Genomic DNA, 72,089 nt, shown 5'->3' on the forward strand with positions numbered 1-72,089 from the left:
CCCATCAGTTATGTTAATATTTACTTCTTATATTTGGGTTCTCTGATGGTGAGTGAATATATGTCTATAATCTTTACATTTTTCTGGTGAATTAAACCTTTTGTCATTATATAATGCCCTTTTTGTCTCTTGTGACAGTTTTTGACCTAAAGTCTCTGTTGTCTGATATAAATATGGCCACTCCTGCTTTCTTTTAGTTACCATTTGCACAGAATATCTTATTTGATCCTTTCATTTTCAGAATATGTCTGTCCTTAAAAGTAAAGTGAGTCTTTTGTAAACAGCATATAGTTGAATCCTGTATTTTTTTTCTTATCCATGTAGCCTAGCCACTTGTGTCTTTTATTTTGGGGAATTTAAACCATTTACTTTTAAAGTAATTACTGTTAGGGAAGGACTTCTATTGTTTTCTTCCTTGTAGCTTTTTTGTCTTGCTTTTCCTCTCTTGCTGTCTTCCTTTTGTTTCATTGATTTTTTTTTATAGTGGCATGCTTTGATTCCCTTCTCATTTTTTTCTTGTGTGTATCTTCTATAGGTATTATCTTTGTGGTTACCATAAGGCTTATATAAAAACATCTTGTAGTTATAACAATCTGCTTCAAACTGATAACAACTTAACTTCAATCACATGTGAAAACTCTACTCTTTTGCTTTCTCCCATACTTTATATTATTGATGTCATCAATTACATCTTTTTATATTGTGTATCCATTAACACATTTTTATAGTTATGGCTTTAAAAATACTTTTGTCTTTTAACTTCCATGCCAGAATTCAAAATGACTTGTGCCCCACAACTATAGTATAATGTTCTGTCCTTGTCTCTGTTTTTACCTACCTATACCAGTGAGCTTTATAGTCTTATGTGATTTCGTGTTGCTGTCTAGCATCTTTTTGTTTCAACTTGAAGGACTCCCTTTAGCATTTCTTATAAGGCAAATCCAGTGGTGATGAACTCCTTAATAATGATTTTAAATCCCATAATCACTTTAAGTGTATAGCCATTAATTTCAAGGGGGCATCGGAACTGCCTGGTAGTGCTACCTCACTTCTCTGATTCATTCTCCTACCCTTTGTAGAAGATTCTCACTCCTTTCCTTTCTCCCACTTTCTTCAGATCGCTCTCAAATTTTGCCTTGTGAGAGAGGCCTTGCTTTCATGTCCTGTGAGAACCAGCATCCCCATCCCTCTTGCTGTCTTACTGTGTGTTATTTTCACTCTAACACTTACCACCACCTAAGATATTTTGCTTTTATTTGATTAGTTCAGTGTTGGTCTTTCCCTACCAGAAACATAAGCTCAGTAAGAGCAGGCATTTGCCTATTTTATTCATGGATGATCCTGTTGGGGGCTGAGCATATGATACCCCAAAGTATGGCACTTTGGCCCACTAAGTGCTTTGAAGTGAAGCACATTGGAAGGGCTCAGAAAGAATCAAAGTCTCTTTCTGACCTTTTCCTCTCCTCCTTTCTCATGCTCCTCTTCCTCCCCCAAGGCAGGTCATAGAAACTAGAATGCCTCTTCCTCAAGGCAGGTGGTAGAGACTGTAACCCCTCTATCCCAAAGCCAGCCATAAAACCTAGAAGTAATACTTTCACCTTCCCCTGCCTTTCTGTGTAAGAGCTGGCCATAAAGAAATTATCTGACCTACCTTGTCTGATTGAAGGTCATCAGACCTCATTCCAGAAGGGGGTCCTGCCCTACACCTGAGGGGGAAGGAATGCCACACAGAGAGGTCAAGAAGAATCTGAACAGACAGGCCTTTCTGGGTTTCCCCACTCTGACTATCACTATTAGATCTAAAAATGTGATTTTTGTCCAACCACATTTCTTCTTGTCTGTCAAGTCTTCATCAGACCTAATCATAAAAAGACAGTTTTCCCTGAATCTTTGTTCATTTTTGAAGGCTCCTATGTCACGTAAAACTTTGGTTAAATGTTAAATAAAATTTTTTATGTTCTTCTCTTGTTAACCTGTCTTTTGTTATAGGAGTGTTGGCCATACCCCATCATAAGGGTCAGGTATCCCACCTTTCTGTCTCCCTACAATCTCCAGCATTTAAAGAATACCTGGTAAAAGAATAAATACATGACAAATACTTCATTTTGGAACATATGGCTGTAAATTTTAGATCAAATATCTGTTTTTGAAAAAAATCTGTCTGTTGCCAGAATGTTAGCAGGCTTCCAACTCATCATCATCATGAGTGAAAATTTGTGTTCCAAGATCTCTGTTGGTGTGGCTGTTCTTACTGTGAAGAGAAATGTGATGTGCCTCTCTTTCTGTAATCACCATATTGACAATCAGTAATGTGCCCTAGGAATATTTCTGTCTGGACAGAGTCTCATTATTATTTCTATTTCAAATTACTATTGCAGAAAATAATATTGCCTCTATCTGTACTTGTGGATCAAAGCTTGTTTCATATTGACTTGGGTTATATGGAGGCCAGTACGGTAATGATGCCACAGCTGCAGGGGTGGCTGTGAGAGCTGGACAGATGGTCAGGATCTCACTTCTGCTTGATAACCCTGAGCAGGTCATTTCCACTAGCGACTATCTCCTTAACAGAGAACAATTGGGATAATGCTTTTGATGTCATTTTGAGGGCATTGCACTGGACACGGTGTGTTCTAGAGTGACTTGGTGGACAACTTCGGGTGTTTGACACCTTGCATCCACACCCATGAGCAGTGCCTCTCTTGCTGACTCTGAGCTTGGCAATGTGACTTGCTTTGGCCGATGGGACAAAAACACACCTCATGCAAGTGGATGTGTGAAGACATGCTTATGTGTTTCCACTACTGCTCTCTTTGACAGCCCCCGCCTCCCTCCATGAGCACATGCATGGGCTAGCCTGCTGGAAGGATGTGGGAGCCACATGGAGGACAGGCCAGGATATGCCAGACCAGCCAGCCCCTTATGCACCTGTCAGGGACCTTGGAGGGCTGAGAGAGCCCAACTGAAATTCATTGAGTCCATCCCAGATCAGCAGAACCACCCAAGCAACCGTGGACTGGTGAGGAATAATAAATAAATGGTGGTTGTTGTAAGCCCTTAAGGATTTGTCTGTTTTGTTGCAATGGTGAACTGATCCATGGTACAAGCAGAAAACAATCTTCGCAATCTGCTTTTATGGGTTATTTCTGGCTCTTGGATAAAATCTAACTTTTGAGGAGAGAGCAGGGGGCTTTTCTGTTCACATTCATGTATACTTTGAAATAATAGACCATTGGTTACTTTCAGTCATAGGAACTGTCTTTGTTCAGTAATTATAATGTCTGGTTCAGTGTAATCATCAAAATGCCAAACTTTTTTAAAGATGAAGTCTTCTCCTCTCTCCTGGCTAACTGCTTTTGGACTCAAGGCCTGTGGTGGGGAGGTGGATGTGATTGGATTCTTTTTTCTTTCTCTCCTTGCGTGGACTCCTGTTTCAGCTCATCAGGGAGGAGGATTGGGAGTTTAAAACAAAGACATACCTGCTGGGCAGGTGCAGTTTCATTCTCACGTTTCCTTTTTGGCCCTGGTGGCTTTTCAAATCCAGCTCACTTTCTCTTGGAATCCTCCTGTGTGCTTCTTGGCCTTTCTCCCACCGGGAACCTCCAATCCAATATCCACAAAGTGGGCAATGCCTTTTATTTGTTAAGGTACATTTTCATACATAATACATACAGAATAGTAATCAAATCATTAGCTATGGGTGACATTTTCACAAGATGAACATACTCCACTGTATGGCCGCTCCCCAGACCAAGAGCTGGAACACCATGTGGGTCCCTGGCATAAATTTAACAGAGCTGCTACTTCGGCATCCATTATTCCACCTGACAACAGTTGTCTGACACCCAGTCGAACCCGTTGTCTTTGGCCTGGTTACAACCTCCCCTCCCTGTGTGGGTTTTGCAATATAGCCTGCTTGTTCCTCATCTCATTGACACAAAACCTAACACAGCCTGCAGCTGCTGACCACAGGAAAACCCAATGGTCAACATCAAAGTCTTGTAAATGAATCCCCCTTCATGCATATTTTCTTTAAATTAGCCAATCCACAAGCCCGGAGAAAAAACCTGAGGGATAACAACCTGGCCTTAATAAAGGCAGTTCCCACAGGTCCTCTCCCTCTCTCCCTCTCTCTGTCTCTCTCCCCCTCTCCCCACCCGCTCACTGAGATCACTACCACTTCCCCAGACCTCTCCTTAGCCTCCAGCCGCACGGCATCCCTAACCTCTCTGGGGTCTGTAAGTTACAAATTTCTTCTGCTTCATGCATTTTGGTTTCGCCTCCTCATTGTGTCTCACCTGACCAACACATCCAAACCTGACTCTCTCCCCCTACCCCACCATTAAAAAGAACCACAACAATATAAATCACAACAGTCCCAGAAGGCGCCCCCTTCTGGTTCTGCCCATCCTCATTCCCTATTCTAACTCTACAGGTAAACAATGGAAATTGTTCCTTTTGATAAACCTGGGTCTTCAAGGACAGAATGCCCAGAATTACCTCTGCTAGTTCTCAGCTAATCTGTTTACCCCAAATATGCAAACAAAATTTGCCCTTCCCAGCTTTGTAAATCCTGTTGTTGCCTTTGTTCTATGACTCACACCACCAACTGTCTGCTTACATGTGAGCAAATAAATGACAAGCAAAGTCACCGCACAGGGAGCAAAAGAATAAATCAAAACAATAAATGTCTTTTTGAGTTATTCTTTGACAAAGAAGAACAACTCTTCCTGATATCTTAAGATGTGAGATAATATATTAAATAGAGTTGTAAAGGTCTCTAAAATATGATTACTTTTTAACCATAAAAATGAATAATTCTTAATGAATCTAGAGACATATAGTTCCTATGTTTCTTTTAAAATTTCTAAGCATTTAGGGAAATGTAATTCATTTCATATGTGAACACAAAGGAAATTTAGTTTATTTTATGTGTAATATGAGATCAATAAAATATTCCCTATTCTTTCCATCGATACCAGAAATCATGTTAAGCATTAATTTTAAAATTCATTTTAAATACTATAATCAGTTACATAAAAATGGATCTGGTATAACAATGATCTATTTTTAGTTTCAACATTTTTTAGGATTTTGCTATAAAAAGAGAACTACAATGTAATTCAAAGCAGGACATCAGCATTTGTTGCAGACATTGTTGCATTCAAAATTCTATCTTAGAAAAAAAAAAACAGAAAAAACAAAATTCTATCTTACTTTAAGAAAACTGGAATGGTGAACAAAAGATGTTTAATAGACCAGTGAGTGAATTAAACAGTGGTAACAAATTGAATTTTTTTCTGTTCCTCATTGCTTGAGATCTATCTACAAATTCTGTTTTGATTGAGGCACTACCAAGGGGAAGAAAAATATTACCATTGGCATTTTACTGCTTGTACCAGTTTGTAGTCTTCAAACTTTGCTATCTTTCTCTGGAGAATTAACCATTTCTTTATTCCCAAAAAGATTTCTCAATTTTTTTTCAAGTCCCCAAATAGAAATACTTTGGAAACCCCAGAAGAAAAGCAACAGAGGCAAAAATTATTCGCCAAATCAGTGTATATGTTTGATCAAAACTAACTCCTTGAAATACATATAAATACAAAATAGACAATGCTACATCTATTATGTCCATAAAATCTTTCATATCAATACGAAAGCTTTATATTTATTAATAATATGGTTTTAAGAAGGCAATTCTATCAGTTTTTTCTTGCCCTATTTAAATAAAAAATCTTACATATTAGCATTGCTTTCTCTGAAATAAATATTTTCAGAGTTTTGGGCTACATCCGATATGTGAATCACAAATTTTTGTCCATCTTTTAGGGTTACGAGGGCTTCTTGTCCCACAGGAAGGCTGAGTTTAACAGTGTTTTCGGTGGCCTTGTCTTCCAGCAATACCTGAATAAGCTGTGAGGGAGAAATGTTTAAAAGGAAAAAATAAAAAGAGAAAGTTATACTCTTCTCTGTTGCAGGAACCTCCACTTGAATATTTCTACCACTCCTGTGCCCCCACCCAGGGACATAAAGAGGAAGTTTTCACATTTATTCCTACTAAGGGAAACCCTAATTTCTCAAGGGAAAGCTCAGGGTCTGGTGAGGACTTGGTGGGAGGGCTTGCAATCTTGGTATGATGCGAGGGGTAGGGGAGCAGACGGGCTCTTTGTAAGAAAGGGAAGAGGGGCCTGCAGTTGTTTGTGAGAAACACCCTGGAGGTCCAGTGAGCACAAACCAGCACTCTTCCTGTATAGACATGGGAGAGAGTGGACCAGTTCTGAAAATCAGGAGGGGGTCTATGAATTCTCCATCACTTTGGCTGATTTCCAGGTAGACACCAATCCCTGCATTCTCATCAAGTCTCTGGAGTGGATCTGGTTGGCTCAAGTTACCGCATAGACTCTACTTCTCCCACCCATCAAATATGCCATTAGATGGAGGGAAAAGCCTATGAAGACAGTCGTTTGATATTGGTTGAACTGACACTTGATTAAGTAGTAATAGCTTTGAGAGAGTCACAGTTTCTAAGTTGCGTAAGTGCCAGCTCCCCCAGCCCTTCACCTGCCTGAGCAAGTCTTCCTATCAGAGAAATAGGGAGAATATACCATCCCCTTAACTCCAGGGAAACTCGGAAGACTTGCAAATCCTTGGACATGATTACTTTAAAACCAGTAGACATGTATTTTCTTGGTCTGACATCATCAATAAATCCCCCGTAAGTCAATATATTTTGACAAAGATGTACATATGATAACTTTGAATGCAAGGTTCATGAAAGCACATTTCTCACTCTTTCTCTAAATTTGACAACAGTCATCACCACCCAGAGAAATGATGTTTTCCTTTTTTCTCAAAAAACCGTCTTTACCTTTACCCTAGAGCTGAAGAGTCACTTAAAAAAGTTTTTTTTTTTTTGCTCTGCTTTAATCCTTGAGTACATGATCTAAAATGAAAACCATGTAGTTTGTTCTTTAAAAAGAATATATATATATATATATATATTTTTTTTTTTTGAGACAGAGTCTCACTCTGTTGCCTGGGCTAGAGTGCTGTGGTGTCAGCCTAGCTCACAGCAACCTCAAACACCTGGGCTCAAGCAATCCTACTGCCTCAGCCTCCTGAGTAGCTGGGACTACAGGCATGTGCCACCATGCTTGGCTAATTTTTTCTATCTATATATATTTTTAGCTGTCCGTATAATTTCTTTCTATTTTTAGTAGAGATGGGGTCTCGCTCTTGCTCAGGCTAGTCTCGAACTCCTGACCTTGAGCCATCCTCCCGCCTCGGCCTCCCAGAGTGCTAGGATTACAGGCGTGAGCCACCATGCCCAGCCCAAAAGAATATTCTTTATTTAATATCGGTATAGTCTTTTACTTTATTCTTAAACACACCTTGGCATCTTACTATTTTGAGAGTCGCTAGAATGTAGAAGAGTGACAGATAGATATGGCAATCCGGAATGCTGACTTTAGTTATTGTAGGTGCAGGGCAGTGCTAAATTGTTCAAACAAAGAGGCTGCCACAGATGTTCAGCCGAGTGGGGCGTTAACTTGTGGCAGACGAATGCAGATGGGACATACAGGGTGTGCTTTTTTGGTTGATGAGTGCAAATGCTGAATATTGAATGCAATGAAAATTAGATGAGTGTAACTTTTTGGTGTTAGATTGTTTAAATCATTATAGCTAATTCAGTAGGCATGAACGAACAGAAGCAGGTTTAATTAATCTCTAATGTATATTACCTTGGATTATCTGACACTCATCTGCTTGTATTGCCTTATTATGTAGTTCAATTAAGTATTTAATATCTTCTCTATTGTTCCCACCAATTAAATACAGGTCAAATTACAATGAACTTCAGAGGAGCTAGGGGATTGGGTTGAGAGTGTCAGGGAAAGGCGTTCAGCTGAAGGCCCTGACTTCACCACAACGCAATGTCTCAAAGTAGCAAAATGGCACTTGTACCCCATGAGCATACACAAATAAAAGTTTTTTTAAAAAGGAAAGGTGCTAAGATTAAGAGGTTGTTTTGGAGAAATATTAATAATAACAATGGCTAGTGGTTATTGGGTACTTACTATGTTCTAAGAAATATTCTAAGCATTTTATAACCATTCACTTATTTAAATCTCATAACAGCCCTATAGAATAAGGTATCATTATCCCCAAAAAGTAAGCAACCTGCCCAAGGTGCTCAGCTAATAAGTGGAAGAAGTAGAATCTGAACCCAGGAAATTATACACCAGAATTGCCCACTTATCAGACTTGAAAATATTTTTAATTTATTCCCAAGCCACCAATTTTGGAATTTAAGCACCTGGTAGAATACTCTCTAGGGAGAGAGAAGGCTGGGAAAGACAGTCTTAGAAGGAGATCTGTGGGGGAGTCAATCCCTGCTCTCCCAATTTTTAGTGAGGTGACCTTGGGGAACTGACTCAACCCCTCCATGAGCCTCAGTTAAGCCATCTGTGAAATGGGGGTGGTAATGCCTATCTCACTGAGACAAAATGATGCATGGAAATGCCCAGCACAGAACTGTCAGTGTGTGCTCTCCAGACCTTCTGACTGGCAGGAGAGGTAAAAGCTCACTCCTGGTTACCTTGCTGACTAACGAGGATGTAAATTTTGACAGATTCTCTGCTTGGCTGAACTTTAGTCAGGCTCCTGAACCTTCTCCTACACCTGCTTCCTTGTAAAATCCAGTTTTAGCAGGAACTCTGCTAAGTCAATTTAGCAAGAATGCCCCATCCTGGATATCTGATCACCCTCGATATCTGATCAGGTTCCTAATTTCCCTCCATCCCCCCAGCCCAGGTGGCGTTTGATCACTCTGGCCTGTCTTCTGGAAGAATCCTGTCAGCTGGGTTTAGCCAGAATCCCCCTTACCTCTGGTGTCTCCTCTTAGTAATTTTCCATCCACTGCCTCCACCCTGCTCCTTGGCTATAAATTCCCACTCGCCCATGCTTTGTTCAGAGTTGAGCCCAATCTCTCCCACTGCAAGACCCCATTGCAGTGGTCCCTACACCTATGGAGATGGTCTTGAATAAAGACTTCCTTCCTTACTGTGCTTTAACAAGTGTCATTGAATGATTTTTTTTTAACGAATTATTTTGCTATGGTCCCATCTCTTGCCCCAGCTGGTGAGCAGAGAGAACTGCTTGCTTGGAGCTGAATGCTGCAGCCCAGCATTAATGCTGGTCCTGTGGGGGCTCCACAGAATGCTCCAGAATATACTCAGGCGAGCTTGCTGCTGGCCAGCTCTTGAAAGCTCTGCTGCTAGGCCTGGGTATACTCCCCAGGGGATTAGGGGCAGGGAGAGTCATTCTCCTGGGCACAGCCTTTAGACCTAACTGGGTTGGCTTTCTGTCAACAGCCCTGAAACACCTGCTCCCTGAATGGTGCCTTAACTGCCCCCTTCTGAGGAGGCCCCGCTCTCACCAGCACATCAGGTCCCCAGTTTGGGGTCAGTATTTCACTATTTCATGCTTCATTGATTATGTCTGCCTCTCATACACACAGAGAACGTAAGTTTCCCATTTACCGACACACATCTGAGTATCTTGCACAGAGAGCACTGAATGCAGCTGGATGTATGAATTTACTATCCCAACGTGACAAAACAAAGACCCAATACAGACAGAGGGAGAACTTGTAAACCTGAGAGCCGCATTTCCCTGGCTCCGGCTCATATTGTTTTTGTCTAGCATGGTGCCTCACCCAAGCAGTGCTCAGCAACAGTTTGGACAGGATCTCTGCACTCTGGAGAACTTGGAGTGAGATTTGCTCAAGAAGGAAAGGTCCCTGGAAGGTTCTAATTATTCTGAGGACTGTAGTGTGTGAACAGCTTTAGGCTGTGACCACCATGAATTATGTCGAGGGCAATACATCAGCTGCTAATGGTCTGCTACTAAGCACAACTCATCTGTTCAAGAGGGGAACTTTGGGGCACAAAAAGAAGACTATGTACAGTGGCTAAACACCAAACTTGTACAGCAGTTTTAGAAATTAGTAGTAAGACAATTTTTTTTTTAACCAGCCCACTCCCCCCTCCTCAATGGAGGAGTTTCCGTTATTCATCAGTCTGGGTCCTGTTCCCGGCTTTGGGGCCCATCTCTGACCCGTCCAACCTGTGTCTTACGGGCACATATCAATGCACCACAAACCTGAGCTGCCCAGTGATCCACAGATATGCGATTATAATCACCCCTTGCAAAATCACCTAAAGCAAAATTAATTTAGAATCCTTCATCATTGTTTGGACAATGTGATCTTTACAGGTTTCCTAATCACCTAGAGTTCTTACTGTCCTTAAAACAGCTCTGTGGAAGGGGGTCCTGGTGTCTCTACCTTATTGCCCGTGGCAGTGTCCACCAGGAAGCCCAGGACCCTGAGGACCATGCTGCTCAGACCCACTGGACATCGGCTCTGGCCCGTGTGTCTCAGCATCACCCGGGGTGGCTCCACACTCGGGCTTGCACACGCCTGAGTCGGTGAAGAGTCTGGAGGCTGGAAAAGTGCCTGGTCTGGCTGGACGAGAGACTGGTCATCTGGTAGCATTTCCTTGACGTCCCCCACATCCTCCTCCTCCTCTTCCTCCTCTAGGCATGACTGAAGTACATGAATCACATATTCCAAAAGCAGCAAATGAAATAGATGCCAGGAACCTATATTTAAATAATCACCAAAAATGAATACATTTGATAGAAGAATAGATAGCAAATAAATATATCACTATGAAGCTAATGACTTCTCTGTGGCTAACTCACATGTACCAGAGCCTCGTTCCCACCGCTGACCACGAAGGGGCCTGGGCAGGGCCCACCGTGTGTGTAGCTATCTACACTCCGAGAGGCCCCGCAGGGCAGCCTTGAGGCAGAAAAGGCAGAGACCTAAATAGCCTGAGCCATGAAAGGAGACTTAAAACCATCCCATGTGAGATGGGAGGAGAGCAAATCCTACAGGGAGATGGTGCTGTTCCCAGAGCTGAAGAATGTACTGCTGGGCCTCACGGTGCCCTGTGGTTGGCACACAGGTAAGTAAAAAAGGGGGTAGGAGGAGATGGGGGCAGAGTGTGGACGAGATCTTGCTGCTTTTTTGTGGTGCTTGAAATGTAGCACCTCTCCCTCCTGCAGTCCCTGTGGCTGCACCTCCTTGTGCAGGAAGTTGCCAAGGGAGCCAGATGGTGCTCAGTATGCAGGCAGAGTCTTCTCGGGTGGGCCCACAATCAGTGCCACCATTAGGGAGATTGGTGGCAGGGAGGAGAGACAGGAGGGCATGGATCTTAGCTGAATGCTCCAAATCCCAAGGCCTTTGCTCTCTCAGAAAAGAAAACGATCGTTAATGTTTGCTTCTTCTTGAAACAGAAGAAATCTGGCCTATTACAATTGTTAAAAGATAATTTTTAAATAAAACTAAAACCATGACTCTTACTCAGATATAAAACAAAAGTCAAAGATTTTATTTAACTCATTAATTACTGAGGGAACCAATTAAGATGTAGTTGGTTCAAAAGAGAATTCAAAGCACTAAACATACATGATAGGCAGGAAAGAATGGTGACATTAATTTATAAATAGATACAAAATTGATCTGTCCTCTTGGCAGTAATCAACTGCATGCACCTGACACTACTGCACTGTTGCATTTCTATGGATGAGGATCATCTGCATTATCATCAATTTGCTACAACTTACAGAATTGTAAAAATAACTCAAAGACAATGTAGAGTAGAGAAGGGTAGACCAAAGCCTTTTGTCCATTTCAAAGCCTTTTGTCATTTCAATGATCTTTTTGTCCATTTCAAAGCCCTTCACAAATTCTCCCTACAATGTGTCCGTTATCCCTTGATGGATCTGGCTGGGGTGAGAGATAGTGCCATTGCAGGATTGCATGACCTGGTCTGGAATAAGTTTGACAACAACTCCCAGCCCATCTACACTTATAAAAACTATTGTTCATGTGAAGAGGAAAATTCTACTGGTGTTAATACATTGACTTCACATGGAGGTCCAGAGAAGGTAGACTAGCCAAAGCAACAACTAAGGGCTGGATTTCTTTCTCTGATTTCACCTCTCTCCCTTTGCTCTGGAAGAGCATTAGCATAAAGCAGGGTCAATTTGGACTTCCTTAAAGGGAGCTCTCATTGTAAATGAGTGTCACCTGTATGGCAGCTTATAGCAGCAGCCCTCAAGAGTTTCAGGGTGTTTGCAAAATTATTCTACAATACGGCTTGTTTCCTCTTCCTTCTTGAATGCATGTTGTGAGGGCATCTGATAGCCCTCTGGGGCAGGGATCATTTGCCCTGACTAGTGTATAAACTCACAGGGATGGAGACTTTGTCTGTCTTTCCTCTGCTGTATGCCCTGTGCCCAGGAATGTGCCCAGGACATTGTGGGGATACAAGATATTCCTGTTGAAGAACCCTCCATTCCATGAAGCTGGTGGACTGAGTGGTGAACCTCCCTTCCTACAACTCTCTTTTTATGCGTCATCTGCATCAAAGATGTGACCTTCTCCTCACAGACGAAGACTAACAGTTAGACCAGGAAGTTTGCTAAATGCTAACTTCACTCTTTCTACCATCTGCATACAATGGGGACATTATTAATCATTAATCCTAAAAGTTAAGTGTAGGTGCTCCAAAGAACCCAGTTTTTTCTCCAAGTCAGTTGTCTTTCTCAGTGCTTTTCTCAAAATACCATAAAACTCATAATTCAAAAACAAGAAAAAGTTTCCCACATGTCCAACAATGATGAAATGTGAAAGAGAAGCATGGTTCATCAGTTTGATGGACTATCACGTTGCCATTAAAGAAAAAAAAAGATGACTATGGTTTTGTATGGTTTTTTGTATCTATGTTTTATTTTACATAAAAAGCTTAAAAGATGATGGGATTCTACATGGCAATATGCAAAATCCTTATGCTATAACAACTTTGTTTTTTGAGACAGAGTTTCACTCTGTTGCCCCAGGTAGAGTGCAGTGGCGTCATGATAACTCACTGCACCCTCAAACTCATGGGCTCAAGTCATTCTCTTGCTTCAGCCTCCTGAGTAGCCGGGACTACAGACCCACACCTGGCTAATTTCTCTATTTTTAGTAGAGACAAGGGTCTTGCTCTTACTTAGGCTGGTCTCGAACTTCTGAGTTCAAGAGATCCTCCCGCCTCCACCCTGCAGAGTGCTAGGATTACAGGCATGAGCCACCAAGCCCAGTCTATAACAATATTTTTAAAAGGCAGAATACAAAACGTTTTTGCATTCTCTGACTTACCAAAACTATCTCTGTGGCAGAGGGTCATGGCTTTGCTCACGGCAGTGAGGAGGAAATTCCATCTTAGCTGGAAGCTGGCAGCCAATTTGATAAACTCCTCTTTGCTTCTGCTTGGCTATTACATTTTTGTGAGAAAAAAGGCTGGGTTTATGATAAAATCAAAAAGCATAGCATGTTTTCAAATGCACACATTTGTCACACACACACACATTTTAGAGAGCCAAAGAGAAGAGGAAGGCAAAATGATAAGGCAGGAACTGAGGCAGCTGCAAACACCTGTTTCTGGTCTCACTCCATCCCTACGGAGATGGTTCCAGAGCAGAACATTTTCAAGTTGGCAGAGAGGAGGGAGGTCAGAATTCTGCCTACTTTTTTTTTTTTAATCACTATGCAAATTTTAAAAAGAGATGACTTGGAAGCGGGACAGAAACACTTCAGCCTCACTGAAGTCCACCAGGGACTGGCATTGGAGAGGGCAGGGGCTGGTTTACACCTGCACCTCTGCGTGTCAAGTCTGATTGTGAAAAAGGGGCACAGAATCCCATAATAATGAAAAGCGATGATGTTTATTTGGGAAAGCACAAAGCTGGCCACCCCACTGTGTAACTGATTTCAGTACTGGAAAGTCCTGGCCCCTGTGTCCAGTGGAGCTGAGGTCATCTGACAGCCTGAGTGGCACCAAACTGGGTGCCAGTAAGATGCCCCTACATACAGACTAAAAAACTCTCTCCATCTAGATTGAGCCTTGGGCCACACTCAAAGTGACCTACCAACCATGGAGTCATATGCATTTCACGTGCATATGTTGATATGTATGCATGTTCCAAAGTCTCTTCTAATTCTCAATCACATGTCTGTGGACCCCTCACTGGCTCAGCCACATGTCTTTGAGGAAGAGATGGAGAAGCTGGCTAGGAATGGCAAAATGCCCTTTCCTGTGGTTGCTTCTCTTCCCTTCTGCCCCACTGAAAGCCTCCAACACAGCACAGAGTTGTCCTGAGCTTTGGGTAGACGTGAAGTCCCTCCAACTGGGACCTGAATTGCATGAGAACGGTGAGAACAAAACATGTGACACGTTGGACATTTTCCTCTGCTAGCATACTGCCAGATGCAGACAACTGAAGCCATCAGTCATCTCTGACAAGCCCAAGGGTTTGCATTTTAACCATCTAAGTGTTTTATTTACAATAGTCTGTTTTTTAAAAATCAACTACACTATTTTACAAAAACAAGCCCTTCAAAGGCATGCAGTGACACCATTTTTCTAACATGCCTCATTTGTGAAGGCTGAAGATAGGACCGTGGAGACTTGGGAAACACATGGTGTTGCATGGAGGGTGCACGGAGGATGGCAGGATTGGTATTAATGATCTCAGTGGGCTCATCCTGGCTGAAGTTGGAGGCTGAGAGAGTATCCAAAACAAGGAACAGATTACTGACAGCTTCTATCAGTGCTGGTGTGTAATCCTTCAGCTAGCAGATGAATGCATGTCTCAGAGCCATGCACCTCCGGACAGGTCAGTGCTATTATAAATAAGCTTTGCCTAAGACCAACAAGGACGAATAAAAACCTTACAGAATCTAGAATGATTATCTTCAATAAGCAAAGAATGGAAACAGACACCTGCTGAAGGTTGGAACTGACTTTCCGGCTCCTTCCTGGGGAGTTTTCTGGTTCATCTCCAGGAGGTTTAAGAACCCAAAGTACCCTGCAGTCTTTGTGGTCTCAGTTATTATTTCTGCCCTTTCTCCTCAACTCAAAGGTCAGGGGTAGGACAAGCCCAGGTGGGTGGGACAGGGGAGCGGCAGCAATGTGGCCCTTAAAGAAGAGTGTCCAAGCCGTGCTCCCGGCCCCCAGCCCCCAGCCCTGGAGTCTTTGCCTTCTGTCCCAGCTTCCTCTGTTCCTTCTTGTCTAAGTGGGCTCTTCGTTCCCCCCATGCTCACTTTTGCTCTTGAACGCCTTGTCTCCCTCTCTCAGCTTATTTTAATCCTGCACAAGCTTCATGTCCCAGTTTAAGTCCCATGTTCTCTTCAAGGCGTTTCCCGACCCCCTCAGCCTTGGGGAGCACGAAGTCTCGAGAGGCAGGGCCCCGGGCTGCCTTGCCTCCCTCTCGGTTTTCATCCACCGTGTGGCCACTGGAGCGAGGTGCCGAGGCTTCTCTGATGGCATTCTCAGCTCTCCAAGGGTGACTGTCCACGCAGATGATGATGAAAACCAAGCCAGGACCCCACAGAAGTGCTCCCAAGAGCCACGATGACCAGAAGGATCAACCCACCCACATCTGCAACTGAATCACCTTTGAGTTTTGAAATCAAGCCAGACACTTTACTGGGACTCGTCCACAAAACATGAAGTGCTGCCCTCCCCAAACTGACAGCACCTCTCCCCTTCCTCCACGCTCCCTCTGGGTGCACACGCGTGCTCACCCACACACACACACGCACACACTGTGTTATGAGATCCCCATTCTCCGCCCTGCTGCAGATAGTCCAACCCCTGCCCTCACATCCATGCCATCCCTGAAACATTTCTCATCAGAGTTTGAGGAACCCTTTTTCCATTTCCCCAGGCAACGGGCACTCAGCCTATAATTTAGGTAGAATGATCAACACCCACTTCTTTTTTTAAAAAAGTCACAGTTTTGTACCTGGAAGACTGACGCTTGGAGGTTTGAAGACATACAGTTTAGGAATACACGGAGATCTGTTGATGTTCCCAGCAAAGAAATTAAACTGCTTAAACCTAAAAAGAAACGAAGCAAAACAAAAAGATTTTGTGCACCATAGCAGAATTTCTCTATAGGTACTTTTGTACTAGGTAACCTAGGGGACAAAATAACAATAGTTCAAAGGGATTCCCAAGGCCTCACACTCATTTTGAACATAAAGGATGAGTTCTAAGGCTGGGTTTGTCACCTCTGCGGGCATCTAGTTCAGCCGCACAGTCATGCTGTTATGAACCACCTCTGCCACTTGTTGAAATGTAAAGAAATATTTTGAAATAATAACTACACCTTGCAATTATACAGTCCCTGTCTTCAAATGAGCTCATTGCAAGATACAGACATGACCTCACCTATCCTTGCCATTTTCGTAAAAGGGCTAGTTTATTAGTGTCATTTAAGTGAGGCAGACATCAAAGCTTGAGAGATGTAAGGGCCTCGCCTGGAGTTATGCCCTCAATTAGCCGGGAGCCCCAGCGAGCACATGTGACATCAGATCTTGGGTCCTCCACCTGCACAGGTAGCACAGACAAAGAACAGCCTTTGCCCTTCCCACCTCTTTGACTGCCTCTGCCTAATAAGCAGAGTTTAGAAAACCGAGTAGGTTGCTATGTCCCCAGCTGAGGTTTGGGCACGGTTCACCTGGATCTCGGAAGCATTTGCCCGCCAGGTGTCAGCAGTGGCTGTCAGTGTGTTGTCTCCCTGCAGAACTCTGCATCCTCTTGGAGGGACTTGCACAGGAGCCCCGGCCAGGCCAGCGGGCAGTCTGGCAGGCACCTGGGAGGCCTCGTGCTGGGGGCAAGAGCAGAGTTTGGGTGGCCACCTGAGATTTCTGGAGCAGCCAGTGCCCTGGGAGGGGGACCTCTCGAGTTCTTACTAATCAGAACTGCTGTCGTTTCTGGGAAGTCTGCTGGAATAGGTGTTAACCCTTTAGCTGCTAAAGGGGAAGGAGAGCACCCTAGGGGAGGATCTGGGATTTGGGTCAGCCAGGGCAACAGGGGCAGGGAACGCAAGCAAGGGACAGGACAGTGAAGGGGAGTGGGCAGAGGTTACATAACAACAAGAAGGGACATATTTCAATATTTTCATAACTAGCACAACCCTACCAAGGTCAGCCCTACTTCAAGGTCAAAGAAAGAGGACGGGATAATTTATAGGTGGTGCTTTTATATATTTCTGAATCCGTGTATCCATCTAGTCATGAAAGACTGAAGTGCTACTCTGTGACAGCACTATGCCATGTGGCCCAGGATGAATAAGGCATAGCTGACACCCTAATGGAGCCCACGGGAACTGGGCAGGCAGCTTTATACACAGCTGAGTGCACTGAGAAGGGGTTATGCCCACAGAGAGAGAAGCTACTAGATCCTCCTGGGGCATCCTGGCAGGGAGTGTTTGGAAAGGGCACCCACACCATTCTCCTGGTAACCGTCATAGGACGACCTAGAGATTGGCCCATTATCCACAATCTGGGGTGTGAGGGGTCATGACTGTTCTGCAGCCCCCTCCTGAAACAACTCCCAGCACTCTCATTCCTTCTTTCACTACTTTTGTCCCCCAGGGGTGTAACCACATGAACATCAGCCAGCAATCGGAGCTCTTTATGGAAGGGAGATTTTTTTCTTGAAAAACAATTACAATGATCAGATAGCAAACAGCAACACTATCCACGTGCCTCCTATCGCTTGTTTGTAAACCAATGAAATATAAAAGCACCATTGCTAAATGTCAGGTTTAGCAATGAAAAATAATTAAACTTCACATTGTTCAAAATAATACTGATGCTGCTAACAAGAGTGACAGCAGAGTCTGGCGAGGCAGAGAGCTAACTCGGTCCACTTCAGACATGATCGAAGAGACACTTGAATCTATGCATGTACAAGAGAGATGCAGAAATGAATTTTTTTCCCAAAGGAGATACTCCAGTGAGAACTGTTGTCAAGAAGCAATCACACTCATCTGTTCTGTTCTGCTTGTCCATGTGTAGCACAGCTGCCCTGTCCCACCCTGGCACCCTGGCGTGGGTGCTGGCAGCAATGGCCCCAGGGCATTCCTCAGGGCACTCATCACCCCCTGCAGGAAGAGATGTGTGAGCTGCTAAATCAGAACATCAAAGAAGGATGACGTTCTACTTCTATTAAGAAATTCATGAATTAATGATGGCCATGCTAGCACCAGATATAAAACAAACCCTCCAATAAAGAAAGCTGCAGAAGGAAGATTACATTTCATCTCTGAGTTGTTCTCCAGCTCATCCGCGTTGCTCGGGTCACTTGCCAGGGTTTTCTTAGAAATATCCAAGGCGCCCTGAGTGAGGATGGCGTGCAGATCTGACTTCAAAATACTGACTCTCCTGTTACTTTTCAATACCATTCTCATCGTCTAAAGAGGAAGGGGAAGCACAATATTAAGTTAAATCTTGTCCCGTTACTTCTGCCTAATCCCCCTCTAAATTGCCAAGATTTTTCTGTTGTCGTTAAGGAGAAAGAAAAGTGGATGTTGGTATTACCTATTAACATTGAATTTTAAACAACAATTAAAATGTTAAAATTTCACACATTCTAGAATTGCTTTTCTGGAAAGCAACATTTAGAAAGCTTCCGCTCCTGGGCAGATGTGTTCAGGGCTATCTGGGCACTGCTGTTTCTAATTCTCTGCATCCCGCTCCATATGCCTAAATTACCCTAGAGAGGAAAATTGGGTGATCGATCATCTGTGAGGAACGTGTAGGTATAGCATGGACTGATTCTGAGGGGGTGGCTGCGGGGACTCAGAAGACATCTGTCCTTTCCTCTTGGGAGCCTTGGATGATGACTTTAGCCTGCATGGGCTGATTTCCTCAGCTGTCAAATGGGGACAAGCTAGTCCCTGACACTTTAAGACTGTGTAGGATGAACACTGGGTGGTCCTCACACCAGTGCTAAGAGTCCCTCCACCGCCATTTTATAGAGAAGGACACTGAGGGGACTTGGGGTGTTAAGTGACTATCCCAAGGGGTAGTGGGTGTAAAGACAGGCGGCTCAGTGCCGGGGCTGGCTCTAGGACACATGCTTGCTGCTCTGGTTGGGCTGGAGTGAAGGACACGCCGTAAGCCCCTGCCACACCGAGCTCCGAGTGTGACAGCCCTGCAGAGCAGGATGGGCCAGGAAGACTCAAGCGGGTCTCAGCCCCAGCGAGCTCAGGGTCTGGGGTGGGCTTTGCATGGAAGGGTGGAAGCCCAGCGCTGGTTCAACCAAAGACCACGAGCTCCTCTCAAGCAGAGGCTGACTGGAGCAGAGTGACAGTGCCTGGGATTTCAGAGCAGACTCCTGGTGGCCCAGGTGCTGGGTGCTGGCATCCCAGAATCTTTTCCTCAGTCTTTCTCAACCTCCCTCTGACACTGAAGCTACAGAATCACCTGGAAGTGAGGTCAGAGCTGAGGAAACTAGTGGCCTGTGCCACCCACGGGACCACAGACAGAGCTGTCTGTCTGTCCTGGGTTCTGCTCCAAAACCCTCTCACCTCTGACACAGGCTGGCTAAGGCTGGAACCTCTGTGTGGGGCCTTCCTTGAGCATCTTTTAAACGTTGACCTGCTCTGTCTCCTGCTCAGAGAGAGCTGGGGAGACTGGAGCCTCTCCAAGGCGGGTGGCAAGGAGTGGGAGTTTGGCGGGGAGTCGGGGGCCCAGCAGGTCTCCCCAGCCAGTGGCCGGCAAGGCCCTCCTGTCTGCCCTCTCCCTTCCCCGTGGACAGAGCTGCCACCTGCTCTTGTCAGGTACTTGCAGCTTTCACTTCTCACTTCAGGAAACTGGTTTGTTCCCTCCTGCCTGCTCAGCTGAAACCTACCTTTGCCATGTTGGAAAGGTATGTCTTTCTTCTTAGTCTTTTGACAAACACAGTGACTTCTGTTAAGAACAATACACATGGCCATTACTGATACAATAACGTCAAGTTCGTTTGTGCAGCAGTGGGGAGGGAGGGCACGAAAGCTTTGAGCAGGAAGGCACAGCTGCCTGAGTGGCATCCTCACCTCCCCCCATCTGCCATCCCTTTCCTGAATGGCTGGAGATTCTGGCAGGGGCCACTTGACTAAAATGTCCCCATGTGCCAGAAAAATTATCAGGTAATCCCTGACATGAGTGCTGCTGTAGTCTGAATGTTTGTTTTCCCCCCAACCCATTCCCGGCCAAATTCATGTATTGAATCCTCACCCCCCCGGTGATGGTATTGGGAGGTGGGGAGGTAGGGGGAGGTGTTTAGGTTATGAGGGTGGAGGCCTCACAAATGGGATTAGTGCCCTTATAAAAGGGACCCCAGAGAGATCCCTCATCCCTTCTGCCATGTGAGGACAAAGCAAAAAGACTATGAGCCAGTAAAGAGGCTTTCACCAGACACCCAATCTGCTGGCACCTTGATCTTGGACTTCTCAGCCTCCAGAACTGTGAGAAATAAATGTCTATTGCTTGTAAGCTACCCAGTTTGTTAGAGCAGCCAAATTGCACTGAGACAGGAGCTCAAAGGAGTATAGGGCCTTTGCCCAGGAACCCTGAACTCTCCCAAATTTCTTATCCCTACAGCGCTCTCCTTGGGAAATGCTCAAAGGAAAGGAAAGATGCAAAGAGAACACACAGAGAGGGGGTGCTCTCCTCCTGGATGTATTCATTCATTCGTTTGATAAATACTTAGGACACTCGTGCAGTGTTGCTCAATAAATGTTTGCTGGATGTTTGTGGCATTGACGGACAGAGGAGGACAGGCTCTCCCTTCAAGGGCTCGTCCTCCACAGGATGGGTCACCAGGTTCGCAGACACTTCCAGACAGAAGTGTGAGCACACGGGGGAGAAGACAGGGAGTGGTTCCAGGAAGGGAGAGGCCTGTTTGGAAGACGGTGTTAAGGAAGGCTTCACTGAGAAGGTGACATTTAATCCGGGATTTGAGGCGTAGGTCAGAGTTATGGGGAATGGGGGTGGGAGGCAACCCAGGCAGAGAAAATGGCAGGAATAAGGTCCTTTTAGGGGGACAACCAGTCGTGTGTTGCTAGGGAGCACCACTGGGCCATGGGGGGCCCTGGGGAGATGGAGACAGGGACGGGGCCAGAGGCCAAACCCACAGTGACTGCAGGCAGGAAGGGGAGTGGGCTGCCTGGGCAGTGGGGGCCAGGGAAGGTGGCATTTAACCAAACTGCTATTGTTCAGTGATCACTGGGGGGGAGCAGAGTGTGGCCAGGGAGGAGCAGGAGGCAGGATGATCAGCTAAGAAGCTGCTCCAGTAGCCAAGAGAGCGATAGAGAGACGGCAGCTTGAATTCAGGCAGGTGTTAAAGTGATCACCCGGAAACTGGAGCGGGGCTCTGCTCCCCTTCCTCGGACCCCTGTACCGCAGCCCAGTCTCACTTTCCCTGTGCAGCCCCCTCCCTGCCGCCTTCCTGGCTGGCAGCCACAGGGTCCCACAGGCCCAGCCTGGCCAGGCCCCAATTTTCCAGATGCAGCACACTGGGGTCAGGGTGCCCAGTGTGAGCACTGAACACAGCTGGGGTGCAAGGACAGGGGGTGAAGATGAGACCTGGTCCTCTGCCGTAGGCACTTTGAGAAGACAAGTCCCCAACCTGCGCCAACCAGGAAACAATTGCACAGGAAGCGAGACTCACAGAAATGTGGGGAAATAACCGGTGCCGACTTGATGAGGGGAATGGCCCTGAGCTGGCCAAGAAGGGGCTGACCTGTGTGGGGAAGGGGCATTGGAGAAAGCTGCAAGTAACGACGGGACGGCCTCACCAAGGCACGAGGGAGAAACGGGCATTTCCAGGACAGTCAGCCAAGGCGCCCACACGGTGGGCGCGGGCTGGCCTTTGAAGGGCCGTGTGGCTGGAGGGGCACAGACAGGGCAGGTCTACGGGGGGCTGGACCAACTGGCAGAGTGGCTCAGGCTCCCGACGGGAAGCCACTGTGGGCCTTGAGCACACAAACAGCCGCGTGGCTGCAGCATTCCGGGCCACAACCTGGCAGGGAGATGGAAGGGAGAAGCGTCCATCATAGACAGTCGGCAGGGACAGGTAACACTGCACAGACAGGAACGCCTGGTGAACAGCCTGGAGGTGGGAGGAAGGTAGGGACGTGGGGAGAATTTCTAAGGAGGAAGGGACACTGTTTGCACAGAGCACACAGAGGCGGGCAGGATCCTAGAGCCAGCGAGCGAGGACGACTGGGGCAGAGCCAGGTTCCTCCTTTCCTTACAGCTGCCCCGGCACCTTCCCCACATCTCTAGCCCCCGGGACCTGCCGACAGCCCATGGTGTTATTCACAAGGCAGAATAGGTAAAAAGGGAGAGGCTGGATCGGCACAAGGATCCATCAGGGGCACTGAAAGCAAACTCGGAAACCCTGCGCAGGCCCGGCCTCCGGGCTGCAGTTCAGCACAGGGGCTGAAAGGCCGCGCCCCGCGTGGAGGCTGCACGCTCCATCTACCCTTCCGGAACCGGTTTAGTGTTTTCATTGAAACCTACCTTTGAGTTTGGAGGTCTGTAAGAGGGCTGGAAAACCTTCCAAAGCATTAAGAAGCCACAGCTTAAATTTCTTACTAAATAGCCGCACGGATTTCAGGTACTGAATAGGAACATCTTCCAAGAAGTCATGCAGGAGAACGTCCTCAATTCCCTGCAACAAAAGTGTTAAGACACGGCGATTTTGCCGGCTCTACTACAGTGACCACAGCTCACGCGTGCCACAGGGACAGGGAGGGTCACGGCAAGTCACAGAGGAGGCCCTGCCCGGTCTGAGGGGACAGCCACCCCACGGCCCGGCTGCTGTCCTGTGCAGGACATCAGGCTGGTGTGGCCAGGATTTGAATTTTTTTCAAAGATTTTAAACTATTGATAGCTGATTTAAATTTTTAAAAAAACACTGCCGGCCAATACTAGGTGGGTCGAACCAAATATATTTAAGGGCTGAACCCAGCCTTCAGTTTTCAATCTTTGCATTAAAAACTTAGAAGTACTAGATTGTTTCCTAAAAAAATAACAAAAGGTAAAGTTTGTGACTCATTGAAGGAGACCACATTTCCACCCCAGGAATGATACAGACCTCACTCTCCAAATATAATCACTCTAGAGCTAGAGCTTCAAACAAAACAAAACAAAACAAAACAAAAACCCCAACTTGCGTACTCCAAAGCAATTATTCTGATCATTTTAAAATGTGTTGAAATTTGACTGAATCTGGGGTTCACTGGCACTGGAGACGGCAGAGGGGGAGCTGCGGCCCCAGCCCTGGCATTTGCCGTCACTTTCGGCAAAGGACACAGCCAGAGGCTCACACGTCTTCTTACCTTGTACAGCTGGATGTCGTAGCATTTGAAGAGCTGGCACACGTCGGGCAACGACATCAGCATGACTGTGTCTTGCTGCAGAGACTTCCAGAAGGAAGTAAGCAAGTCCTCCACCTGACGGTAAGTGACAGAACACATCGCCGAGACTCACTTTGTGCCCTGCGAGCCGGATCCCCCCTGTGCACTTCATTAGCCCCCGATGACAGTGGGATGCATTTGGTTCCAGGGGACGTAACGCTTTGCCTCTCAGCTTTCCCCAGCTGTGTTTCGGAAGTACTCTCCCCAGCGACCCACCAGGGAGCATGGCCAGGTAGAGGGGATAATTTGGAACGCATCTTCCTGAGGCAGTTTTCTGGAAGGGAAGCTCTTTCTGACCACAAGGGGGCTCCAGCTGATTGTAATAGGATGAGGACTGGGCCACCGGGGCACAGGCGAGTGTAGAATAAACGTTCCCTGACCGCCTCAGTCATTTTTCAGCTCACAAAGAGGGGTCATAGTACTTGATCTAAGACCTCTTTTTTGATATCCAATGAGAAGTCGCTTCACAACTGTGTAAGCAACACAGCCTGCTGTGGGAGCACTCAGCCTTCCCCACTGCTCTTCCCTGGGCACCCTGAGTATTCTAATTATATGGCTATTCTAGAACTTGCCACACTGTATCATGTTTAGCGGCCGATATTGCTCCTTTTATCACCAGACTACAAGTGTCTCCAGCCTTGTGGAGAATATTTCCCTAGCCCTGGTAATGGTGCCAGTGACAGGGTATGAATTAAATATTTGATAAGTGAAGGCGGAAAGGAATGTGTGAGATGTCCAGTGTGGATGGATGTTTATAACGTTGCCTCAACACGACAGGGGCCATTCTGAAGGCCTCTTGGTCTCTCCCGCACTATAATGCTTCACATCACCTAGGTACTAAATGCGCTCCTGCTGAATGAATATTATCTCTCACAATTGAAGTGCTTAGAATCCCAAAGCATCAGACAAACTTTCATTTGAATGAGCATGTGTTTCCTTGAGTTTTCATCTCCTACTGCAGAAGATGAAATTCAGAATAGTTGAAAGATTTATTCATGTTTTCCATAGTGAATTCTAGAATAAAGTCCAGTCATTACAATACCTACACCAGATCACTCTGCTTCAAAGTCCTGCTTCTTTTTCAATGAGAATGTCCCAGCGAAACGGCTCTTTAGCAGTATTGAAAATTCCAGGGTAAATAATATTGCCAATAGGTTGTTAAAAATCAGCTGAAATTAGGATCTAAAAAATAGCTGAATTTGTATTTAAAGCGTAAAGTGATCCATATAAGCACCTTAGGGAATTGCCAATGATTGCACTGAATATCAGTACCACCTTCAAGCTCTCACTGACTACAAAGCAGCTGCATTATAAGCACTTCAGTGCAATGGGTTACCCCTAAGATCCCTTCAGAGGTCTATTCAAATACAAAGGTTAATCAATAATGAGTCATAAATGCTTGTATTTCGTAGAAAAACCCCTACCCTCTCAAGTTCTTGGTTCCTCACGTTTTGTAAAATGTCTTGACAATAGTTGCAGTATTCATCAGCAAGAAAGGCCATCTAGGAAGGACATGGAAAATTATGTCAGCTTGTGAGCCGCTTCAGAAACGAGCTGATTCTCAAAGACCGTTCAGAAGCTGTCAGAGGCTGCTCTTGTTGCAATTCTGATATGACAGTAGCTGGGCTCTTCGCTTGGGCCACAGCGTTTTTTGTTTCTGTGGAGTAATGCATACCTTGTTGGCCTATAGCTCTTTAGATTTCATCTCAATGTCATAAGTCATATATTTCCCAGGTTCCTTCCACCACTACAAAGCCACCAACCCCTGACACCTTTCTCTCCGAACTCCATTCTCTCCCCCTCCATGTCTCTCAGCCCCAGTTTCTAGGAAACCCACGTATCTGTTCCCTTCTCTGTCACGGGTAGAAGCAGTCCCAGGTGGCCCCTTTCCATAGGATGTGCAGGGAAGGCCTGGGCTTCCCCATCACCACCAAGCATGTGGGGCATGTTGGGCTTCACGGGTTTGGGCGAAGGCAAATACTACTCCATGTGACACAACCAAGACTACAGGCAAAATAAGAAGATATTCACTGCCCTAAGCATCACACAGCACGATCTCCCCCTGTGAGTGCAAACCTACCATTTTATAGGAATATTTCTTTGCCAGTTCTTGCTCCCAAAATGGACATCTGCTGAATTCAGACAAGGGGGATCCAACTGGTTCTGTCTTTATTGGTGAATGATCCTCACACTAGGAATCATTTACACAATGGATTATTTCTTTAGAATAAAATGCATTTTTCTGATATATAAACTGTGGAATAATCACATCACTACTACATGCTAATGTTCTATATAACCTTTTATCCACACCTCTGGACACATTGATTCCAGCAATGCTCCCTTGTATTTTATTCCAAATGATGTTAACTTTTGTCTGTAATTCTATGAACTATGGCCATCAAGGCGGGGTTGAGATTTAAAAATATGACCCAAACATGTCACTTTTGGAGTTATGTATTTACAAGTGTTGTATAGCAATGTACAATAAAAATATTATCTGTGAATAATTGAATGTCACAAATATATTTCTATAAGCCTTGTCCATATAATGGACAATTTCAAGTTGTCCCTGCTTGAAATAAAACCATATCTTGTCTGGGTCATCACGCCTATATCTTAAAAATGGTTAGTTGTATCAGAATCCTCAGTTTCAACTCTGGGCTAGCCTCTCACTGCAAAACCCCAACTGCATCCATTTTTTCCAGAGCACACCCCGACCTCCTGGTTATAGTGATGTTCTTCGGATGCTACTGCTGCTATTCCCAAAGCCAGTGTTTCTCAAAGTGTGGACCTGAAACTGTCCACATCAGAATCCCTTGGGGTGCTTGGGATCCATGATCCTAGACCCCTAATAAATCAGATGAGACCAGAAATCTAGAATTGTAACCAGCTTCCCAGTTGGGCCTTCTGTGTGCTCACGTTGAGAACTGCAACTGTAGGCAGACTGTTCTTTGTCTGATGCTACACCAGTCTCTCCATTTCAACGTGGCAAGTATTATACAACACAGTTTCACCCTTTCAGAAAAAGTCATCTGACAATGTAGTTGTGGGATATTCAAAAACTGATTACAAGGAGAATATCAAAGTGTGTTATTACAAAACATAATAAAAAGCAAATTCATGAATTCCTGAAGTCAATTCCCTTAGGTTTCTTCCTCCATATAAATTACTTAGGCATAATCCTTTCATTACAAACAGAAAAGAACTGGTCTTTCACAAAACATATTTTAAAAATCAGGAGTTGAAATATTTCCTATACAACATAAACAATCAGAAGCCTAATGTAAAAGTAGGGTACAGAGCTACTAAAACTTGAATCCCTGCAGGAGGAGGCATTCAGGAAGAAGTCAGAGGGATTTGGGGCTGGAGAAGCAATTTGGTAAAATAAAAAGAAGGGAATAAAGAGAGGTTGATTAATGGGTACAAATATACAGTTAGTTAGAAGAAATAAGACCTAGTGTTCGATAGATCAGTAGGGTGACTATAGTTACCAAAAATCTATTGTACATTCAAAATAGGTAGAAGAGAATAATTCAAATGTTTCCAGCATAAAAATAAAGTTTAAGGTGAGGGATATCCTAATTATCCTAATTTGATCTTTACACATTATTTGAATGTATCAAAATATCACATGTATTCCAGAAATACATACATTTATTATGTATCAGTTAAAAATGCACCAACTTTTAAATACTGCATAATGACATGTACAAAAAAAAAAAAAGCTAAATCTAAAAAAAAAAATGACAAACAGAAAAGTCAGAAATTCTGTTTAGATTCTCTAGGTATGTAAAATGCAGTTTGGGATTTTCAACAGACCCAAGAAATGTCATTGGAATTACATAATACCATTCATTTATTCAGTCTTTAGTGAGTGTGCGCTATGTGTCAGCCCACGCAGGTAGGATGGGGGGCACCTTCCCAACATCACCTGCCCCTCTAGGCACCATCTGCCTCCCCTGGGTTACTCCATCAATTCTCCTGAATGCCTTTTGTCTTTCCTGCATCCTTGAAGACACTTCTCCCAGAATTACTATACCCAAAGCAAATATATCCTGAAGTGCCGAGATGGTGCCCTACAGCCTCTTGGGTCAAAGTCTCAGCCTAGCCATCAACAAGCTCTGTGCCCTCTGGTCCCCTCCACCAACCTCACTCAAAGTCTGTTGCTCCCCAGCATCCTCACATGTGGTTCCCTGCTGCCTGCAGGCTTTGGTCATCACCTCCCAGCCCGAATGCAAACCACATCCTCAAGAAGAATGCCCTCCTATTATAGCAGAGGAGCCAGCGACCCCTCCAAGACTCAAGGGCAGTGTGACAGGCAGAATCATGCCCCCCCCCCAAATGTCCACATCCTAATCCCTGGAACTTGTGACTATTTTACCTTAAGTGGCAAAAGAGACTTTGCAGATGTGATTAAGGTTAAGGATCTTGAAACAAGGGGATTACCCTGCCTTGTCTGGGTGGCCCCAGGCAATAACAAGGATGCTTAAAAGCAGGCCACCTTTCCCAGCTGCAGAGAACCAGAGAGATGGCCACTTGAGGGTGCAGACTGGCTTTGCTGGCTTTGAAGATGGGGCATGGGACTAGAAGCCAGGGAATGTGGGTGGCTTCTGAAAGCTGGAAAAGACAAGGAATAGATGCTCCCCTAGAGTCTCCAGAAGGAACACAGTTCAGTCAACACCTTGACCTTGGCCTGGTGAGAACCATGTCAGACTTACGACCTCTAGAACTATCAGATAGTAAATTTGAGTTGTTTTAAGACACTAAATTTGTGCTAATTTGTTACAGCAGCCGTGAGAAACACAACAGGCCACCTCTTCCCTGAAGCCTTCCTAACCACTCCGGCCTGCCACAGCCCTTCCCCCGTCCCCACTCTGGAGACCCCAAACCACCTGCAGCAGCCGGCACTGCCCATGCAGCTCGGGCCCAGCCGCCCCACGTCTGTCTCAACTTCTCAGTGACAAGACTGTGTTCCATGCAAGTATGGGCGGTGTGTGTGTGGCTTTTGTGTTTGTTTTCTGCTTTTCTTTCACACCACATTTCTCTCTCAAGAGTGCTGGTCACAAAACAGGTTTTTAAAAGGTTGCCTGTTTAATGACACTTGTCAATAATACGGTACCTGCTATGGGCAGAATGTTCGTGTCTCCCCACATTCGTATGTTAAAACCCTAATTTCAATGTGGTGGTATCTGGAGGTGGGGCCTCGGGGAGGTGATTAGGTCATCAGGGTGGAGGCCTCAAGAATGGGACTAGTGCCCTTGTAAGAGGCCAGAGGAGGTGAGCTCACGCTCTTTCTGCCACGTGAGACAGAACCAGAGGGCCCTCACCGGAACCCAGCTGTGCTCGCATCTGAGACTTCCACCCTCCAGAACTTCAAGAAGTAAGTGTTTGTTGTTGAAGCCATTCTGTTTGCAGTAATTTGTTACAGCAGCCTGAGCTAAGACAGTATCAAAACACTATCACATCATCTTGGCCAGCTAAAGTAGAATCAAGTCATGATGTTGTAGATTGGTTATTAATAGGTCTGGTGTCCTAATTCAAAGAGCTATAACTGTAATAGACATTTATAGACAAATTCATTGCCAACAGCCTATACATCCTTTTTAATTTTAGTTGAAGAAATTCAGGGAAACAGTGAACGTGTAACCAAACAGTATGTTCCTTGAAGACAGGGACTATGTCTGTCCCAGCACAGTGGGCAGTAGATGGTGACACTCAACAATCATGGTCAAATGGCTGAATGGTTTCGGGGTGCCCAGAGTAAGAACATTACACGCAGAAAAATAGTTGCATCCAATTAAGCAATTACCGAGTATTTCTGGGTCTATTATAATCATACTATTTTATTCAATACTCACTGTTCCTTCTTGTTGGATAATGCTGCTATAATTAGTAGATTTTTCAAAGGCGACAACATCTCCACTATGAAAGAACAGATAACAGAGAAGTAATTTTAGTAAGACACCTGTCTCAGCACAAGGGTGAAGTTTCTTTTGCAGCAAGTTTGTTTGGGGTATAACTTTTATTGAAAAACCCTCCTCCAAGTTTCTAGCCACATGCTTGGGGTTTTAAAAACTCCATTTCTGCAACTGGGAAAACCATGAATTTATTTTTAAAGGTCTATTCCTTTCAGAAGCAAAGATGTGATATCATTGTGGGTAGAACTCACTCCTGTGGGAAAAGAAAAATCATCATGAAAATGAAATCTTATTACTTTCTGATTCCAATGCTTTTTAAATGATCAATCCAGAGATGATAATATCCTCTGAGATGATGGAAGTAGCAGAACACCTCACAGAATGAGGAAACTGGTAATTAATAGTAGAGATTTAAGTTTCATTTCACCAGGCCTCTTGCATTCGTATATGATAATGGAGACATTTATACATAATGGAGAACGGAGTCAGCCCTACCCATGCAGTGTGGTACATCTTTCCCTTAATTATGAGCATTTGAGAAACTGGGATCCCAGGGACTCCCACCTGCACCAGGGAATGTGCATTCTCTGGATGCTGGGGGTGGTGGTGTCTCCTCCCAACCCCCACCCTGGCAGCTTTGGAGTGACGAGTAATGCTCATTATAACTGAGTAATGTTCTCAATTATTTCAAATTCTTAAATGATACTCTCAATTTCTGCATGTGTTCAATGTAGAATATGAGTTCAATTCAATGGTAATTGAAAGGTGGGTGGCATTACCTTCCTCGTCTTTATAAGGAAAACTGCAGGGAACTGCCTGCTTTGCAGGGCCCCATCCTCACTGGGGGAGCTATGTTACTTTTTTAGCATTTAATTGGGGGATTTTAGGCATTAAAACAATAATGGGAAATAAAAAATATTTCAACCTCATGGAGAGATGTGGTCATCTACAAAAACGTCCCCACCTCCACCTGGCCAAAGACAGCTTGCTTGTTCAAAGGAGTGGCAAGGATGTCTCTTTCCAATCCTGGAATGACCTAATTGAAGAGATGGCTCATAACATAGGTCAATGTGGAGGTTTCATGAGATCGTATTTATTTATTTGTTTAAATCACCTAGTTTCAGAGGCCTCATGCAAACAAGCAAAGATCCACAAAAATATGCATGACCTAGAGGGGGAGTAGGAGGCCACAGCAGAGTCGGGCCACAAGGCAGGTGAGCAGAGAATCGCCGCTGGAGACCAGCCTTTCGGCAAGGTGGAGACTCGTGGAGGTCCAAGTCCAGGGTGTCAGCACCCTCAGAATGTGGCAGATTTGGCCGAGTGAACGCTGCAGGGACTGGCCAGGCTTTAATCTGGCAGGCAAGGCCGGGCGAGGCTAGAGAGGGAGGCTGCGGCAGACCAGCACTCTGCCAAAGGTGGCATCCCCACTCAGGGGGCCACCACTCCAAAGGAGGTGCCGGAGTGGGAGGCCAGAGCAGGTCTGGGGGTGGCCATTTCAGATGGAAGCTCTCAGGGTGCCAGCCAGGACGGCTTTGTGTCTCTGGGCTCATTGCCCCGTGTCATTTCCTGAGTGCAGTTCTGATTCAGGCCTTTGGGATATTTATTAGGCTGTGATCAAAAGCACAGTCATTGCTCAAATATGGCTCCAAGGAAACCACATGCAACATCCAGAGCCGGCCTTTCTGGGCAGGAAGGGCTTCCAGTCCAAAGGGCGTCTTCTCCCACCTGCCCTCTGAAGCCTGTGATGCTTTAGTGGTGCCGAATCACGAAGGCAGAGAAAAAGGCCAAAGCCCACGGCCCAGGAGTGACCCTGGGGTGAGTCAGCCCCATGAAGTCATTTGCATTCTGGGAGCTGCCCCTCCACGGCTGCCCCACAGGGCCTGAGCCAGGCCGGGCCTGGGATGTTGGGATTTAATAACCACTGGGGGATGGCCCGGGCAGCTGGGAGTGGAGGAAGGAGAGTGCAGACAGGGAAGACCAGGAGGAAGGGAGGCCGAGGAGCCCCACGGTGCCTTGGAATGGGTGTCCTTGTCCAGCTGTGCCATCAGCTGGCTGTGTCGCTTGAGCAAGTTGTGTGAGCTCTGGGGGGCCTCAATTTTCCACTCCTGTAAAGAGAAGGGTTGGGCTTTGATGACCCCGAGAACTTTTCCAGCCCCCCACTAGAACATGTGGATTCAGGGGCCCTCCAGGATGTACGAGATGGTCAAAAGATTCTTCCTCGGCCTCACGCAGGGAGACTGGAGAGAGGCCTGGCTTCTCCTGGGCACCAGCAAACTGTCCACTTCACTCAGGACAGTGAAGACACAGCCTGGGAACCACTTATTACTTTAATTAGTTTTTATGATCAATTTGGCTGAAAAAAGAGTTGGGCATAAAGAGGACTGAGGCAATTATATGGCATACAACTGATCTTGGTTTTTTAAAAAAGTTTTCCCATAAAGTTTTTCAAATGTAGTGTTAGCTTAATATGATTTTTGGCATTTGACTTCCTTTTAGTCTAACTACAATTTGCATTCACATTCTCAGGTTTTGACATCATTTGTCACTAATCCAGACTTTCATTGACATCATTTCGGCATCGTAACTTGCCCCCACAAATCGCTCTAACAGCAGTGAAACGACTTGAAGCAATTACAAAGGTAAGAGGATAAGAATGTAATAAAACCTAACTCATGTACCACACTTGTTCGGGGTCGGCTATCAGAGCAAAGGTGCTCCATCTTCCAGTCATTAAGGATCTAATTGCAATTCTTCCTCAAAGCACATGAAATAATTATTTTTGTCTTGATTAGGAAAAGATAGCCTTGACATGATGAATATTTTAATATGTAAAGTTCAAATGATAAATGTGTCTATATTCATAAAAAGGACATGCCATTATGATTAAAAAAAGTTAATATAATTTTGATTACACTAATAATATTCATCACTAAAATATACTGAGCAGTTACTTATTGCTAAGTAGTTTACTTGTTTTACCCTAATTCCCACAAACACCTATTAGGAAGGTAGGAAAGAATTATATTATTATTCCCATTTTGCAGATGGGGGCAGAGAAACAATTCGCAGAGCTGAAGACCCAGCTTTGACTTCAGAGTAGAATGTTACCTGTTCTGCTATTCTTTCAAGATACACGTGTGTGTAAGAAAAAAAATAATGTGCACAAGAAGCATAAAGTAAGACATCCATCTTTTGAAACTTAAAATGGACAGGAACGACCTTATTTTAAAAACTGGCTTGCTGAGTGCTGTGGCTTCATCATTTTCTGCACTGAGGCTATTGCTGTTATACTGCTTAACTGCATCCTGACCCATTCGATTTTATGAGCAACTTTATTGCAAAATGACCTAGGGGGAGACCCTTGGAAGTGTTGAAAGTGTAAGTCGTTCACATTTGCCTTCTTGAGGCAAAACTCAGCCACTGGGGGCCAAGCTTTGCTGGCAGACAGCAAACCACAGGTTGCATTGCAGCAGGCGTCTCTCTGCTGGACGTGGGCAGGTGAGGGATGCGTTCAACAAATGATGTAGTTCCCGACGTGAGGGGGCCCTAGGAGTGGTACCTGCTTTTAAAACCTTTCCAAAGCAAGGAAGGGTATCATCTAGGGTGTAATCCTCCACCGGTATGTTTTTTAAGCTGCTAGACAACAACCAGGTAAGAGACATTTTTTAACTTTAACAAGTTCTAACCAGCCTTGAAAACCATAGGGTGGACAGGGCCAAAAGCGGGTTGCAACTTGGACACCTTATTAGTACCTGAGAGGGAGGCGCTCTGGGGCTCGTCTGGGGTCTGTGGGAGCCTCTGGCCCCAGAAAGGCTGGGTTCCTACTCCCAAGCCTCCTGGGGCTGTGGCTGCAGGCACGGAAGGAAAAGGGCTCCTTCTTGGGGCTGGAGGGATTCTCTAAGGAACTGCTGGTGTCTGACAACGGGCTGTGGTGCCCGCACCCACCAGGCTGGCAGCCTGCAAACTCGCTTTCCTCAGCAGTGGGGGGGCCTGCAAGGAGAACCCTTTGCCTCTTCTGCTCTGTCGGCACAGCCAGCCAGCTGTGGACCCGCCAGGCAGCCCCTGAGCTCATGAGCTGGCAAAAGAACAAAGGAATGGAAGAACAAAGGCACGGGATGTGGACGGCACGGTTTTAGAAGATTTTTAAAGGCCTTTAATAAGCTAGGATGGAAAAACTGAGAGAGAGAGAGAGAGAGTGTGTTGCAGGGCAAGGGTTCGTGTCCATATATCCTCAAGAGAAGCACGAGGCTCTGTACAGTTGATTTCAGAATTGACATGAGATAGAATGGGGACTCTCTATTGGGAAAATGACAAAAAAGTTATCCTTGAAACTTGTTAACCGGAGATTCTGCCTAAGAAGTAGAGCATCCGAGTTAGGCAGAGCTGTTTCTCGAGATGCAGTACCATGCACACATGCACGCACACGTAGTCTCCGCTCCCCCCAGACAATAATAAAGTATTTTATGCATTGGCCTCAATTCTTCCGTGACTTTCTAGGTCAGCAGTTATACCCGGCCCCAGTGTCAATCGGGTTGCCAGCTAAACAGGATTGGAATCCGGGGAGGCCATTCCCTGTAAAGTTACGCTGCCCTTGAGAGGGCAGCAGGGAGGGAGAATGTGCCGGACTTTATGAGGAAGCCGTTTTCTATGGCACGCACAGCACATTTATGGTCACTTCCATTAAACAAAAAAGCCTCAAGCTGTTCATTTGTTTCAAAAATCAAACCTTGGTCTCTCCTTGGTTCAGGGCGGATGCTGCCTCAGCAGTTTTCCGAGAGACCCACTCGCAGCCCCCACCAGGCCCTGTGAAAACGGGGTCCTTGGTCCTGCAGGCCCCCCACCTGCTGCTCCACCGCCGCTTCAGGAGTCTAGTTAAGTGGACCCTCAGTGCCCTGGTCCCCACTGGGTTCGAGACCCCCTGCTGCTTCTGCCGGGGTCAGGTGGGGGTGGCATGGATGGCTTCAGGGACTAGGGCATCAGAATCTCTAAACTGATGAGGCTAACAATGGGCGATATGGAAGCATAGGGAGAAGATGGGGCTTATCTTGAGACTAGATTTATTTTAATTAGGTTACATGCTTCTTTAGAGCGCCTGGCGTTGCTGAGAGAAGTCAGGTCCCTCAAAGCTACCCCTTTGCTACCAACCCTGGTTGAACTCTCTCTCTGATGATGTTTATTGGCATTTCCATTTCTTTCCTTAACACAAGGTCCAGAAAGAAAAAAAACGCCTTAGCAGCCTGGCACAGCTCGGTGACTCAGAGGGTTGTTTTTGGAGGCTTGTACGGTCCACTCTAAGACGGTCCTAGCAAGGCACACTCTTTTCAGCCACACCCACCAAAATCAAATTCCTATTCCTCCCGCAGGCAAATATCAATAGAAGGTTGTTTTGTAAAGTAGTCCTGGATGGCAGCACACGTAGAGAAATGCCTGTTTCACCAAGGCACGCAACTTTGGGGAACGACTAAAAGGCTCACCTGTAGGTTTGCTGGGGGGCTCCCCTTTGGGTTTTAAACACAAGAGAGATCGTGCTCTTAAAAGCCATTTGTGAGAATGCGCCCGGGGCAGACACAGCTGCTCACCGTTGGGGCTGATGACTTCCAGGTGCACCTCGCCTGCCTCCTCCTCTGGCGACTGGCCTCCCTGGGCTAAGGGGCCCTGCTGTTCGAGACAGATGCTTGCGTCTCCAGAGGAAAAGCAACTGCGCTGTCATGTCAACTTTCGTGAGGATGACAATGCCAGAAGAGTGCTTTGAAAGGAAGAATTGCACTCCCAACTGTGAGAAGAAGGCATGGGAGTGAGTGGAAAAAAACATTTGAGACCGTGGACCACCCTGGGGTGTGGGCAGTGGGATACTTCATGGGACCTGCCACGACAGCCTTTTCTGGATTATAGGATTCTGCTTGATTTATTATTTTTAGCTGAAATTGTTATGGAGGTAATTGTAGATTTACATGCAGTTGTAAGAATAATTTGGAGAGATCCCTTTTACACTCTGCCCATTCTCCCCCAGTGGTAATATTTTGCAAAAACAATAGTATAATATCATGAACTGGATATTGACATTGTCACAATCCATCCATCTTACTCAAATTTCCCAAGTTTTACTTAAACTTGTTAGTGTGTGTGTGTGTGTGTGTGTGTGTGTGTGTGTGTGTGTGTGTATTTAGTTCTATACAATTTCATCACCCGTGCAGGTTCAGGTATCCACCACCCCAGACAAGATATTGAATGGCTCCATTGCCACAAAGATCCCTAGAGTTGCCCTTTCATAACCACACCCATCTCTTGCTCCTCCCACCCCCAGGTCCCTAATCTCTGCCAACCACTAACCCATCTTCCATTTCAAAAAATGTTGTCATTTCAAAATGTTTTATAAATGGACTCATAAGGTATATAACCTTTGGGGACTGGAGTTTTTTCACTCAGCAGAATTCATCCACGTTGTCGTGTGTGTCAACAGTCTGTCCCTCTTTATTGCTGAGTAGTGTTCCATGGTAGGGATGGACCACAGTGTGACTACACGGTCACCTGCTGAAGGACATCTGGGCTGATTCTGGTTTTTGGCTATTGCGAACGAAGTTGCTACGAACATTCATATGCAGGTTTTTGTGTGGACATAAGTTTTCATATCTCTGGAATAAATGCCCAAGAGCGCAATTGCTGGTTTGGATGGTGATTATGTGTTTAGTTTTATAAGAAACTACCAAACTGTTTTCCCGAGTGGCTGGACCACTTACCTTCCCACCAACAATGTGAGTGATCTGGTTTCTCTGCATCTATGTCAGCATTTGGTGTTGTCACTGTTTTTTACTTTAGTCAATCCGATAGGTGTGTAGTTATATCTTACCATGGTTTTAATTTGTATTTTTATAATGACTAATGATGCTGAACATCCTTTCATGTGCTTATTTGCCATCTGTATGTTCTCTTTAGTGAGATGTACATGCCTTTTGCCTATTTTCTAATTGGATTGTTTGATTTTTTGCTGTTGAGTTTTGAGCATTCTTTCTATATTCTAGATACTAGTCATTGTTGGCTATGTGGCTTGCAAATATTTTCTTCCACTCTGTAGCTTGCCTTTCCAGCTTCTTCACCGAGGCTTTCCAAGAGCAGAAGTTTTGATTTTGATGAGGTCCAACTTAATTAGTGTTTCCTTTTCCGGATCAGGCTTCTGGTGTCAAGTCTAAGAACTTTTTGCCTAGGTCCCAATGATTTTAGCCTATTTTTCAAAATTTTAATATTGTTATGTTTCACATGTAAGTCTATGATCCATGTTGAGTTAATTTTCATATAAGTCATAAAGTTTAGGTTGAGGTTCATTCCTTTTGCATGTGTTTGTCCAATTGTTCTAGCACCATTTGTTGAAAAACCACCCTCCTTCCATTGAATTAATTTTGTACTTTTGTCAAAAATCAGTTGAGCATATTTTCGATCTATTTCTGTATTCTCCACTCTGTTCCAATAATCTATGTGTCTGTGCCTCCACCAATACCACACTGATAGCTACACAGTGAGCCTTAATATAAGGTAGAGTGTTTCTCCTTCAATTTTGTTGTTTTTTGTCAAGATTGCTTGAGTTATTTGCTTTTCCATATAACTTTTAGAATAAGCTTGTCTAAGTCCACAAAAAAATCTTGCTGGGATTTTTTTTTCACAACCTCATTGAGAGATAATTCGTATACCATACAATTTACCCATTTAAAGAGTGCAATTGAATGTTTTCTTAGTATATTCACAGGGTTATGCAACTGTGCAGAAAAGAGATAACACTGCAGGCCTGAGACAGTTATCCTCAGAAAGCCCTGCTGCCAAGTTTGGTCCTTGTCTGGGGTCTGGGAACTTGGCTCTCAGAGTGTTCCCAGTCAACAGTTAACTGATAAGAGTGGCTCACTGCGCCTAAACTGTTTGCACAAACAATACGGTTTATGCTGAACACCTGCTTTCCTTTTGAGAGTCTATAATTTTGGCATGTGTTAGGAAGAGGGTGCCTATGTGACCTGCTCCTGATAAAAACTTCGGGTGCTCTAATGGGCTCCCCTGGGCAGAAACCTCGCACGCATGTTGCCGCATTTTCATTGCTGGGGAAGGAGTGCACTTTGTGTGACCCTTCATGTGAGGGAGAGAGCACAAGAAAAGTCTCACATGGGTCCCACCAGACTCTGCCTCTTTTCCCCTTATGATTCTGGGTACCTTTACTATGTCACTGTCGTAAATCTTAGGCATGAGTACAATTATATGCTAAGTACCGTGAGTCCTTCTACTGGATCTCTGAGAATGGAGGTGGTCTTGGAGAACCCCAGCGCAGGGGTGGTAGTGGTGAGATTTGCTAGAATAAACTCAGCTCACTGAAGCAGGGCTACAGAATTATTTAGGAAGAAGAGAGAGCAGATTAATCCCTCATGTGGCAGTATTGAAAGGTGGGGCCTTTAAGAGGTGATTAGGTCATGAGTGCCCTGCCCTTAAGAATAGATTAATCCATGCATGGATTAATGGATTAATGGGTTAATGGATTAAAGGATGATCATGGGAGAGAAACTGGAGGCTTTATAAGAGTAAGAAGAGACCTGAGCTAGCATGCCTGGCCCCTCTCCATGTGATGCCTTGTGTTGCCTTGGGACTCTGCAGAGGGTTCCCAACAGCAAGCAGACCCTCACCAGATGTGGCCCCTTGACTTCTCAGCCTTTCTCAACTATAAAAAATAAATTCCTTTTATTTATAAATTACCTAGTTTCAGATATCCTGCTATAAGCAACAGAAAACAGACTAAGACAGTCCCTTTTTGCCCCTAGTAGTTTCCTTTGCTCTGAAATCTGCTTTATTAGATATGAACATAGCCACTCCTGCTTTCTGTGGACCAGTGTTTGCATGTTACATCCTTTCCATCCTTTTACTTTCAACCTGACCATGCCGATGAATTTGAAGTGAGTTTCTAGCCAACAGTGTATATTCAAGTCATTTTTTTCTTTTTTTATATCTACTCTGCCAAACTTTTCTGATTGGTGTATATAATTTATATTTAAGGTAATTATTGGTACGTAGGCACTTAAGCCTGCCATTTTATCACTTGTTTTCTATTTGTTTCCTTTGGTTCTAATTCCTCTGTTTCTCTTTTCTTGCCTTTCTGAGAGTCACTTTAAACACCTTTTAGGATTTCATCTTGATTTAATTATAGTGTTTTTTAGTATCTCTCTTTGTATAGTTCTTGTAGCGGCTTCATGAGTATTACAATATACAGAAGTGACTTATCACAGTCTGTTATCAGTGTTTTAACACTTTGAGGTATGGAAATACTTTTCCTTTTAGCCTCTTTATCTTCCTCATTTTTAAATATCATTGTCTTGATTATCAGACAGAGGCATAATTTTTGTTCTAGTCATCTAATATGATTCATAAAACTCATGAGGCAAAGGACAGTCACAGAGGCCAAAGCAACTCCATCTTGGATGTTAATCCATCTACCATGTTGACTTCTGATTAACCTCTGTTCTGGGAATGCCTCTAAGATTTCTACTTTATTTACTGTTACCATAAATCCTGCCCTGAGGTCAAAACGACCTTGACTATATATAAATCCTGCCCTTCGGCAGATTCACATAGCATTCTTGCCTTTCACTGAAGAGTCAATTTTAATTGTCCTACACGTTCCTTCCCTATGGTATATAAGCCCTGGGTCTGGGGGTCATGTCATGGGGACCCACAGTCTTGTCTTGCTGCTACTTGAGCTATAGCTCCTATGCATAAGTCTCCATTAAATATTTCCTTATGAGAAAGTGAATTTGTCAGCCTCCTTCTTTGGTCTCTCAGTTTCCTCAGACTTTGGGGGTAGGTTTGCATAGATAGCTCACCACAGAACAACAGTGTATTGTATGTACCTAGATTCCTGCTCTTCCCATTGCTTTCTCTTTCTGGATGCTCCAAGATTCCTTCTGTTACCATTTTCTTTCTCTTTGGAAAACTTCCTTAGCTGATCTCTAATAGTGAGTCAGCTAGTGGCAAATTCTTTGTTTTCCTTTGTCTGAGATGTGTTTAGAGCCCCTTCCTTCCTGGAGGATAATCTTGCTGGATACAGAATTCGTGGTTGACAGTTCTTTTCTCTCAGCCCTTGAAAATGGTTGTGCCACTTCCTTTTGGCTTTCTAGGTAGATTCAAGGAGAAATGTGTTGTCATTTGAATCACCATTATAGGTAATGTGTAATGTGCCATATCTTTGGCTGATTCTAAGGTTTTTCTTTGTCATTAGTTTTTAAAAGCTTAATTTTCAGAGCCTTTGTGGTATTGTCTCAGCTTGCTTGGTTTATTTGACTCCTCTGGGCTTCCTGGTCCCCACCAGTGCTGCCTGGGGTGGGGGGTGGAAGGGCTTTCCCAGGCTGGACTTCCGGATGTCACCCTGTGGAGGAGGTGGTCCTACTGACACTCCCCAGCTGCCCCTGGGTCAGGGAGGAGAGTTGGGCTATGGGACAAAGAGCCTTCCTGAACCAAGAGGCTTCCTGTAGCTGGGTCTCTCTTAACAGATCAGCTCACACCCTTCAGTATCTCTTGGTGGAAAAGGGGTGTCTCAGAGCCAGGAAGGAAGGAGAGTGTTTTCCCTGGCTGTTTGTTTTAATGAGTTCCCTACTGACAGTCCCCCCAACCCCACCTGATATTGTTAGAGGAACTCAAGGAAAAATGAGTCTACCTGGGCTGCCTTCTCTTGCGAGGCTGGAGTTGCAAAACATTGGGTCTGGGCATAGGGGTGCAGGGGAGATGCAAGATGCCTGGCTACGGTGCTGGCTATATAGTCCTGGGGGCCCAAACCAGCTCACTTTCTTCTTATCACCTTTCAGAGTTTTCCTTTGGTTGCTTCTTGCATTATCTGTAGGGTTTACAGTTGTGCTTACTGTGGAGGGACAGGGAGAAATGTATCTACAACATCTTGTCCCAACCAGAAGTCCCCACTATCATATTTAAACTCATCATATTTTAATGTATTAGGCACAATCATGTAATTAAGCATTCCACTCACTAGTACCATTGGTTTATAATGTATATATGTTTTTGTTTTTGTTTTTTGAGACAGAGTCTCACTCTGTTGCCTGGGCTAGAGTGCCATGGTGTCAGCCTAGCTCACAGCAACCTGAAACTCCTGGGCTCAAGCAATCCTTCTGGCTTAGCCTCCTGAGTAGCTGGGACTATAGGCATGCGCCACCATGCCCGGCTAATTTTTCTCTATATATATATTTTAGCTGCCATATAATTTCTTTCTATTTTTAGTAGAGACGGGGTCTCGCTCTTGCTCGGGCTGGTCTCGAACTCCTGAGCTCAAACAATCTGCCTGCCTCGGCCTCCCAGAGTGCTAGGATTACAGGCGTGAGCCACCGCGCCCGTCCTTTAATGTATATATGGTTTGATTTCACAAAGTATCTGTGGTAACTTGTATTAAAAATAATGTACAGGGAACAAGATCGTGTAGATTCACTTTTCCTTGCTCCTGCCTCCATGATAACTAAATATTTGGAAATTATTCAACAGACAGGGATAGAAGAGCCCTGAAAGCTAGAAAGAAGAAGGTAGATTAGGTAGGAGTAGAGAAGTGACAATGTGGTGAGTTCCCTGGGTTTTTGTTTTATTTCCCATACACCCCTGGACTGGGCACTGGAGAAACCTGCAAGCCAGTATGGTCAGCAGGCATAGACATAAATCCCAAGAAAAGCCTGCACTCTCTGGTCAAAGGACTAGGCAAGGGAAGGAAAGCCCAACAGAGACATAGTGGGGGACTGCAACCGTCACTCCACAACTGGGCTATGGGCTGGCGACCTGATCAGCTTCCAAGTCCTGGTGGGCTGACACGTTCCTCCCATACACCCAGGGCACTGGCAGGTTGCTCTACCTGCATGGACAGAGGGATAGTGGTGAAGCCCCAGGCCAATTCAATATCCATTCCACACTTGGAGCACTGAAAAGGCAGGCTATGCTACCCACGTGGCATTATCAGCAGATCCTGGTGTCTCCCTCCCTATGCCAAGGGACATAAAGAGATCCAGGCCCAGCCACTCTGGCTCTTCTCACTCCCTGCAAAAGGTGGCCCAGGGAAGTGGGTTCAGCCCCTGAAGGTGGCATTGGTAGGGATTAATCAGAAATCCCAGCAGTGCTAAAAGAATGGAGCAGACTGGTATTGCTCAGAAAACTAAGTCATCATGGAAACTACAGACCACAAAAGTAGGCCAGAACCTACACACTAAACCTAAACAGTGTGACTACCTTCTATCTATTAATAAAATAGAAGACTTATATAGGATCAAGAGTCTACTAATATCACAATAAAAATGCCCAGGATATAGTAGAACCTCGCCATAATCCCAAAAGCCAGGTAACCCACAATTTGCATGAGAAAAGACAATCAACTGATGTCAATACTGAGAGGAATCGGATGCTGGAACTATCTGGCAAGGATTTTCAAGCAATCATTATAAAGATGCTTCAACAAGTAATTATGAATTCTACTGAAACAAATGAAAAGATAGAAAACTTCAGCAAAGAAACAGAAGTCATACAAAAGAACCGAATGGAAATTATAGAACCGAAAAATACAATAACTGGTATAAATATCATGAAAAAATCATGCAGGCATGATAAAATAAATACATCAAAGCCCAAAGTAATATGCTTAAGAGCCTTACTGAACGTTTACTATGTGCCAGATGCTGTTCTCAGCATTGTCCTTGTATTAATTAATTTAATCTTCACAACAGCCCCGTAAAGTAGATACTGTTATTACCCTTATTTAATAGATGAGGAAACTGAGACACAGAGGGGTTGAGCGGCTTCGCTAAGATCACACAGCTTACTAGTGTTAGAGTGAGGCAGTCTGTTCCAGAGTCTCTACTCTTATCCACAGGTAGTGTTATGCTGCCTTTCTGGGAGAATTAAAATGATTTCAGTAATTAGATTCAATGGACCATTTCTTCTAAGACTTCTGCAAAAGCCTCCTATTAGTCTCTTTATCCTAGCCCTCATCTCCTTGTTCAGGTTGTTCTCTCCCACTCTCTTATTCATCCACCCAAGTCCACCCTCAGGCTCTCCTGTTCTTTAAGCTCATCTCTGCCTCAGGCCCTTTGCACTTGCTCTTTCCTCTACCTGGAATGCTTGCTTGTTCCAGATCTTCACTTGGCTGGTTCCTTTACTGCTATTTGCTCAAATGGCATTGTCTCAGGGAGGCCCTCCCATAACTTCACTGTATTGTCTTCAGGTCACATCTGCTATTTTTCCTTTTTAATTCTTTCTTCTTCACTAAAGCTCAATAAGACAAGATGCTTTGTTTGTCTCGATCACTGCTATATCACTAGTAGCTAGAACAGGCCTGACTTATTGTACAAACTCATGTATTTGTTGAGTAAACAAATAAATAAATGGAGGATAAGTTATAGAGTTTTTGTCACCTGAAAACCGGAAAGGTAAATGTTTTTATTTTGAGACCTAAATTTTAAGAGGGATTTGCCACACAGGTCCTTACATAAAAGATACCATATAATAAAATAGATGACATTTTCATCAGTACAGTTCATCGATTATTAACATTATAACATTTATTATATTTCTGCCTCCTGAAATACATATTTAAATGTGGCATTAGTTAGGAAGTTACCCTTAAATCTAATGCTTTTAAGAAAATCTCTTAGTGGGCCAAGACTTTAAAGTTTATCAGTTATTAAATATTTGTTGAGCACAGAGTACAATGACAAGTGATTGCTGCTGGACTTATGAACAAGCCAATGTCACCCTTGCCTTTGTCTTTGTCCCCTGGTAGTCCTCCTCTTCCTCACTGATGATAAAGCCTATTTTTCTTCCCCCACAAAGACCACTCCCAACCCCTCTCTCGGTGACATCTGAAACAAATGCAGAGTTCTCAGGACACCAACAGCCTCTCCCTGTGCTGCCCCCGCCCCCCCCCCCCGCCGCCTCCCCCCCGCCCTGAGTGCTGAGTGCCTGCCTGGTGCCTGTCTTCCTGGAGTGTGCAGGGCTCTCCGTGCTCTGTCAGATGGCTGACTGCTGGGACATGGGGCAAACAAGTCCAGGATCCAGGCCCAGCCTCAGGAGTGTGCAGGTCAGCAAGTGAGAGACGACATCTGCCCAGGGAAGGCCTAACAGTAACTGGAATAAGCCTCTCATCACAGCTATTCCCTTCCCCAGCTTCTCCATTTCTGCTGATGTCACTTTTCCGTCTTTGTGACTAAGGGATGAATAAGAGTTGGAAGGGGAAGAGCTGGTCTGAAGCAGAGCATAATCACTGTGTTTGAGGTTGAGTTTGAGGTTTTGGTGGCACAGGCTTGGCTGAGTCATCTCTGTTCCCTTCTAATGACACTGACTCAACCAACCACCGGATCCCGAAGGTCCTGGCACTGAGATCTTTCAGCCCTGCCTGTGGCTGGGTCAGGTGCACCTGAACGAGGCCCATTGCCTGCTCCTCCTTGATCTAGTCTTCGTAAGCCCGAATTCCGAGTTCTCGGTTCTTCAACAGCCATTTCAGTGCCCACTAAGTCTGAGGATATGTCTTAGTCTGTTCCTAAAGCTCTAACAAGACACCTTACACTGGGCAATTTATAAAGAAAAGAAATGTATTTCTCATAGTTCTGGAGGCTGGAAAGCACAGGATCATTGGTGCCACAGAGTCAGTGTCTGGTGAAGGCTCATTCTCTGCTTCCTTTTTTTAACAAAATAATTGTACATATATATAGGATTGACGTGATATTTTGATACATGCATACAATGTGCAATGATCAAAGCAGGGTATTTAGGCTATCCATCACCTCGAACATTTATCATTTATGTTGGGAACATTTCAGATCTTCTAGCCATTTTGAAATATACATTACATTGTTAACTATAGTCACCCTACTGTGCTGTCAAACACTAGAACTTATTCCTTCCATCTAACTGTATGTTTGTATCCATTGACCAACCTGTCATGTCCCCAGCCCACTTCCTAGACTCTGGTAACCACCATTCTACTCTCCACCTCCATCAGATCAACAGAATAGAATGTGCAATATTTGTCTTTAGGTGCCTGGCTTATTTCACTTAATATAATGACCTCCAGTTTTCACTCTCTGCTTCTAAGATGGCACCTTGTTGCTGCATCCTCACGGGGCAGAAGGCAGAAGGCAGAAGGCAGAAGGGCAAAAGGGCAAAAGGGACAGACGCTGTGTTGTTGAACTTTTAAATTCAACATGAATTTTGGAGGGACACCAACATTCATACCACAGCAGGATAGAAACAAACAAAGCTCCATGGTTTCTGCCCTTTGGAGGTTTCAGTGATGATGATTCTACCCTCTTCTACCCTATTTCTCGTAGGAAGCCTCTGACAGACTCATAGACAACCCCCACTGCCCAGCCTGGCAGTCAAGGCCCTCTGAACTGGCCTTCCAGATTCACCTTCTACTAAAGCGCCGCACACTCCCGTACAGAAGGATGCTGGCGCCTTCACACCCCTTCGTCTTTGCTCGCCTTCCTTCCTAAGCCTGGAGGTCATCTGCTCTCCTGCCTCCCTCCCCTACAGCACCCGTCAAAGTCCTAATCTGTCCTTCAAGGTTCAGCGCAAAGCCCAGCTCTCTCATTGGCCCTTTGTGATCCCCTGCCCAAAGTGTGCGCTCCCCGTCTTTGAGGACCTTTTATACATTTCTGACACCCATCACACTGCACTTGGTATCAAGCTAAATGTGCCATCCTAGCTCCCCTGTTAAGCTATCAGAGAGAAAGGTCTATGTCTTATTCGTACTGGAGGCTTCTCGTCTCTCCACCTCAGCAGGCGCCTTACACATAGGGTGCTTGATACAAAGGGCGACCATATAATTTGTTATCATTTGTTGTCTATACTAGAACATTTTTGAGAGTGAAAGGGGCACTATTAATAGTTATATTGGGGTACAAGTGAAACTGAAATTGTCCTTGGCTACTTGGACATATGTCATCTATTTATGCCAAATGAAGACTCAGTGAATAGTTTGTGAATTAAGCTGAAGTGCTGGTTTGTGAGCTGGGCGGTGAGCATGTGACAAAGCGCAGGAAGGAGCCTTTCCTAAAGCTGCCATTATTGGGGATGGTCCTGCTGAGGGCGTGGTCCCTGAGGTATGTCCAGAGGGAACGACGGGATTCAGGATGGTCCCATTAGGCAGAGACAGGAAGGAATGGCACCATGGAAGGATAGGATGGCGGGAGCAAAGGCAGAACTATGTTTGACATATTCAGAGAGAAGTGAGTATGGCTGAAATTATGGTTTATATTGGAAAAAATACGCAACATGCCCGGAAAGTGGAGCAAGAAGGAACTGGGCTGCTAACACCCGTCTAGGAGGAGTGGTCTCTATGCAGGAGGTAAGGGCAGACGCCCTAGTGTCTCTGAGAAGGAGAGAGACAAAGCAAATCCAGAATTGTAGGGAGGTTAGTCTGGTGGCTGTGGTTAGAGTGGGAGAGGGAGGAGAGGAGGCCACATGGGATCTCTGGAAATAATTTCTGTGTAAGATGGCAAGGGCTTAAAGGAAACATCGGTACCAAAAAGAGTGAGTCAGGAGAACTGAAAAGGAAACATTAACAGGGCTTTGTGACCCAAGGAGGCAGGAGTGGCTTTGGGGTGACACTTTGTACAGATTCTGCCTGTTGATATCATAGATCAAAATAAGGAAGTCAAGGGGCAGAGACAATTTGGAGGAAGATTATAGGTTTATATTTCCACATATTGAGTGTGAGGCACACGTGGGCCCATCTAAATGGAAATGTCCAGGAGACAGCCACAGACGAATGCCTGCAGGGGGGTGGGGGCAGGACCAGTGGCAACAGTTTAGGAGGCAGCAACCTGCAGGAGCCCACAGGTGAGAGGTAGAAAAAGATGAGGTGTCTTGTGGCCAAACAGCAGGAAGAGGATTGGTGGTTATCAAGGTCAGATCTTGGGAAATGCCTGCACTCAATGGGGAGGGGAGAGATGAGGAGACAGAGCAGGGGTGTGTGGGGTAGGGGGAGGGCAGAGGGACTGACACGGAGTCCTGAGGGCTAAAGGAAGTTTCAAGAAAGAAGTGCCAATTTCCAGCCATGTTGCCTATTTCTCCCCAGTGTAAATTACAATTTCAGCTATACTCACTTCTCTCTCTGAATATGTCAATTGTGTCAAGTTCTGCTTAAAAGTTGAAAAGAATAAAGACTCACTTGGTGAAAAATGGCTCTGGCAATTGTATGACACTTGAAATGAAAAGTATCCAAGGAAATGAACCAGAAATGGATTTCTCTGGCCAGTGATGTTGCCAGAGGCTGGCAAAGGTGTTGTTGGTTGAAGGTGTGTTGATGTGATGTGTGTATTTCCATCCTTGAGGAAGACTTCCAGGCAGAACAACCAAACAGTCAGTAAGATACAACCAAAATATGAATGATTCAAATATTAACCAGGCTTGTGACCCAAGACCAAAGTACCGAAACGATAGTTACTAACCTGTGATACCTTTTTTCACCTAGAAGGTAGCAATACTGGGCATAGAAAAAAGAACTTTTCTTGATGCAGATTCCATCATAATGATACCTGAAAAATAAAGGTTGTCTTTAAAATTATGTCAAACTGCTGACATGCCTTATGGAAGCACAGAGGAGGTTAGCTAACGAAGACTTGGAGTTCTCCTGGTTTTATCATTGTCTCAATTTATTCTGAAAAACTAATCCTTCCGCCTGACCAAGCTCTGTTAGGCAGACAAGCAACTTCATGTTATTTCATACATATCAGCCTTGAAACGGGCTTATGGACGCTCTACTCTGCTTTCCCGACTTAGGACATTCTAATCTTAGAGAGATGAGACGGGGAAAGCCTCCTGTGCCCCCACCATTAACCTTTCTTAGGTGATGTGCAGCGACACCAAGGTTCCCTCTGCTGAGAAATGGACCCAGGTTCTCAGAAACCCAGTGAAGAAGGCAGGCTCCTTCCCTGCAGCCCAGACCCTCCTCTGCTGAGCTCAGGAGACTGCAGCTGCTTGTCCAGTCTCAGAGCAGAACAAAAGTTTTCCAAGTTAATTATTGCCCGATATTAGGTCTGGCAAACTCTTCCCCATCTCCCATTCCTTCGGGAGTGGCAGCCCCCTCTCCTAATTTGGCTTTGATCCCTTCTCACTGATTTCCTGTCTCAATTTAAAACAAACAACAAATAACAGTAATAACTGAGTGACAATTATGATTACGATGCACCTGATAATGCTGGAATTTCCTTTTGCATTAAAAATGTAAACTTGGGACCTAGCTTCCTGAATATAATTCAGATATGCTAATTAGATGAATACTTAGAAATTTTAGTTCAAAAAGCAATAAAACAGTTCCATTATTCTATGTGTGTAGTTATTTAAATATTTCAATAATGAAACATTTACATGTCCAGACATTTAAAGTTTTGAACAAATATATATATATATACACACACATACACATATATGCATGTATACACACACACACATACACACACACACACAGTGACTTTTGTATGTTAACAAAATTCCTAAGAAAATAAAGACCAGTATTTGGTTCCAGCATCTCTTGAATGATTTCAGGAACTGGATTTAATTTGGATTATGGGCACTCTTTGATAAGAGTTGTTACTTACAGTTTATTTTGTTTTGCATTTTTTGCCACTCATTTTGTGATTTTCCAAATCCTGGTGTTTTAACATTTAAGATAAAACAAAAATTATAAACCTACCTGGCACTTCCTCTTGTGCCCAGCCTCCGGGTACCAAGATCAGGAAAAACCAAGTGCACTAGCTAAAAGAATAAGCCAGATTTTAAGCTGCAATTCAAAAATTTAGAAACAAACTTCCAATTTTTTCTCTTACAATGTTTAATTTATATTTCCTGTTTTCTAATCATAAAGAAAATAAATGTAAATGAAATTTGGAAAAAAAATCAGACAAGTCTGAAAAAGAAAACATACCACCCAGAGAAAACTGCCTTTTAAACCTCAGCGTCATTCCTTCCAGCCTTTTTCTCAAAGCCTCCATAAGTATCTACGTTCTCTGGGCTCACATATTAGACACCTGGCATTGCACAATTAGCATATCTGCAGTTTTGCATTCTACTTTCTCCTCTCAACATTATGCCACAGACATTTCCTCTTGTCATTAAAAATTCTCTGGAAATAGGGCTTATTAATAATTACATCATAGTCCATCCTGTGAGAATGCTGTGATTTTACTGTTTTCCTCTTTTTCTGATGTGATAGTCGTTTCCACTTTTTGTTATTCATTTGTTTACCTAATGTTCTCACTTTCAAGGTTTTGTTAATGAACACTGTGAAATTCTTGAATAACATAGCCACTTCTGACGCAGCTTCTCGTTTCCCGGTTATCTTGTCCACGGACACTGACAGCACACTCAGGATCAACAGAAGTCTCTTCCAGTTTCCCAATCAGAGGAGGTTTGTGACGTGCACGGCATCCAGGTGCGTGTCTGCTGAGCATGGACATCCCGGATCGTGAGCAAATTACAAAACACAGAGCAGGGAAGCCGTGATCTTCGGAGCTGTCTAGTAAAGATTTCTGCTCTTTTTCTGTATCCCCTCCATAACTATCCGGCCCCGCTTCTGCTTGGTTTCATGTCGCATCCCTCTTTCCTTTTTTATTAGCTCCAAAGCAGCAGGATGTGACAGAAACATGAAACGTTTCTCCTCTCGTCTGGCTCTATGTCCTACCTCTCTCTACAGGAAGCCACACATGCCCGGGTGTGAAGGAGGCAGCATGAGAGCAGGGATGGCAAGTGTGACACAGACGCCACAGTCATGAGCCCAAGCCCAGAGGGTCTTTCGGGGAAGGAGAACCAAAATGCACAGAAGAAAAAAAAATGAAAAGAGATAAAAGGAAAAGTCAGCCAAGTTTAAAGCCAGAATAAGAAGCCAGAAATTCCTAATGGTTGACAAGAGATTCTGACAATTTCACCTCCTCTGACTTAAGAAAGTCACTCAAAGCCTTCCTATATGCCTAGTTGTCAAATAAAATCAAGATGCAAATCGTAGTTACCTAAGGGAATTATTAGAAAATATACAGCAGGCTCAGATGTGAACACTCAGGGATAATCTGGTGTTTTGGAGGAAGAAGTGGAAGCAACCTGCCTGGTTGACTGTGACATAATAATGTGCACATTTGATATTAGTGAGTCCCCTGTGATTTCATTTTAATAGAGAGAGCAGGCACATCACAGTTAAAATAAAAAAAAAACTGGGATAATTATTTGCAGAAAATATATTTAAGTTAAAAATTATATCCTTAATATATACAAATCTACAGGAGAAACACTGATACCCTGATAGGAAATGGTCTGGTGACACACACACACATACACACACACACACACACACACACACACACACACAAGATAACACACGTGGTACACACACAGGATACACATGACCAAAGCACCTGCAGAAGGGCTTAACTTTCCCAATAATCCAATAAATGCAAGTAGAGACAGCTAACTATAGTTTTTACCCAACAAGTTGTCTAGGTTAGGAATATTATGGATTCAGGTAAGAATATCATGAATTATCAGTGTGAACTGGCGACAGTTGTTTATAGTTGGCTGTGGAAAGCAATTTGGCAGGCCTCATTTGAGAACCTATCCTAGGGAAATGACCAGATACAGGTGGGGATTTATGTAGCTTAGAGCAGAGGAAAATCATAAACGACCCATATTTCCAATAAGGGATTTGGTGAAATAAATTATGGTATATCCAAAAAATGTTTTACAGACATTAGACACCATGCATTTGAAAATATTTTAATGTGAAAATGTTTATGATATTTGAGGCAAAATAATAATAGTTAATATTTCTTTGATGCTTCCCATATACCAGGACTGTTTTTTTCTCTTTACATGTGTTTTCTCATTCATTCCTTAAAAGAACCTCCTGAAGTGCTATTATTAATATTACTATTATTAATATTTTCATTTTGCATATAAAAAGTTGAGACACAATATGGCTAACTTGCCCAGGGTTACAACCTAAGAAGTCTGATTCTGGGCTTGATGACATTAAAAATTATACCATATTACATGCTGGCTATCTATTCATCTACCTATCTCTATTTATCTACCTACCTATCCATCTCTATCTCTCTCTCTCTCTATCTCTCTCTCTAATCCACCTACCTACCTATCTATCTTTGTAGTTAGGGTCTTGACAGGAACCACGGCACAATCAAATGAAAATAATTGAAGAGGGGTTTAACAAAACGAAGTCCTTACAAGAGGTGTGACCAGGAGATAGAGACACAATAAGAGATCATGTAGTACCCAAGGCCCAAAGAGGAGATAAAAATTGAGCTGGGAAGGATAAAGTCTTCAGAGGGGTCCTTCTGTCTATCTATTTATCTGTCTGTCTGTCTGTCCATCGTCCATCCATTCATGGATCTGTCAATCCATCTATTTACATGGCTTCTATACAACCGGATGAGGCATAAACACAACAGGCAACAGGTAGCAAAATGAATTGTGAGTCACACACCTTAGGGGACTTGTATCCTAAGGCATTTGGCTAAAATTTGGTTATAAAACTCTCCAAAAGCCCTCAACTCTAATCACCCACAAGGAGGGAGAGAGAGGAGGAAGCCTAAGGGGCATTCTTGCTACAAGACCCCCTTTTTCCCTGTGAAGGACGGGCAGAAGGAATGTGGCACAGTCACCTCAGGCCTCACAGAAGGAGATTCATGAGTCACTTGAAGAGCTTATGGTGACGCCCCTGCAGCTAGTATCTGGCGATGGCCTAGGACGCCCAGTGGGCAGCAAGCACAGGGCTGGCCATGGCCACTGTTCTGAGTTCAGCTGGCACACCAAGAATGGCTGAGTCCTTTCCATGGCCTGAAGCTGGCCACGTGTGAGACAGAGCTGGCATGTGGGAAAGCCCAGACGCTGCCCAGCGAGGCCCTGGCAGCCTTGGCAGCCTTGGGAGGAGGACTGCTGGGCAGGCAGCAAGTGACTGCCAGGAAAGAGCCCTTCACCAAGCCATGGGATGTGCACTGGGACATTTCCAAGGTGGGCTCTGAAGAGCCCATCAGAGGGCCCAGGGGACAAAGAACCCACCTGCTCCCCAAAGCATGCAGCCATGAGGTAAGAACTTTCCAGCCACTCTTATCTCCTTCCCTCCCTCCCAGAGGGAACAAACCACACGTGGTGAGCTTGGGGAGGAGGAAGAGGGCATGAAGAAGCCCCCGCACCCAGCTCTCTGTGGCAAGATACCCAGCTGGAGCAGATGGGGAAACAGCTCCATTTTCAACTGAGTCCAGAGTGTTATCATCTGGGACTGGACACTAAGCACCAGGCTGATACTGCTGGGTGAATTAGAGTGACAGCAAGACTGTATCACCCAGAGATTTCTGGCGAGGTCATGCTGCCTGCTTGAATGCCCACTGAGAGGCTGGGGGAAGAAGTACACCGTGGGCCAGTACAGAGGGACACAGGAAAGGAAGCCGCTCAGCTGGTGACATTTGCACGAGTGTGTGTGCACGTGTGCAGGTGAACTGCACTCATATGGCTGTATCTCTGGACAGGGAGGCTACAGCCGGTATTCATTTTCTTCTTTTTATACACTTTTCTCTAATTTCCACATTTCCTACAAAGGAGATATATTCCCTTTATAATCAGAAAAACATCAGTAAATGTTATTTCAAAAGAGGAAGTCGGCCTTCCGGAAATTCCCTAATCCCTGTAAAGTATCACTTGCACCAGCGATGAGCGTTACCCATCGTATGCCCAGGACTGCCAAAAAGAGCAAGAACAATCCAACATCTGCACAGGAACTCGGTGTGAAATCAACTCCAGTCCCCAGGGAGGAGGGAGGAAGTGAGAATTGGGTATTTTGTTGTTTCTCTTGTAAACATGCTTTGGGATCATATCCTCTTCCCCTTCCCCTCCCTCCTCCATTTAGTCACAAATTCAGCAGCACAGAGACGCTTCCCAGCTTGACCAAAGTGGCCCATTCTTTCAGCAAATTTCCACGAGAACTTAAAGCTAGTACCTTGGCATCTTGGGGAATGGGTTCTAAGCGGAGTATTAAGATGAAAACCACTACATAAATGCATGTTGTTACACACTGGAGTCTCTTTTTAAATTTTTCTTTGGCATACTCTACAGTGGGACTGCTGTAGAGGTGAAACCACCGTGTAACAAGATCTTAAAAAGATTCTGACAAAGAGTTTTTGCTATCACAGGAAAGGAAGTAGGGATCCAGTGGTGCCAAAGGTGTGTCCAGTTATCATCACCCACGTCCCTCTGAAAGGCTCTTAGGTGGGTTCATAAGAAAGGGCTGTAGTGCCAGGATACCCAGAACTCAGCAAAGCCTTGGACAAAGTTTCCCAATATTCTGAGTGACAAAATGGCAAAGTGTGGGCTGAGTGACAACATAGCTGGGGCAATTTCGGATGGTTGGAAAACCCTGCTCAGAGTCACCCAGCGAGATGGAGTGATAAGAGATGTGCTTTTCAATCGTGGGAGCTTGACCAGGCTGGGGAGGCTGGATGACCTCCTGAGAGTCCAAAAGACAGTGATAAATAGAACTGCAGGTCAAACTGAAGAGGGGAGACATACTAGGAACAAGGAGATAGCCACTCTTGGGTTCAAAGAGTTAACTGCAGGATGACAACCATCCAATAATAACAACTACATTTTGTGTGTACATAGAGTATTTCACGAAACCATTCTAGGAGGCCTAGCTTAATTTCAACTCATTTGAAAAATTACTTAAGGGTTGCTTTTGTTGACTCCCAACTTAGAGTGATATAGAAAAGGAAAAGCCAATAGTACCAAAAAGAAAAACCAAAAGTAAGCACTCCTGTTCTCTGAGCATACCTGGGGCACTGGATTGTACCCTTGGAAGCACCTTTAAGAGGGACATCAACAATTGAAATCATAACGAAACAGGTGGGCAGGGAGGTGAAGGTCTGGAGGCCAACAGTACTCAGGGCTTCCTGAGTGACAAGAAGACAGAGATGTGAACCGTTGTTTCAAATATTTGAGTAGGTGCCATATTAGAAGATTCTATGATTATCAAAAGTGCAGAATTTCCACCAATGACCAAGAAGTTTCAGAAATGAAGATTTTGATATTAAGAATGCATCTAGACATTTTGATGTTTTGAAAATAAAAATTGGAGGCCAGGCGCGGCGGCTCATGCCTGTAATCCTAGCCCTCTGGGAGGCCGAGGCGGGTGGATCACTCGAGGTCAGGAGTTCGAGACCAGCCTGAGCGAGACCCCGTCTCTACTAAAATAAAATAGAAATAAATTATCTGGACAACTAAAAGTATATATAGAAAAAATTAGCCGGGCATGGTGGCACATGTCTGTAGTCCCAGCTACTCGGGAGGCTGAGGCAGTAGGATCGCTTAAGCCCAGGAGTTTGAGGTTGCTGTGAGCTAGGCTGACGCCATGGCACTCACTCTAGCCCGGACAACAAAGTGAGAGTCTGTCTCAAAAAAAAAAAAAAAAAAAATTGGAATCCACAGGATTGCTGATGGGAGGGTGACTTGGAGCAACCACCTTGGAAAACAGTGTGGTCCCATCCCTTGATGTCGGTCAGCCATGCACCTTCTGCCTCTGCAAGTTCACTCCTGGACATACAGGTCCAAGGGAAGATCTTCACACGCACACCAGGACACACGTACACAAATGTTCACAATGGCAACATCTGGAAACAACCCAAATGCTTATCAATGGGAGGGTGGATGCACAAACTGTGAAATACCATGCAACAGTCAATTGAATTTAGATGAACCTTAATATAATATTAAGTGAAAAAACTTGCCCCAAATTGCAAACAACACAATATCCCTTTTAATAAAGTTAAACAACAAAAATTAAAAATAGGCTTTTTAGCAATACATATAAATGCACTAAAACTCTTTTTTAAAAAGGCAAGATATTGATGAATAGGATGATGGTTTCCACCAGTGGGGAGGGCGAGGAGATGAGATGTGGGGGTAATGGCTACATGGTTCCTTTTGGGTGCTGGGTCCACAGATGCTTATCAAGCGCTACATGCATCCATGATGAAAGTGTGTCATGAACCGGTCCAATTCTGTCCACCTGGGGACCACTAAAAACAGGGAGAAGGAAGGAAAGAAGGAAAGAAGAGAGGAGGGAAGAAATTGAATTGGCAGCTTTGTGGCCCAGTGAGCAATCTCCTTGTCACCTAGATCGTTGAAGCCCGAGCCATATGGCCACTCAAAGTGGCATGGTTGTGCAAGTTGTGAACTGCACCACGGCCCCTGATGAGGAGTTGTGTGGGTTTTTATCAGCCTGTGTTCTGCTTGCCAAGTCACAAGTCCTGGTGCGGGGCTGTTTGTCCAGAGGAAGAACTGCCTTCCTCTGTGCAGAAATGTGCTGTCCCCTCACCCATCTCTCTGCCCCTGTGGCTGTCTCTGCCCTGAGTGGGCGTACTGTTCTCATAAAAGGCTCCCAGCCAGTGGTGCTTTCGAAGAGATCTTATATTTGGTGTGCACTTGGACCAGGTGACTTCCAACGTCTTGTTGAACTCAAGAACATTTTGTGGGGAATAGCAAGTGGAAAGAGCTCTGAACCGCAATTTAAGAGGCTGTATTTGCTGCTCAAGCATTGCAACTAGCTATGGGACCCTCAGCTTTAATCACTCTTGGTTTGTTTTCTTCTTCTTTTTTTTTTTTTTTAATTTTTTTGAGACAGAGTCTTGCTGTGTTGCCCAGGCTAGAATGCTGTGGCGTCAGCCTAGCTCACAATAACCTCAAACTCTTGGGCTCAAGCAATCCTTCTGGCTCAGCCCCCCGAGTAGCTGGGACTACAGGCATGCACGACCATGCCCGGCTAATTTTTTTTTCTATATATATTTTTAGTTGTCTGGTTAATTACTTTCTATTTTTTAGTAGAAACAGTATCTCGCTCTTGCTCAGGCTGGTCTCAAACTCCTGACCTCAAGCGATCCTCCCGCCTCGGCTTCCCAGAGTGCTAGGATTACAGGCGTGAGCCACTGTGCCCGGCCCTGGTTTGTTTTCTTAACCATGAAACACTAATGCTACCTCCCTGAACTAGGGGGCTGTGACAACCAGAATAGAAGTTCAATAAAGACAGGGATTTTTATCTATCTTGTTCATTATTGTATCCCTAGGATCTAAAACAGCGCTTGGCATATAGCAACTGCTCAATAAACATTTGTACAATGCAGAGGGTCTCAGACTATCCATGTGCTAATGTTTGCTGTATGGCATATAGTCCAGCAACAAATTCCTGGATATGGGTCTTAACCTCCAGAGGAAACCTTTAAGAGCCAATGAATCTCTAAGTACTACCAAATTGTGGGAAGCATCAGTTGTCTGACACCACAAAGTGGCTCCCAGAGCTTGTATGGTGCTGAGCCTTGGTATTTCTATGCAGGGAATAATGGCCCAGCAAACCTGGCTCCCCAAGGAGTGTTTGGAGCTGCCACAGTTACATTCCCTTAGATGCCACCCATTCCTCATCTTTCCTGGCACTCACTATGAAGTGTGGACAAAGGAAGTTGGCCAGCAGAATGGCTTTTCAATGGAAATGAAGCATGCTGACCATCTGATCGGTTTCCCAGGATGAAGCCAATTATACCCATTGAGAACCTGTTAGACCCAAATACATTTCAAAATTTCCTCAATTAACTTGCTTCCTTCCCCCTACCCCTTTCTTAATGAATAAGGTATTCTAAATCTTCACAACCTACCTTCCCAAACATTGCTGGGTTAACCTGGTTCTGAGCGTTTTGCCCACAGGTCTCCACGTAAATCTCATACATGAGACAGCGAGGCACACTGTACCCTTCGCAAATGCAGAAATTATCAACCAACCTAGGGGCAGAGGAAGACAAGGAAGAGGAAATTGGCATTTGTTTTTCTAGAGCAAGACATTTTGACAAAACCAATGGCCAGACACATGTGTGGGGTCCCCAAATAAATGCAATATGTCTAATGTATTGAATGGAACCCTGCAAAGGCTCACAACCAACATCAATAATGTGTCCCTTTGTCCTTAGGCCAGTGTTAAGTGTATTGATTATGGGCTTTTAGATTATTAACATAGTAGGTTTTGGTTTTGTTTGTCTGGGGCAGGTTGATGTGCTAAAAGGAGGCCCAAATTATTGGGCTCAGCAGACACTATTTCATATACCTTTGTAAAGGTTGCAACATCTACAGAACTGTAAAGTGGAGAATTATTTAAACGGTTTCCGAGCCCATGCGCTTACATCTTTTCCTCCCTTATTCTCTCTACTCTGAAGTAGTTAACTGCATGGTTCTCAACCCCCTGCAATTTAGGGCAGGGCACTATATTTTAATTCTTTGAATTGCAATGAGACTTAAAATGCAAGACATCAAGAGACAGAGAGGCTGCATATTTTTATTATTCTTTATTTCCTGTTGGGTACAAAATGGCATTTACCTGTCACTTGCAGTGCCTGTGGCTTCTATTTAAGGTAGGACCTTTAACTGCCCAAATGCCCCTGGCCCTGGGGCAGGGTGCCCTCCCTGGCTGTGAGGGCCTCCCCCTGCAGCTCACAGACCACACCCAGCAATGGCTGGAAATCCCTGGTGTTCCTTGGCTTGTAAATGCATCACTCCAATCTCTGCCTGCGTCTGCACATGGTCTTCTCTCCACGTGTCTGTTTCTCTGTGTATTTTCTAAGAAGGACACTGGTAATTGGATTTAGGACCCACTCTAATCCAGTAAGACCTCAATTTAACTAACTACATCTGCAAAGATCCTATTTCCACATAAGGTTACATTCTGAGGTTCTGGGTGGACATGAATTTTGAGGGGATCCTATTCAGTCCAGCACGGGCCCCAGGGAGGCAGATATTTCTGGGAGGCTCCCGTAACATCAGCCTGGGAACCTGACACTTCAGATACTTCACAGAGGTTTAAATATAGCTGCTATTGCATCAATTATTCAGCTCAAAGTTGGGCATGTGGTGATATTTATTGGTGAAGTGGCAAGTGCCAAATTCCTATGTCTAGGAGACATTTGTATTTCTTTTGTTAAGATACCACTTGAAATATGAAATACTCTGTATCTGAAATATCACAGAAAAACATTGGCTAAGTTTGGGGAGCTGTGGCAAAATGTGATACGCGTCAAAATTCAGACTCACTTCTGTTTATTCATAGCTCTACTACAGATTTAGTCAGGGAACTGTCTCCTTAAAAAAGAAATGTACAAAATACAAACTCCTTAAAATGAATTCTAGTTTAAACTTTTGCTGATTGTTCTTTTTTGTTGCAGACATCGATTTGCTCTAGGCGTCTATGAATCGTCTTTCAATTTCAAAATGACATTACGGAGTCTGACAGTTACTGAGTGGACTAGTAAGGCCAATTAACACTATTAATAAGGACAATAATAAAGGTGTGTGACCAAGAGCCCATAAAGAAAGGGCTGCCTTCTGGATTTGAGCCCAAAGATTGGTTGCTCTCATCCTGCCTGCTCCAAGAGATTCACCTCATTTCTCACCACATGCCTTTGGTTATTTCCCCAAGTTCTCAGCCAAATCTCAGAGACCGGCTTGTGACCGGCTTGTGACAGGCAGTCAGCATACATTAACTGGGCAAGAGGAGAGTTTGAAAGTGGGCTTTATAAAAGCAGTTGCCTCAGCCTTTAGTCTCCACACACGTGAGTAATTAATGATTGTGATGATCATCACAATCATAATTACCAGGGCTTAGAACCTCACAGGCCCAGGTTTAAATTCTGACTCTGAGACACCTGAGAGTTTCTGAGATTAGAAAACAAGTGCAGATGCACCTAGTACACTGGCTTGCACATGAAAGCTCTTATTATCAATATTATCATTTTTACATCTACCATCAAAATCCAGAATGAAAGCAAGAAAGATGTCACTGTTGGCAGACCGGCAGCACAGAACGCCTGCTGTAGGTGAGCCTGACTTCCAGCCACCTGCAGCCCCAAGGAGAGGCTGAACGGGCAATGTGCAGGCAGAAGTACTGGCAGGTGACATTGGTTCAGGGTTTTACACTGTGCCACCAAAACATCCTCTGGTAATTAATACATGATTACAAGGCCTGTCCACATTTGAAGTGGATCAGACCACTAGATTCCTTGTTTTGCTGCATAATAACAATATTTTGCAGATTTTGCTGTCAGATAAGGTAGATTACTAAGATCTTGAGAACATTCATGATGTTCTTGTTTTGGGTGAAGGACAATCTGATGATTGCCAGCTTCAGAGTACACATATGTCTTCGGCCAGTGGTTCCCACATTTTCTGAGTACACCCTTTCATCACAAAGAAAACTGTGGTGAGCCCCCTGCCACACTAGGAATTATAGTACCTTTTGGTTCAGCCCGATCAAAAGCTACTATGAATTCTTTACCATTCCAAATAAATTTTGTATTTTATTAGTTTCAACAGTCTGCAGAACATTTTAAAAGTCTTATTTGTGCACTGGAGACAGTAATTTACTCTACAGGCAGGGCTCAGCACGCGTGGGATTATATGATGCTTAGGGTTTCACCTAAGGTCTGAAGCCAGGGTCCCACCCAGCAGACCTGTTAGATCTGCACCCCAGCAGGTGAAGTCGGGTTCTCCATCCCTTTGTGCTGCCCAGAGGGTTAGCCACGTCTCTCCCTGTTCCCGCCCGTGAAACAGAAACTTTCTATGACTTCCATTCCCTCAGACTAGCCCTCTCTCCTGGGACCTTTCTCCTGGGAGAATTTAATCTGTGCAGATGACAATGGCCCTGATGTCTCTAAGACATGTTGGGGACCTAACAAATGACCAATTGGAAAATGAAACAATGAAGTAATGTGGAAAACGTTTCTTCCACAGGACAACAGTGGGGCCCCTCCCTGGCCTGTCACTCGGAAACTGGCTTTCTGACCACTTGCCCGGCCCTCGCCAGTACTGTTCCTTGGGCATCTTGTTACCCACCAGGGTGTCAGACTCTGGAGTGTGAGCAGAGAGGCTGTTTTTAATGCTGATGTTAAAACTATCAGTGCCAATGATCTGCTAACATCCCACCTCATTGGTTGGATGCCTGAAGAGCAGCCCTCTACAATGAAGGGAACTGTCTCCTTAAAAAAGAAATGCACAAAATACAAACTCCTTAAAATGAATTCTAGTTTAAACTTTTGCTGATTGTTCTTTTTTGTTGCAGACATTGATTTGCTCTAGGTGTCTATGAATCGTCCTTCAATTTCAAAATGACATTATGGAGTCTGACAGTTATCTGAGTGGACTAGTAAGACACTATTAATAAGGTCAATAATAAAGGTGTGTGACCAAGAGCCCATAAAGAAAGGGCTGCCTTTGAGAAAGGTCCCAGGAGAGAGGACTAGTCTGAGGGAATGGAAGTCATAGAAAGTTTCTGTTTCACGGGCGGGAACAGGGAGAGACGTGGCTAACCCTCTGGGCAGCACAAAGGGATGGAGAACCCGACTTCACCTGCTGGGGTGCAGATCTAACAGGTCTGCTGGGTGGGACCCTGGCTTCAGACCTCAGGTGAAACCCCTCCTTACTTCCACGGCCACCCCCCAAACTTGAAGAGTATGACCCAGTGGGTAGGAGGCCTGTAGGGGTAAGGAGTGATAGCGTGGAACTTGAATCAGTCTGGCTCACTGCTAAAATGGTCTACACCATCCTAACGGCCTTTGGTTACCATTTGGGGAGATTTAGGGCTGTCTCCACCGCTACCCCTCAAGTTCACAAATGACCTTAGGAGGGTGTTCAGGTAGTTTTGAACCAATCTCTAGTCATTATTTTAAGTCTCTGAAGCATAATTGAAACCCTGGAAACTCTAATTTACTAAATGGTGACCTGAAATAGTGGACAAAGAGTTCCTGAAAACATAGTGTGCTTCAATATTTATTCTTTTGATTTTTTCCCCCTCTTGCAAGATAAGACATATCAGAAAATTTCTTTTGGAGGAAAGTGGTAACTGTTTAGGCCTGTTAGGGTTATAATCACAAACACACCCTTCATTTTTCTATCTTACTCACATGACATTTTCAGAAAGTCTTCGCTTAGAAATACTTTTTGAAACTTAAAAAAAGAAAAACGTAGTGTGTTATATAATAGTTATTCACCTTATAAAACTTAGGTCCTACAACTGGTTTAAATTATTTTCCTATTTATGAAGAGCTACAAACCCATGAGTTCCTCAGTCCCAAGGGCTAAGGGTATTTTTCGTTTTCTTTTTTCTTCCTCTGCTGCTATTTAAATAGCTAGAAGTGAATTTCATAAACAATGTGGAATGCATTGTTAAAGCTAAAAATTGCTTTGCTTTAAGTTAGGAAACATCCCATTCTGGATCTTATACTAAGAGAAAACATTTCCTCCCCTGGCCAACGCCCAGGTGCTCTCAGATGTGTATATGTAAGCGCAGTCCAACCAACAAGCCCCCCGTGGGGGCCAGTCTGGATTGCTTCCCGCGGGAAGTGTGGCCCACAGGGAAGCCCACAGATGGAAAACCCGGTCCCGGCGCTGACTCCCGACGGGGAGGCCTTTGCAGATGTCTGTGTGTGTCTCCTTTGCAGACTGTGTGTGTGTGTGTGTGTGTGTGTGAGATGTCTGTGTGTGTCTCCTTTGCAGACTGTGTGTGTGTGTGTGTGTGTGTGTGTGTGTGTGTGTGTGTGTGTTTTCCCATCGGCGCTCGGGCGGGCCAGCATTAAAAGGCCCTGGTCATGGGGTTAAACAGATGTCCTCTAGACCTCGCACTTGGCTTGGGCCTGACAGGCTGGAGGCAGCAGCAGCGGACGCTTCCCCCCTCCCCTGTCCCGCCTCTTAGAGCCGATTATCCCCGCGGCGCCCCCATGCCGTCCCCGTGGGAAGCAACCGGTGGCTCACCACCGGATGATGCCGCTGTGCAGGCCCTGGCTGCCCCCGCCGCCCGACGGGGAGGCCGGCACACCCTCGGCCATGGCTCGGACCCGGGTCCGCAGCACCGACAACGGGAGCGGGCGGCGGCGTGTCGGCGGGCACCAGGCTGCACCGGTCCCGCCGCGCCGCTCCTGGGTGTTTACTTTAGAGCGGGGCGCGCGGGGGGCGGGGGACGCGGGGGCGCGGGGTGCGCAGGGGCCCGAGCCCCCAGCCTCCCTCCCTCCCGCGCCGGGCGGAGGACGCTCGGACCACGCCCTGCACCCTGCGGCGCGGGTTGGGGTCGCCTCCCGCCTTGATCAAAGGATTGAGAGACAAATGCACACTGCACCCTTCCCCGTTTGTACCAACCAATCATACAAGGAAGCAACAAACAAAAACCAATGTGTGTATTTTCAAATCGGGTCACAGTGTTGGATTGGCAGGGGTCCTCAGCCCTGACTGCACATTGGAATTGTTTGGGTTGTTTTAAAAAATACTGATGCCTAAGCGCCACTCCCCCTACCCGCAAGAGGTTCTGATGTCATTGGTCTTCGTGGGTGGGGACAGCGGCCTTGGGCAAACTGGCTTTTATAAGCTCCCCAGGTGATGCTAATGGGCACCCAGTTGCTAAGAACCACTAGACCTGGGGGTTTTGAAAAATGCCCAAGCTCAGAATCTTTGGAAGAGGGTGTGGTGCACAGTGCACATCAGGAAGTTCAGGAGGCCAGCCCCAGGCCACTCCAGCGTGGTGAGAAGTCTGCCCCAGAGGAATTCCCCAAATCTGCAGCCAGACTCTGGCAGTCCTTACCCTCAAGAGCCATTTGTTAATGTTTGTCACTGCTGTGTGACATTGAGCTGCTTACTCTCTCCAGACCTCACTTCCTTTATGAGGAATGGTGTGGTTGTCCTGAGTACTAAGTTGCACTCACTTGTAAGGCCCCGGGCCTAGTAAGAGCTCAGGCACGCAACTGATGCTGCAGTTGCTGACTGCTTACAGGTCTCCTCCTAAGCATTTCTCAATCTAGATTAAAAACACATTTGACAACTTAACAACAAAAAAACCAAACAGCCCAATTTAAAAATGATCAAAGGACTTGATACACATTTCTCCAAAGAGGTTACATAAATGGCTACCTAAGCACATGAAAAGATGCTCAACATCATTAGTCATTAGGGAAATGTAAATCAAAAACACATAGGGATGGCTATTATTTAAAAAAAAATAGAAAATAACAAGCGTTGGTGAGGGTGTAGAGAAATGAGAACCCTTGTTCATTGTGGGTGGGAATGTAAATGGTGCAGATGCTATGGAAACAGTATGGCGGTTCCTCCAAAACGAAACATAGAATTACCATATGATCCAGCACTTCCACTTCTGGGTGTATATGCAAAAGAATTGAAAGCAAGGACTAAAACAAATATGTACAACAATGAACACAGCATCGTAATTCACAAGAGCCAAAAAGGGGAAGCAACCCAAGTGTCCACGGAGGGATAAATGGATAAGCAAAATGTGGGTTATATATAAAATGGAATATTGTTCAGCCTTAAAAAGGAATGGAATTCTGATGCATGCTACAATATGGATAAACTCTGAAAACATTATGCTAACTCCAATAAGCCAGACACAGAAAGGTGACTCCACTTATGTGAGGTACTTGGGATGGTCAAATTCATAGAGACAGAAAGTAGATGGTGGTTATCAGTGGCTGGGGCGGGGGGTGGTATGTGTACGCTGGAATGGGGAGTTAGTGTTTAATGGATACAGTTTCAGTTTGGGAATATGAAAAGTTCTGGAGTTGGATGGTGGTGATGCATGAAATTTGAGTGTACTGAATGCCACTGAACTGTATGCTTAAAAATGGTTAAAATGGTAACTTTTATGTTATATATATTGTACCATAGTTTTGGTTTTTTTCTTAAGTCTACCCCTAAAACACACACACAGATTTGAGAACCATTTCTGGATGCAGGGCAGAGATCTATTGAACAAATGAAAGAAGTGCCAACTACCTCCCATGTGCCAGCACCAGGGTGTAGAAGTTGGGGCACACCAGAGGTGTCCAGGGCCAGCACCCTCCCTTCAGCAGGGACACTGTCCTCAGGGTGAGGCTCCCAGGGCACTTCCAGAGGAGAGATCACAGGGCATTCATTGAGGAAACTGAGCCCTGAAGTTTGACGAGGTCACTGGAGTTGACCCAGATGGCATCTGGCTCTCTTTGGGGAGCTGCACCAGAGATTGTCCTGGTCCTAAAGCTTGAGTTTGGGGTGTAGGGGTGGGGAGGGTAGGTGAGTGGGAATGACTCAGAGTCAGCAAGTGATTGGGCCGTTGTTTACCCTCTTTATCTTCTCAGCGGAGTTTCCCTGCTCAGAGCCAGCTGCTTTAAAAAGCCATCTGGTAGGGGACCGTTGACCCCACATCATCCTCTTGCAGGCCAGGAGCCCACGGAAACCTCACCTTGTGCCTGGAGCATATCCCCGTCAGGGTGGGAGGCCAACTGTGGAGCAGGCTGGCAGAAGCTGGTTTCAAGCAGAGGCAGGAGACTCCGCTGGGTAGGGACAGCGGAATGGCAACTGCCGTGAAGAGCTAGCCGGAAGAAGGAAGAGACGATGAGACGAAGCCATGTGGAAGGACTGTCCAAGGCTGCTCTCTCCAGGTCAGCCCTCCTTCTCTGGTTGTCTCTAGGAGAGGTGATAGGTCCCTTCAGACTTGGAGCGGGAATCCTGCGAGCTCCTTCCTCTGACTTGCTTTGTCCTGAGAGCCCAAGTCCTGGGCCTCCTGCAGCGGGGCAGTGGGTCCTTCTCCGTGGCCTGAGGAGGCTCAGGATTTGGCTCCTTCCCCTTCCTTGTGCTGGTCCTGTGGCCCCTTCCACCCAGGTCACTTCCCAAGATGCCCATTTCTGTCCACAGAAACTGGAAATAGCCTGCTCTTATTTAGGGCCTCGTTGTGTCACTTGAGGTCCTATTATGTCACTGGTTATGTAATATTTGCATATTTACTAAGTACCAACCAGGACCAGGCACTGGGACAAAACTCGGAAATGCAACAGGGACACCACGACCCTCTGGTTGAGCAGTGGTTTCTTTGGCAGTTACTGCGTGGAATGTTAGATGCTATGAAATGCAAACGTTCCCTGGTTGGGCCAAGAGCTGTTGAGGCCTGTTGGTTAGAGGATTCTAGAAATGAGGCCATGGGGTCAATTTCACACCTTCCACCCAAAGGGCCTGTTAATTTCATCTACTACAGGTGACAGCTGGTGTCCTTAGGTTGACCAGCCATCTTATAGCTCACACTCTGAGTAGTTACGTGCTAATGTAAGGGTGCTCTTAGAAGACTGATTCCCAGCTTGTGCCTTCCTAATGTGCTACATGTGCAAAGGACATTTACCTCTGCACATGACTCTTACTAGCAGCATAATTAAGGCTTTCATTTGAGTTGAGCATATAGCCACATAATTCACAAGTAGAATTAGTTATAAAATCCATTGTGTTTTCACAGAACGTTTAATGTGACATAACAAAAAACTTCATTTTGCAGCGTTCACTGATGAGACCCACGCGTGCACTCTCTTCTACCCAAAAAGTCCAGTCTGTCTCTACCTCCAGCTTCAGCATCTTTAATATCTGATGGCATTACAAGGAGAATAAATCTTAAGATTTATATAAAATAGAATTCCAATTCCTAATGTCACATTTTATGCACACAAAGCTTTTTCTCCCTCTGCTGGAGAATACATCTCTTTTAACTGAACAGTGACTTATTTTGCCTTCTTCCATCTAATTGGTTTCTAGCTTATCCAATTAGTCTCATTTCACCTTGTAAAAGGGCACCAGCTGTGCCTTATCTTGCACAAAACCATCTCTGATCTGGGATGCTTAATTTCCTCCAATTCTTGTAATTATTCACTGTCTCTGGATGTACCCAGGTGTCTTCAGGCAATAGATGTATTTTTAAATAAAGCTAATGAGTTTAATGCATTGGGCCCAGAACATACAATGTACCCGGCATCTGCACAGTGCGTTACAGAGAACAGATGACTGTATGTTCCATCTTAGCCTGGAAGAGACTCCCTAAGATCCATGGGCTCTAAACCAGTAAGCTGTGGAGACTTTCAGACTATACTGGAGCAGAACAATCTCACTGGGGAGATTCCAAATAATCACTGTCATATGTCACAATTTTCCTTGGTCTACATTCACCTTGGGAGTATCTGGCACTTTCCCCAGTTGGAATCACTGGGAACACCACATTCACAAGAATGTACGTAATGGGAAAACCTAACCTCACATGAAGCACTTCTCTGCCATCTCTTGATCTGAAATCCATGATGTGAAGATATCTCGTTGCTGTAGGGGGTGTTTCCCCCTACGCAGTTTTCCTTTCCCCCTTTTTGAGGAGGTCACACAGAAGGCTGGCCACATGTGGCATAGCCAACAGCGTTATCTGCACAGGAACTCTGAGAATGTGCAGAATGAAAAGAAACAGCCTCCACTGGTCACAGAGTGCTTGTAAGTTGCAATTTGTAGAGTAACGCATTTGAACTCTTTTGTTACATGAAAAGTGGGACTTTTCTGAAAGTCTGACAGAAAACCAAGCAAAAACAAAAAGAAAAGTGGTTTCCTTTTCTGCAGAGGATTAGTAGGAATTTAATAAGTCATCTTATTAAAACTGTTATGTAAGCAAAGCAGGCAGTTAGACGGGCACTTTTCCAAATCATAATTGTGTACAAAATCATAACTCTTACCCTAATTCATTATGTAATTTTCCAAAAGAATGGGAAAAGGCCCACTAAAGCAATTACTTGGGATTTGTGTAAATACTGTTTTAAAGGTTTTTGCTGGCATGGAGGAATTATTTTTTAAATGCAGTCTTAAATGATAGCTTTAGCTGACTTTCTAGTGTGATAAAGCTTCATCTTCCTCACGGTTCATATTATTCTTTGGTAAAAAAAAAAAAAAACAACATCCTGGAACAGCTGCTTGCTGCCAGCCGTTCTGCATGGGATTATTTCCTGATACTACTCCCACCATGAAACGAATTTCACTAAAGCATCCCCAAATGAAGTGCACGTTTGACACATCTTTCTCAAAGATGGCAGCCTGCCTTCCAACTGATCACGTGCCCCTCCTTCTGCTAATTGCCAGTTGGGACTCCCCTGCAGAGGGAAGCAAAACGGATGCTTTATAAAGAGCACCTGCCTAAGAGCTTTGCTGGAGAACAAAAGTAAACACATCCCAATGGATGTATAGAGATTATTAAAGTAAATCTTACTTTATGAAAAGAAGCATGTCCTTACCTGGGTTAAAAAACACTAATGTTAATATTAAGACCCTACAAGGCCAGTCCAAGATGCAAATAGTTGTCAAGATTATCTTGTTCAAATATAATTTTCATATGTTGAGCTGTGCTGCAATCCTAAAAGCTTGCCCAGCCCCTGTCAGCCCAGCTGAGAGGCAGGTACCTCCCCTGCCTGCCTCTGGTCGTTCCTGGGCCACACCACTCAGTAAACAACACTTCCTAGAACCTTGCCAGGAGGCAGATGAGCCGAGAGCAGCTGAGATGAGAGGCCGTGGCAACCCAAGTGGGGAGAGTTGGAGGGTGCAGACACCAAGCACTTCCTGGCTCCCCTGTGGCACGACTGTCCCTCCTGAAGTGGAGCTGGGCAGGGTTCCTCTGTGTCCTCTGACAAACCACCTTTTCATCTGAGCTGTTTTGAGCAGGTTTGCCTTTCTTATCACAAATTGATGAGTTTCTAATACTGTCATGGATCTTCTCAGTGAGGAACCTGGGAAAAGCAGGTTGCTCCCACACCAACCTGGAGGTGACCATTTCAAAAAAACTTGGCATGTCATGGCTAAGAGGGCGCAGCTAGAGTTGGGCCATTCACTTAGCAAATATTTAGGGAGCACCTGTGTGAGCTACAGCCATGCTAGGGGCTGGGGAGAACTCGGGAGGGACACATTGCAATAGTCCCTGACCTCATGGGAGCCACAGTAATCATCTCTGACAAAGACACAGGAATGAAATAGGGCTACCCTCAAAACTAGAACACATTAGATGGCAGTTGGGGGTCTGACTAGGGACCTTGTCAGGGTGGTCATGTAGCTGAGGACCACAGCATGGCATCACAGGCGAGTCACAGCCAGACCTCAGGGCCCCTGGAGCCCAGAGGAGGAAGCAGGAACAAGTCCTCCAGGGACGGTGACTCATGCCCAGCCATGCCCTGCCACACACATTGGCCGTGGCTGCCACTAGAGTGACCAGCACCCAGGAGGACTAGGACATTGCCTCCATGTCCAGGGCCAGGAACGAGGGTAAGGCCCAAGAAGGGACCCATGTGGGTGGGGTTTGCTTGCCGCCCTCGGGCAGCTGCTGCTAGGTCTCTTTTCCACTGGGAAGAGTGTCTTGGCTTGACCAGTGAGTTATATGGTCCTTGTGCATGGTAGGTCAGTCACCCCTTCTCCCCATGTGCCCTGGGGCCATCTTAGAGAAAGATGAGGGAGGAAATGAACGGAGAGGTAAGTCACGTTTACCTAAGGAGACTAGGCATGAGCTCAGAGGACTGACTCAGGACACTGGGCTAACTCAAGTAGATCAGACTCAAATTTATATTTCCCCCCACCGCCCATCCCTGGTAACCCAGCAATTGTAAAAGAACAGATCAGTACCTCCCGAGGGTCTTATACATGTGTTTGTGAATCCACTAGAGTGGATCCATTTTACAGCAGGGAGGAGGAGACTCGAAGAGAACTGAAGAGACCAGAAGTGAGTTTGCACAGTTGTGTTGCCAGTAAGTGACTGAGTTCATAGGGCCACAGGTTTAACCACTCTCCTCAGGAAGTTTGAGGCGCAATTTCCTCAATTGTAAATGGGACATGAAAGTACCCACTGCTGAGTACAGCTGTGAGAAATAAAAGAGAGGAGGTTGATAAAGCTTTTATCCTGACACATAGTAAGTGCTCAATAAACTCCAGACTGTTGCCTATTTTATAGTTTCCTTTGAAGACAAATACTTAAAATTATTTCAGTTATTTCAAAATCGTGGGTGTAGTAATAGTATTATGGTTATGTTTTTAAAGAGAATTCTTATCCCTTTTAGAGCTACACCCTCCAATATTTACAGAGGAAATGAAATGATGTCTGAGGTTTGCTTGAAAATACCCCAGCTGGCTGGAGTGGGGAGGCTGGGGGCACAGGCAGGTCCTAATGCCTGTTGAAGCTGGGAGTTCCCTGTGCTCTGCTCTCCACTCTTGTATGTGCTTGCAGTTGTCTGTAACAAAAAGTTGTAATATATGTATTTTTGAGGCTGTATGCTGGAGGAGGATGTACAAAAGACATTTATACACACATGCACACAATAGTTTCAGACCTGCCTAAAAACCCTCTTGAAATATAGAAAACTCAGAGTATGTGATAATTAGCACTAGTGTTTTATCGACATGGCATTATTAGGACCATGGTTTAGTGTTCTGCAGAGCACTTGTGCAACTAGGTGTTCCATCAAAAAATATATAAATTTTTTTTTGTTTTTTTTTTTTCCCAGAAACTCTCAAGTGTTATATATCTCTGTCTCGGTGATTCACAGAATTATCATAATAAAGGATCTGAGATGTCCTACAGTAAATAAGCCATTTAACTGTACTTAACTTAGTGTTTCCAAGTTTGTCTGTGGAATCCCACTCCCTCCCCATTCGTTTTTTGCATAACATTGATTATCACTTATAAATGTCCTAAAACATACTAGGGTTCCATGGTTCCCAGTTTGGGAAACACTTGTATGAGATACATCATAGAATAAATCAGACTTTATGGGCTGTCCTGGGAGTTTAAGCTGCTATGGAACAACAGGCTTTCTAGAGGCTTAACAAAAAGGAAACAGTGCCTGTTATAGTTTGAATGTGTCCCCTCCAAAATTCATGTTGAAACTTAATCCCCATTGTGGTGGTATTAGGTTGTGAGGCCTTTGGGAAGTGATTAAATCCTAAGGGCTCTGTCCTCATGAATGGGTTAGTGCCTTATAAAAGGACTGGAGGGAACTAGCTAGGCTCTTTTGACCTCCTACCTTCTGTCCCTTCTGCCGTGGAAGGACACAGCATTCACTGTGTCATCTTGGCAGCAAATACTGGGGCCCTCACCAGACAGCAAACCTACCAGCACCTTGATCTTGGACTTCCCAGCCTCTAGAACTATGAGAAATGAATTTCTATTATTTGTAAATTATCCAGTCTTGGACATTTTGTTATATCAACACAAATGGACTAAGATGTGCGTTTGTCTCATGCTTCGTTTGTCTCATGCTTCGTTTGTCTACTTTCCTTCTCTCTCCTTTCGTTCCCTATCTGCCCCCCACCCCCACCTGCCACACACCTTGAGAAGAGGAAAGGGCAGCCTTGTGAGCACACCTCGCTCACCTGCCCCACGGGAACAGTGTCTTTGGCTACGGCTGTGGACACATTTCTGGCCCTTGGGGCTCTGGGTGAAGGTTCCACCCCACCTTTTCCTCTCCATAATTGTCAGGTGTAACTTAACTCAGGTGTTCCCAAGTTAGGTATGGCTCTATCTAAAAAGGAGTGATATATAATGTTCTATATATACATATTTAGCCATGTTTTATACATTCAGCATTCTAATATGATGTAAATACATTTTCTCTGCTTTTCCTCTTAGCTAGCACTTGAATTCACGCTTTAGTGCATTGAAAACCACTGAATACACTTAGTGATTTAGGATTTCCTTGTTCCAGAAATTTTATTTAAAAAAAAAAAAATCAAAAGAGTGTGATGGTAACCATTCAACAAATATGCTAAGAATCATAGAATGTTGGTTCACAAACTCACTTTTTTGTTTATCTGCCCACCACACAGCTGGCCATATCCCCTTCTGGACCTTTCTGCAGATCAGCCAAATGCCCCCACACCTTTTTGCCTTCCTCTGTCAGGGGTGCCCAGGGACTGTGGGATTCTGGAGTCTTCTACCTCCCCCCCCCATCTCCCTACTTCTCTATTCTTCTTTCCTTCCTATCCCTCATCATACAGAGGGTTGGGAAGAGTTATTAACCTTGGGATGATGATGCAGATTAGCATGATAATAATGCTAATGCTATACACAGTGTCCCTTGATACAATCATTATTACTATTATATCACATTTGCTCATACAACTCACAAAACACTTTCATGTCCATAAGCCTATGGAGTAGATATTTTCATTGTTTTATAGGTAAAGAAATGGAGTCCTCGAGAAGTTGAGCAGTTGGCCCAAGATCATACAGTTGCAATTTGTGTTGCAGCTAAATCTGTGACCTGCCTAAATTTTCATTATTTCTCACATTCCTATCACACTCTGGATCCTCAGTTTACCAAAAACTAATACAGTGGCATGGCCACAAACCTGAGAAATTCTTTTCCTCTCCACAGGTGTAGGCCTATGGATTCAAATATTTGTACAGAAATTATTCTGATTTGAACAACGTCTCTGGCTGCATCTCACTCCTCTCCCCTCTAGCCTCTCTGAAGTGCAGAATTTGCAGGTGCTTGAAGAGCTGCATGTTTGCAGGCCTCAGCTTTTGCATGAGCTGCTCCTTCTGTCTGAAATCTCTACACCTCATCTCCTCCTGGTTAAATGCTGCCCAGCTGACTTAGACGATCTCCTTTTGTCCTGAAGGCTTCCCAGAGACCCTGCTCTTCCTCAGCCAGTTTAAGTGGAGCCTTCCTGGTGCCCTCGCACATCCTGGGCTCACCTCCGTCCTAGCATTGCTTCTGCTGGGCTCCATCCATCTGTGTGCTTGGACTATAAAGTGAGCTCCTCAAAGGGGACACCAACTGGCATAGTGCTAGGCAGATAGGGGCTGAATAAATGTTTGTTGAATGAATGAAAAAAAAAACAGAAATGCCCTAAGAAGTGACAATAGAGACTTGAATTCTGTGTTTTGCAAAGGCACCATTTTTGCACCTCTTTGTTTAGCATCAAAACTTCTATTCCATGAGGTGGGGGTGGTGTTTTTGTTTGGACCCATCCTGAAAGCCATCACTTGAACTTCCTGACTTTGTTGCCTTTGCCACATTGGAATCAGCCCACCGTAAAGAGGCTGGCTGCATTTGATTTCCTCTGCAAGGAAGAAAAACAAAACAAAACAAAAGTCTCAATTTATCACAAAACCCAGCACAGGAAAGCTTAAACAATGGCTCCCAAACTCGGCTCTTACGTTACTAGAAACTATTTGTCTTATAGGAGGAAGAAAGTTCCTCAAATCCAACAAAGGCAACTCTTCTTCCCAGAGAGAGAAACTTTGCCAGTAACAAGAGGAACATTCACAATACAGGTGGATGGTCAAGTGGCTTTTGTGAACCCACAGGCTCATCAAGGGAGGAGGGGCTGTCAGGGTCTCACCCAGGAGTGGGTCCATTTAGTTTTGAGCATAAGAGGGACAACAGCTGTGAATTACAGCATTTTTGGACGACACCCATGTTAAAAAGCACATCATGAAATCATCATATGTTTTGGAGGAAACTGGGAGTCTGTTGAGTAGCATGTGGTTGTACAGATGTGGCACAGAGTGTCTGCCTCTGTTCTCATCTTGCTCCTTTCTCTGATAATCGCCAAGTAGGAGTGCCTGCCTTCACTTCGTGTGACAGTAACCTCCCACATGAATCTGTGTTACTAGTTTCGTGATTTGTTAAGCACCCTCTACTTTCATGATTAACTTTAAATTTTTTCTCTCATTTCTTTCCTGCTTTTAAATTAATATCTTTTATCATTCTATTTTTTAAGTCCTCTAGTATTAATAGTTTGAAAGTAATATCTTATGTTTCTATTTTGTTAATGACTACTCTAGAAATTAAAACATAAAGCTTTTCACCTCTCAAAGTCTACCTTAATGCATTTAGCCTACTCCTGGACTACAGAAGAACCTTGTAAACACAAACTCCTTTTACCTTTCTACCTACT

At 44.8% G+C, this 72,089-nt stretch overlaps 1 protein-coding gene across 4 annotated transcripts; it reads right to left on the minus strand.

Annotated features, from left to right (window-relative positions):
- Nucleotides 1-5,541: 5,541 nt before the first annotated feature.
- On the minus strand, nt 5,542-56,120 carry RFX8 (regulatory factor X8). Of its 4 annotated transcripts, none has more exons than XM_045548911.1 (14): nt 55,997-56,083; nt 47,992-48,053; nt 46,748-46,834; nt 29,235-29,298; nt 25,454-25,564; nt 24,822-24,875; nt 23,296-23,409; nt 22,475-22,625; nt 19,821-19,879; nt 18,222-18,378; nt 15,922-16,016; nt 13,274-13,388; nt 10,349-10,665; nt 5,731-5,913 (listed from the first exon to the last, which is right to left on the minus strand). In XM_045548911.1, the coding sequence occupies exons 1-14, from the start codon at nt 56,066-56,068 to the stop codon at nt 5,737-5,739; spliced, it is 1,635 nt and encodes a 544-aa protein (XP_045404867.1). In that variant the 5' UTR covers nt 56,069-56,083; the 3' UTR covers nt 5,731-5,736. The 4 variants fall into 4 exon arrangements, with proteins under 4 accessions (XP_045404868.1, XP_045404867.1, XP_045404866.1 ...); XM_045548910.1 differs by having other exon boundaries at nt 24,798-24,875; XM_045548912.1 differs by lacking the exons at nt 29,235-29,298; nt 46,748-46,834; nt 47,992-48,053 and having other exon boundaries at nt 5,542-5,913; nt 55,997-56,120.
- Between the last annotated feature and the right edge of the window lie 15,969 nt (nt 56,121-72,089).

This window comes from Lemur catta, chromosome 4 (assembly GCF_020740605.2).
Source record: "Lemur catta isolate mLemCat1 chromosome 4, mLemCat1.pri, whole genome shotgun sequence".
Classification (NCBI taxonomy): Eukaryota; Metazoa; Chordata; class Mammalia; order Primates; family Lemuridae; genus Lemur; species Lemur catta.

Bases quoted from the DNA above. Each gene is read 5' to 3' on its own strand.
- RFX8 (XM_045548910.1), bottom strand. From the start codon at position 56,068: ATGTATGAGATTTACGTGGAGACCTGTGGGCAAAACGCTCAGAACCAG. The intron at 13,389-15,921 runs GTACAAAACTGT...AAAATGTAATAG, and splicing joins TCCAAGCGTCAGTCTTCCAG to CCAAGCAGAAGCAAAGAGGA. The intron at 5,914-10,348 runs GTAGAGACACCA...TCTCCCTCACAG, and splicing joins ACACTGCCACGGGCAATAAG to CTTATTCAGGTATTGCTGGA.